Below are 71,724 nucleotides of genomic sequence, written 5' to 3'. Positions count from 1 at the left end.
GCTGAAGCGTGAGGCAGAGAGCAGATATTTAAAATCGCTGTGAAATCAAATTGCAGAAGTGGGAACGGCCGAGTCAGTTTTTCATTGTATTTTCAACATCCAATATTTCAGATAAATGAAAGTGAAGCTTCGAAAGCAGCAATAACCTCCTCGTCGGGGAATTAAACGCCGGTCTGCTGCGTGATAGGCGGGGATACTCACTTCTCTTCTAACGAGAAATTGGTAAAGGTTTTGACCGTATATTCACCACAGATGCTTCACGTTTCAGTGAATCTGTTTGAATTATTCATTTGATGACAGTTTGTTTAACTTTCCACGGACCACTGTTGAATGAAAAATTACCGACCATTTTTCCATCTCATGTTGGATCATGATGTGGGTAACGCGGGAGAGAGTGAGACAGAAAGAGACAGATGTTCTCAGGAAAATATAGAAAATATGAGGCACATACACAGAGAAACAGATACACATCGATTGACTCAGAAATACTGAGAGTCAGAATTTGGATAATGTGGTTGATTTTTGTTCCATTTCTGTCGTAGATTTCGTGAAATCTTGCAGATCAATTAAAATGAGCATAAAACTCGAGGTACTCAATGCTGTGGAATTTTAATTCACTTAAGAATTATTAATTCTACAAGAAACTTGTTGAATTTTGAAATGCAGAGATGAAACAGGTTGATGAATGACGGGATTTGAAGTCTGTCAGATTTGAACCTGCGCGGGGGAAATGAATGAATTTCTAATCTGTCACCTTAACCGCCAGTTCGTAAAAATCTCAATTGCTCTGCATGCATTCCTCAAATAGTCTCTTAATTATCCACCAGCATTCACAAATGGGTGTGGCAGGACTGCAGAGCTTTGATCTGATCCGTTGTTTGTGGGATCGCTTAGCTCTCTCTGCAGCATGCTGCTTCCACTGTTTGTCAAGTCGTCCTGTGTTACTTTCATGTTATTGGTGTGTGTATGTTGGTCTGTATATGTCTGTGTGTGAGTGTTTATGTAGCTAGAATGTGGGCCTCCATTTTTACAGCTTTTTTATTTTAACCTCTTGGGGCCGGGATTCCTGGGCCTTCTCCTTCACACCACATGAGAGGAGGCGAGAAGGCCCGAAACAGCAGGTAAGTGCCTTTATAGCACAGCTGGTGGCCCGGAGGAGCAGGAGTGCTTTCCGCAGGCCCAACAAGCCAACCTGCCGTGATCCCATGCAGATGATCGGCCGACCCCCTCCAAATCTCCGACACCCCTGCACGAACTACGAACCCCATGATCTCCGACCCCTGCAATGACTCCCGAACCCGACCCCCGATGACTGAGCCCTCCCTCCGATGACTGACCCACCCATGACCTCATGACCCCGTGACCACCCTCCCCGATAAAATCAAGCCCAATGAGTTTGATTCCCGTTGTGTTATCTCTCTGTCGGTTTGCTAATAAACGTTTAACTCGCGGCCTGTTCCCATCAATGGACACAAGTAGTAACAGACAGAGCGGGTCTGACCGCCCCGAGATGTGGAAAAGACATCAGTTTGGGACAAATGCCTCAAATCAAATAGTCTCCCGGCTCCGAGGGAGACAAATTCCAGAGAAAAAGGCAGATGGGAAAAGAGAAATAAAAGCTCAATAAAGACACTATCAATATTTCCCATTCGTGATGCCTGTCTATTTCTTCCCCAACCTTTCTGTGCCGGTTAAAATTTCAGTGTAAATAAATGCGAGAATCGACTCAAAGAATGAGAACAAAGCAACAAAAATTGCCGAACACAGAATCAAACCCAGAGACCTTTAGATCTTCAATCTCACGCTCTCCAAACTCAACTATTTCGGCTCCACTGGAAATTGGACTTTGTGACATCACCTTGGACAAAAATATAAACCGGGTGGAATTTCCCCTCCCGCTCATTCCTCCCTCTGGGGGAATGGGACCCGGTCAGATCTCGGAGCTCAGGTTATGTTAATGTTCAGCTTATGACATCTTAATATTATCTTGTGTTTGGCCTCATTTAATCAGGTTCATGGGCACTTTCTTACATCATCCCTTCTCCCAAATCGCTTCTTCCCCGAAGGAATGTGGTGCACCCCTGGCCAAATTTAACAGGAAAAGCCAATTATCGCCCGCTTCCCACAGGAGAAAAAGCTCACCCTGGAGATTCAAGCGGAGCAAATTCCCAAATAACGTCCCTACCCAGCATCGAACCAGGGACTTTTCGCGTGTGAGATAAATGTCATAACCGCTGCACTGCAGAAACCATTGCGCAATTTATGGAATCGTGTGGTTTCTCCGTTGAACAATATATGTCCCACACTAAAAGCTCTCAATCCTTCTCTTTCACAAACATTTCACTGATCAAACTTCACAAGTCAGACAGGAAAAAGTCTTCATTTCAAAATCATTGAACTCCCGAAGGAGCTGCGGGGACAGACTGAGCGGTGCAACTGAGTACAGAGATACAGAGAGAAACCAGCAGAGGGAGGTAGAGAGCGGTGTAACTGAGTACAGAGATACAGAGAGACACCAGCAGAGGGAGGTAGAGAGCGGTGTAACTGAGTACAGAGATACAGAGAGACACCAGCAGAGGGAGGTAGAGAGCGGTGTAACTGAGTACAGAGATACAGAGAGACACCAGCAGAGGGAGGTAGAGAGCGGTGTAACTGAGTACAGAGATACAGAGAGACACCAGCAGAGGGAGGTAGAGAGCGGTGTAACTGAGTACAGAGATAAAGAGAGACACCAGCAGAGGGAGGTAGAGAGCCGTGTAACTGAGTACAGAGATACAGAGAGACACCAGCAGAGGGAGGTAGAGAGCGGTGTAACTGAGTACAGAGATACAGAGAGACACCAGCAGAGGGAGGTAGAGAGCGGTGTAACTGAGTACAGAGATAAAGAGAGACACCAGCAGAGGGAGGTAGAGAGCGGTGTAACTGAGTACAGAGAGACACCAGAAGAGGGAGGTAGTGAGCGGTGTAACTGAGTACAGAGAGAAACCAGCAGAGGGAGGTAGAGAGCGGTGTAACTGAGTACAGAGATACAGAGAGACACCAGCAGAGGGAGGTAGAGAGCGGTGTAACTGAGTACAGAGATACAGAGAGACACCAGCAGAGGGAGGTGGAGAGCGGTGTAACTGTGTACAGAGATACAGAGAGAAACCAGCAGAGGGAGGTAGAGAGCGGTGTAACTGAGTACAGAGATACAGAGAGACACCAGCAGAGGGAGGTAGAGAGCGGTGTAACTGAGTACAGAGATACAGAGAGACACCAGCAGAGGGAGGTGGAGAGTGGTGTAACTGAGTACAGAGATGCAGAGACACAGAGGACGGCTTCAACCGGGATCTTGGGTTCATGTCACGCTACACCTCACCCCACCAGCGAACAGTTACCTGCTTTTAATAGAACGGGTCAATTGCTGTCTTTTCCTTCCTGATGTTTCTGTGTTTCTGCCTCTCTCTCTCTCTGTTTTTTTTTGTTCTGGCCGTTTGTATATTCGGTGGCCCTGCAGGTAACACCTATCTATCTGAACACTTTGGTTGCCTTGGAAACGGGCAGTTGGAAAGACTATCTGTAATCACCATGTATTGTTCTGTGATTTATAAATGTGAGAGGTTCGAGGATTTCTTGACATTCACCTGAGGAAAGAGGAAGCCTCCGAAAGCTTGTGAATTTTAAAATAAAATTGTTGGACTATAACTTGGTGTTGTAAAATTGTTTACAATTGTCAACCCCAGTCCATCACCGGCATTTCCACATGACAGTGATACAGAGAGACACCAGCAGAGTGTCCAGGAAACCCACCTTTCATCTGAAATCTGAGGCGAGATCTAAACTGCACAGAGTAGAGGAAGCATTACTGTGTATCTGACCCGTGTTGTACCTGCCCTGGGAGTGTTTGATTTGACAGTGCAGAGGGAGCTTCATTCTGCATATAACCCGTGCTGTACCTCTCCTGGGAGTGTTTGATGGGGCAGTTCAGCTGGAACTTTAATCAGTCTCTCCACATAACTGAAGTCCTTCATTCTTGGCACCATTCTAGTAAATCACCTCTGCATCCTCTCTCAGGCCTTGACATCCTTCGTAATGTTTAGTGCCCAGAATTGAACACAATACTCCAGCTGAGGCCGAACCAGCGTTTTATAAAGGTTTAGTATCAATTCTTTGCTTTTATATTCAATGCCTCAATTAATAAAGCCAAGGACCCCATTTGCTTTATTCACAACATTCTCAACTTGTCCTGCCACCTTCAAAGATTTGTGTAACTACACCCCCAGGTCTCGCTGTTCCTGCACTCCCTTTAAAACTGTACCATTTAGTTTATATTGCCTCTCCTCATTCTTCCTACCAAAATGTATCACTTCACAATTCTCTGCATTAAATTTCATCTGCCATGTTTCAACCCATTTTATCAGTCTGTCTATGTCTTCCTAAAGTCTGTTACTATCCTCCACATTGTTTATTACATTTTCAAGTTTCGTGTCATCTGCAAACTTTGAAATTATACCCTGTACACCCAAATCCCAGTCATTAATATATATCAAAAAGAGCAGTGATCCTAATACCGAGCCCTGGGGGACACCACTGTATACTTGCCTCCAGTCTGAAAAACAACCGTTCACCACTACTCTCTGTTTTCTGCTCCTTTGCCAAATTTGTATCCACGCTGCCATTGACCGTTTAATCCCATGGGCTTCAATTTTGCTAACAAGTCTATTATGTGATACTTTATCCTCCCTTAATCTCTCCCTGCATAGAAACTCCCCGATCCATATTCATGGCCACCCCCTCGACCTTGCCATCTCACGTGGCCTCTCTACTCCCGATCGTGTCAATCATGGATAAGGCCATCTCTGATCACTTCCTTGTATCCCTCTCCACCCATATGGAATCATAGAATCATAGAAAGGTACAGCACGGAAGGAGGCCATTCGGCCCATCGAATCTTTCCAGCTCTATGGAAGATCAATCCATGTAGTCCCACTCCCCCAATGCACATCACAGAATGAACTCAGGAATCCCACACCACTTTCTATGAGCGGTAACAGGCTGCGGTTATGGTGCAGACCGGGACCCAGGGCTGAGACTGTGGTCATCAGTTACTCTGGGAGTGGCACAGTCTGGTTCATGACTAGCCAAGGGTGAGAGTAACACCAGGGAGTCAGGCTGGTGTTTAGAAGGGTGTGGGTTCCAGCTCCCGTTCCAGGACTTGGACACATGATCCAGACTGACTGTTTCGTGCTCAGAGGGAGCTGCATCGTGAGAGGTGCTGTCCTTTGAATGAGGTGTTTAATGGGGGTCCCTTCTTTCTGCTCCGAGGTGTAAAAGATCCCGTGGCAATTTGTGAAGAGCAGGGAGTTCTCCCGGTGTCCTGGCCAACATTCTTCCCACAACCATCAGCACCCAACAAACAGGAGATCTGCTCAATATCTCATCACTGTTTGGGGGATCTTGCTGGACACAACTTGGCTGCGACGTTCTCTTTTTAAACGATAGTGACTGAACTTCCAGTGCAGTCCGTTGGGATGTCCTGAGGATGTGAAAGGTGCTATACAAATGCAAGTTCCTTGTTTCCCACAGTGGGCCGTGTCTCGTTCCTCATCTTATTGAGACTCTCAGTTAATTGGTCCGTTCTCTCCGCAGATGGGGCCCGACCCGTTGAGTGTTTCCAGAATGTTCTGTCTGTGTTTCACTCAGACTCGGGCTTTACAGTAAATGGTCAAGGGATTGTCGTAAAACACTTGGCCATGAGCTGCTGAGTGACCTGTCGGGAAATTGTTGCTTGCTTCCCTTCAGCTTGTGGGACTGGGTTTTTGGTGCACTGTCCCTCCAAGAGCTGTGGTTTGCCTCATTTCTCAGTGTGATTGTGGGACTGACACAGATGCGAGAGAGGAAGCAGCAGACGGACTTCAGGCAAATTGGGAGGCTGTGTTAAAAGTTCAACATTCCCACACCGGGAGTTGCACCCCAGTCGCGTAGGTGAAAACCAGGAATCCTCCCCACCAGACCACATGGGAACGGCAGCAACACACCAGCAGGAAGGGCACTGAGACCACACCCGCGAAGTTAACGGATGATTTAAAGGAGGTATTCACAATTCTGAAAGGTTTTGACAGAAGATGTGAGGAGAAATTGTTTCCAGTGACGGAATGGTTAATAACCAGCGGACACAGATTTAAGCTAAATTGAAAGACAGTCATGGGGGGATGAGGAGAGGTTTTTTTACGCAGCGAGTTGTTATGATCGGAAATGCACTGCCTGAAACGGAGGTGGAAGCAGGTTCAATAGTAACTTTCAAATGGGAATTGGATAAATACTTGACGTTTAAAAAATTGCAGGGCTGTGGGGAAAGAGCAGGGGAGTGGGACTAACCCACTTCCTTCTGTGTTCATCACTGGTAAAAACTCTCCCCCAAGTCACTTACAACGGCACTTTCAAATTCCCAGCTATCATCCTTTGGCCCTCCATTCACCACGACATTTCTGCAGCTACTGATTTGCTCAATCACACCCTCACCTCCACCTTTGATGCCCTTGTACCCATTAAAACCATTACTCCCCCTCACCCAGGTCGTCCCCCCTGGGTCTGCCCTCATTTCCGCTCCCCTAAGTCCAAGGGACACAGCTTTGAACGTTTATGGTGGACAACTGGTTTGGCCATTCATCGCCAGATCTGGCTGGACCACATAAAGCACTATCGGGTCCTGTCTCCTCTGACAAAACTGCTCACTATTCCAGGATCATCCTGGAATGTAAAGATAACCCCCGGCTTCACTTCTCCACTAAAAAACCGTTTTCTTAAACCCCACTCCCCTCAGTCCTCCACCCTCACCTCCAACAAAAAGTGCGAGGAGCTCATGGACCTCATTGTGACTAAGATTGAGACCATCCATTCAGCTGCCTCTGCCGCTCCCCTTCCTTCCCCGAGCCCACCAAGTTTCTCTCCTATCTCCCCTCATGCCCTCTCTGAGCTCTCTTGACCATGAGACCCACCTCCTGCTCCCTTGGCCCTGTTCCCACCAAACTACTGACCACCCAACCTCCCTTCCTGGCCCCATGTTAGCTGACATTGTTAATTATCCCCTCGCCTCAGGTACTGTCCCCCTCCCCATCAAATCTGCCATCATCACCCTCCTTCATAAAAGACCCACCCTTGACCCCTGTGTCCTTGCAAACTACCACCCCATCTCCCACCTCCCTTTCCTCCCCAAAGTGTTCTCGCCTCCAAAATGCGTGTCCATCTTTCCGATAACACCATGTTTGAATCCCTCCAATCAGGTTTCCACTCCTGCCACTGTACTGAAACGGCCCTTGTCAAAGTCACAAATGACATCCTCTGTGACAGTGTAGAGGGAGATTTAATCTTGATCTCACCCTTGATGCACCTGCCCCCGGAGTGTTTGATGACACAATGTAGAGGGAGCTTTACTCTGCCATGTACTGTACAGTATCAGTCTGTGATGGAGCAGAGCCCTGCTCTTTAATAGAAATCATTCTTTCGATTAGCCACTGAGCCCCTAAAGCAGCCTCCGAGACCCAAAGTCTGATTTCCATCCCACAGTTGCAGCAGTTTGCGAGGGCTGGGCCACGTTAACAGCAGCTCTCTGTTCCTGGTCTGGAGCTGAGGTGTTGTGTATTGTCCCTGACACAGGGACCAGACGGTGAGCTGCTGGCTCCTATTGTTCTGGGATCATTCCCTGCTGCTCTGTTCTCACCTCTTCACTGGGTCTCAGATTATTACCAGCCATCTTCCTGATCAATAAACAATCGCCAGTCTGACCGCGGAGATTTGAAATGTGTGAAACATTTCATGTGTCTCATCCCTCTCCCTGGACACAAATAAATAGGCCGTCATGAAATGTTCACAGTCCGTTTCTTGAGCCTTCTCCTTCTTAGAAGAATCTTCTAAACTCCTTGCTAAAGTGACCATTGATCTTAATGTCTTGTTTTGCGGTATGTTCTAGATTGTTCCAGGTCAGCATTGTAATAATTCGGTGGTAGTTGAAAAGTGGGATCATTATATTAAATCGAGATATTTATCACAGCCCCGCCCCCCAAACATTCAAACCACCGTTCAGGAGGAGAACCCCTCTGCTCACTGACCTACATTGGCTCCCAGTCCACCAACATCTCAAATTTTAAATTCTCATCCTCGTGTTCAAATCCCTCCATGACCTCGCCCCTCCCTATCTCTGTAACCTCCTCCACCCCTACAACCCTCCGAGATGTCTGAGCTCCTCCAATTCAGGCCTCTTGCGCATCCACGATTTTCATCGCTCCACCATTGGCGGCCGTGCCTTCAACCGACTGGGGCCAAAGCTCTGGATTTCCCTCCCGAAACCTCCCCGCCTCTCTACCTCTCTCTCCTCCCTTAAGACACTTAAAACCTACCTCACCTGTCCCAATATCTCCTTATGTGGCTCCGTGTCACATTTTGTTTGATAATCGCTCCTGTGAAGCGCCTTGGGACGTTTTACTCCGTTAAAGGCGCGATATAAATGCAAGTTGTTGTTGTTGGGGTGGAGAAAGGGTTTTCTTTCTTTTTATGACTCTTTTCTATCTCTCTATTTCTTTCCTTTCTCGGACTCTGTTTTCCGGGTCTGTTTACTGACACACATTACAATCTGTGTCACTCGGTGTCTAACAATGTGAGGCAATGTGTTTTATTCCCGCTGTGTTATCTCTCTGGCGGTTTGCTGATAAATGTTTAACTCGCGGCCTGTTCCCGTTAATGGTCACAAGCAGTAACAGACAGACAGAGCGTGTCTGACCGCCCTGAGATGTGGAAAAGGCATCAGTTTAGGACAAATGCATCAAATCAAATGTTCATCGGGCACCGAGAGAGACAAAAACCAGAGAGAAAGGCAGAAGGAAATAGAGAAATAAAAGATAAATACAGATATCCTTGATGTCTCTCGATTCCATCCCCAACCGTTCAGTGTCGCGGAAAAATGTCAGTGCAAATAAATGTTCGAGAATCGACCCAAAGAAGAAGAAACAAAATAACCCAAAACTGCCGAAATCCAGGATCCTTCAGATCTTCAGTCCAACGCTCTCCCAAATGAGCTATTTCGGCCCCACATCAAACTGGCCTTTGAGTCATCCTCTTCGAATAAAATATAACCCCGGGTGGAATTGCCCCTCCCGCTCATTCCTCACTTCGGGAGAATGAGACCGACCATCAAGGAGAGATTTTCTGAGACTGTCGTTGAATCTCATTTATATTAAACATTCCTTGAACTCTCTGCCGGGGGGATTCAGAGCTGGGGTTCGCCATGAACCAGCTTCCCCTCAATTCCCAGCTTTATCAGTGAATCGACCAACAAACGCTCGACAGAGCTCAGGTTATATTAATAATAAAAACAGAAAATGCGGGAAACACTCAGCAGGTCAGGCAGCATCTGTGGAGAGAGAAACATCCTTTCAGGTCGATGACGTTTCATCAGAACTCTCTCCACAGATGCTGCCTGACCTGCTGAGTATTTCCAGCATTTTCTGTTTTTACTTCAGATTTCCAGCATCTGCAGTATTTTGCTTTTGTTTTATAGCTTGTATTAATGTTCTGCTGATGATATCTTAATATTATCTTGTTTTTGGGCAACTTAAATCAGGTTCATGGACAAATTCTTCCATCATCCCTTCTCACACATCGCTTCTCTCTCTCATTCATTCTTTTCTCCTTTCAATCCAGAAGAGGGCGGGAATCAGATCTCACCCCCCGAATCCTCCGCACACAGACCCCCGTCTACCACCCCGTGTGATCCAAGAGACAATTCAATACATTACACTCTGTATAAATACAGGGGAGATCACACTGTTCTGGACACGGAGTGAAATAAACTGAAGTGTTTATAAAAAGTTACGGATCACAACCCGTGTATCTGTCTCTCTCCGCCATCCCGGCCTGTGCTGTGTTATCCGTTCTCACCCAATGTGCTACTGGTAATTTTGTGGAAGTGCATGAAAGGATACGTGACCATATTAACTCTTTATTAATTCACATGATAGGATTAGCCACAAACACAATTGTGTAATTGCGTTTGAGCCTTGTTATGTTGATAATTAGGCCTAGCACAGCCTGGCCTTCCTTGAGATAAGGACAGAATATAATAATAATAGAGTTGATGAATGGCCATGAAGCCTTGAGACTGGCTCCAGCCTTACTGATGACAAGGAACAGGAATGTTTCGAGAAAGAAAATAGCTGAAATCTGCTCAGGCCTACGTGATGGCTATGGATGTTCGGGGGCTGGCTCACTACTTGATTGACCAACTACCTGAGCCAATAAAGAATGTACATGTACGCCCATATTCTGTAACAGGTGGGCGTTGCCTAATGAATTGTATGAACATGAGCTGTTTCATTGACTCGGCGAAGTTGCACCCTCAACCATTGTTTGAGGTGCACTTCCACTTGTATACAAGTTGGGGTTCAATAAAGTTTCTCCTTGTACAACTTGTTTGGGTGTTAATGTATTTGCGTAGTGTTAAGTTTCGACAGTTTTCATCAACATCTTTGAATGTGGCAGCACAAGTTGGTGAAACCGTTAAAACAGCATCCGGTTCCTTGGCTTAATAATAGAGAAATAGAGTACAAAAGCAAGGAAGTTATGTGAAACGTTTATAAATCATTGTTCAGGCCTCATCTGAAGTATTGTGTCCAATTCTGGGCACTATAATTTATTAAGGATGTCAAGGTCTTGGAGAGGATGGAGAGGAGATTTCCCAGAATTATACCAGGGATGGGGTTTAGTTGTGTGGACAGACTCGAGAACCTGGGATTGTTCTGCTTCGAGCAATGAAGGTTAAGGGTAGAAGTAATCCACGTGTTCAAAATTAAGAGGGGTTTTGATCGGGTAAATAAGGAGAAACTTCACCCACTGGCGGGAGGGTCGGCAACCAACGGACGCAGATTTAAGATAATTGGCAAAAGAACTAGAAGGGAAATCGGGAGATGTTTTTACACAGCGAATTGTTATGATCTGGAACGCACTGCCTTAAAGGATGGTGGAGCTCGATTCAATCGTAACTTTAAAAGGAGAATTGGATAAATACTTGAGTATCTCCCCACAGATACTACCTGACCTGCTGAGTGTTGCCAGCAGTTTCTGGGTTTATTTTTGAGCTTTCACTATCGCAGTTTTCCTGACAACCTGCAAGTTGCCTCAAGGGCGCAGCTTCAAGCACAACTTTCTTGTGCTCTTCTCACACACAAGATCGCACTTTACTTTCCGACACACGCGCTTTAAAATCTGCCGTTTCCGCACACAGCGTCCTGCGCCACGAGAATTTGAAAGACCTTCCGCTCATGGCCTGTAATCGCTCCTTTTTCCCCACAGGCGCTCTTTACATTTGTCCTCTACTCGATTCAATCACAGGTTTCAACAGAACTATTAAGATTAAGGCGGAACACTTCCGATCTTACTGCACCGCCCCAACTTGCCAAATGTGCACCTTTCAACCTCCATTCACAGCTCTGTCGCGCTGCCCGTCACTCACGCAACTCAACTGCTGAGAGAAAAGAGCCAACAAGCATCAAAACAAAAACCAGTTCTTCAGTTACCATCCCCTGGATCACAAGATTCCCCAAGTAAATTGCGTGAGCAATCGGGCGGCTGTCTTTCCAGAGACCAACCCTGCTTTGGTCGTGTTTGTCTGTCGAGCGGTCACGCAGATCGAAATGTATCGTCTGGTTTCAAGGCACAAATGAACATTGGTGCGAATGGGACATGTGCCCAATAGAAACAGCGGTCGGAGCAGAACAAACTTAAAGGCGTGAGATCGTGAAAGTGAATGTTAGAGTCGGCAATGGAGCAGGAAAGTGTCCATGAAATGGACGCAGGAAAGTAAAGGCGGCCAATTGACTGTGGAAGGACGAAAAAGCTGGGAGAAGAGGCGGGTTTGAACTGTGGAACATCAAGTACAGGCATGTGAGAGTGCTGGGATTTAATGGAATAAATAGGTTTTCGACACAACAAAAAATATTTTTTTCATGCATTAAAAATTGATATATTGTTGCAGTCGATTCGCAAGCGCGGGAGAGAACAAAAGAAGCAGCGCACACTATTCCGTGACTCGGATTTGAACCGAGGTTGCTGCGGCCACAACGCAGAGTACGAACCACTATACGATCATGGCACCACACTTCGGTGGCTAAGCTTCTGCCCGAACTAGTTAAATAGCGCCTTTAACATAGCAAAACGTCCCAAGGCGCTTCACAGGAGATTTTTTAAACAAAATTTGACACCGAGCCACAGAAGGAGATATTAGAAGCAAAATACTGCGGATGCTGGAAATTTGAAATAAAAACAGAAAATGCTGTGAATAATCAGCAAGTCAGGCAGCGTCTGTGGAGAGAGAAACAGAGTTAACGTTTCAGGTCGATAATCCTTTGTCAGAACTGGAAAAGGTTGAAGATTAAACAGTTTTTAAGCAAGCACAGAGTCAGGAAAAGGGATGGGGGAGGAAGGGGAGGGGAGGAAAGAACAAAAGGAAAGGTCTCTGATAGGATGGAGGGCAGGAGTGATTGAATAATAAAAGGGGTGATGGTGCAAGGCAAGGAGGGTGGTAATGGGACAAGCAAAGAAACAAAAGATGGGTCTCGAGGAGCTGTAAATGGCAACATTAGAACCATAACCAGCACTTGGTCTCCGAAAAAAATGTGATCAGTGTTTATGATCTGAAGTTATTGAAATCAATGTTGAGTTCAGAAGGTTGTAAAGAGCCTGATCGAAAGATGAGGTGCTGTTTCTCGAGCTTATGTTGAGCTTCATTGGAACGGAGTCGGACGCCGAGGACAGAGAGGTCAGAGTGGGATTGGGACGGGGAATTGAAATGGCAAGCGACCGGAAGCTCAGGGTCACGCTTGTGGACTGGGCGGAGGTGTTCAGCAAAGCGATTACAAATAAATCACTGTTTCACCTGGAAGGGATGTTTGGGGCCCAGGAAGGTGGGAAGGGAGGAGGTGAAAGGGCAGGTGTTGCATCTCCTGCACTCGCATGGGAAGGTGCCTTGGGGAGGAGATCGGGTGTTGGGGGTGATGGAAGAGTGGACCAGGGTGTCGTGGAGGGAGCGGTCCCTTCGGAATGCTGAAAGTGGAGGGGAGGGGAAGGTGTTTTTGGTGGTGGCATCGCGCTTGGACGTGGTGGAAATGGCGGAGGATGATACTTTTAATGTGGAGGCTGGTGGGGTGGAAGGTAAGGACAAGGGGGACCTACCGTGGTACTGGGAGGGAGTGGAATGGGAAAGGGCAGAAGTGAAGGAAATAGGATGGACACAGTCGAGGGCCCAGTCAACGACAGTGGAGGGGAACCCTAGGTTGAGAAAAAAGGAAGACATATCAGAAATACTGGTGCGCAAGGTGGCATCGCCAGAACAGACACAACGGAGATGGAGAAACTGGGAGAAGGGAATAGGGGCCTGACAGGAAGCGGATTGGGAGGAAGTGTAATCAAAGTAGCTGTGCGGGTCGGTGGACTTATAATAGATATTGGTTGACAGCCTATCCCCGGAAATGGAGAAAGAGGAAGGGAAGGGAAGGTTCGGAGATGGACCGTGTGAAGGCGAGGGGAAGGGTGAAAATTGGAAGCAAACTTGACTGGGGCGAGAGCAGGAAGTGACATCGATACAGTCATCAATGTACCGGAAAAAGAGGTGAGGGAGGGGACCTGAGTAGGACTGGAACAAAGAATGTTCCACCTCTCCCACAAGTTCAGCCAGGCAGAGGAGGGTGGTGGAGGATGGGGATTGGTTGGACCTTCGTTCATGGAAGAGGCAGGGGGCCCGCAGGCCGTCCTGTTGGGGGATGGAGGTGTAGACGGACTGGACGTCCTGGGTGAAAAGGAGAGGGTTAGGGCCGGGTAACTGGAAATTGTTCAAGTGGCGGAAGGCATCGGATGAGTTGCGGATAGAGATCGGAATAAACTGGACGACGGGAGAGAAAGAAGAGTCGAAATAGGAAGAAATTTGTTCCGTGGGGCAAGAACAGGTTGAGACGATGGATCTCCTGGGACAGTCCAGTTTTTGGATCTTGGGAAGGAGGTAGAAGCGGGCTTGGGGGACTATGAGGTTGGAGGCTGTGGGGAGAAGTTCTCCACAGGAGATGAGATCTGTGATGGTCTGCGAAACTATGGATTGATGTTGGGTGGTGGGATCACGGTCCTGGGGAAGGTAGGAGGATGTCGGAGAGTTGGCGTTCAGCCTCCGTTAGGTAGAGGTCTACTCACCTCACAACAACAACAGAGCCGCCATTGTCAGCAGGTTTAATGACAATGTCAGGGTCAGACTCGAGAGAACGGAGTGCTGCGAGTTCAGAGGGAGGGAGGTTAGAGTGAGTGATGGGAGCAGAGAAATTGAGACGGCCGATGTCACGCCGGCAGTTCACAATGAAAAGATCAAGAGAGGGTAAGAGGATAGAGGGAGGGGTCCAGGTGGACCGAGAATTCTGAAGATGGGAGAAAGGGTCCGCTGTGCGGGGGGAAGACTCCTGGACAAAGAAATGGGCGCGGAGGTGAAGGCGACGGAAGAAGAGCTCAGCATCGTGTCGAGCTCGAAACCCATTGAGGTGGGGGCGTAAGGGGATGAAGCTGAGGCCTTTGCTGAGGACTGACGTTCGGGGTCAGAGAGGGGAAGGTCAGGGGGAATGGTGAAAACACGACAAAGAGATTGGAGGGAGGGATGGGGTCAGAGAAAAGTGAAGTGGAAGAAGGATCGGGAGGGGTGTTGGTATCGAAGAGTTGTTGAAACTTGCGGTCCTTGACACCTGAAAGGAAGAAAAAAGTTTTTTATTGAAGCGCCGGATGAGGCGAAGGATGAAATGGAACTGCGGACCACGACAGCTCTGAAGTAGAGAGAGTCGGTGCTGCTGAAGAGAGAGTGTTTGATCAGGTTTCTACTAAAACTCACTTTCACAGACACATCTCCTTCCTCAGCAACTGTGTCCGGCTCCGACTTATTCCACGTGGATTCCAACTTAAATTCCACCCTTCATGTTTCGGATCCGCCCATGATTCCAGATATCTCCATGATATTCAGCGTTCCTCCAACCACTGCTCCCGCCGCTTCCTGAGATCCACGCTCAACGCCACGCACCGCCACATGCTCACTCTCGACCTCTCTCTCCACGCATGGTTTTTATCCCATCCGCGCCATTATTGCATTTACCGTTTGATGTGTTGGTTCCTTCATTATATTCATCCAGAAGTCCTGGGTTTCAGTCCAATCCGAAGCCACGGTGGATGAATTTTGCATTGCTCGCTGAACTCTGCTCAAATCAGCAACGTCCTGATTGGTGCCCGGAGGTGTTGCGAGTGTAAGATGTGAATAACGTGAAGTATCAATCAAAGTGCACAATAACGCCCCGGTAATGCGAGTATCTCTCATCGGATCTTACTGCACCGCCCCAACTTGCCGAATGTGAACCTTTCAACCACCATTCCAAGCTCTGTAGCGCTGCCCGTCGCTCACGCAACTCAACTGCTGAGAGAAAAGAGCCAACAAGCATCAAAACAAAAAACAGTTCTTCAGTTACCATCCCCTGGATCACAAGATTCCCCAAGTAAATTTCGTGAACAATCGGGCGGCTGTCTTTCCAGAGACCAGCCCTGCTTTCGTCGTGTTTGTCTGTCGAGCGGTCACGCAGATCGAAATGTATCGACTGGTTTCAAGGCACAAATGAACATTGGTGCGAATGGGACATGTGCCCAATAGAAACAGCGGTCGGAGCAGAGCAAACTTGAAGGCGTTAAATTGTAAAAGTGAATGTTCGAGTCGGCAATGCCTCAGGATGTGCCCATGAAATGGAAGGAGGAAAGTAAAGGAGGCCTATTGATTGTGGAAGGAAGAAAAATCTGGGAGAACAGGTGGGTTTGAACTGTGGAACATCAAGTACAGGCATGTGAGAATGCTGGGATTTGACAGAACAAATAGGTTTCCGCCAGCAACAAAAAATATTTATTTCATGTGCTAAAGATTGATTTCTTGCTGCATTATATCAGCAAATGTGGCAAAGGATGAAAGAGTAAATGAAACAGTATTGTAACTCGTATTCGAGCCGAAGTTACTGCGATCATAACGCAGAGTATGAACCACGATAGGATCACGGCAACGGACATCAGGTGGGGCAGTCGTGCCCGAACAACAGCAATGTCGCGCACGGTGCTGCTTGGAAAAGAAGGATGTTTGGTAATCTGGTTAAAAAGCATGCACTTTAAATTCTGGCAGTGGTGGGATTCGAACCCACGCCCCCGAAGAGACTGGAGCCTTAATCCAGCACCTTAGACCGCTCGGCCACACTACCATCTGATGCTGGTTTGTTCAGAATCTGCTATCTGGTGATTGAAATGTGGTTTTCTTGCTTTTTGACCTTTGAATCCAGGATTTTCCATTGAACGAACAAAATAAATGGGCTTTCTGAGCAATGTTCATTCGACGAGGTGACCGAGTGGTTGAGGTGATGGTCTGTTTATCCATTGTGCTCTCCACGCATGGTTTTGTATCCCATCCGCGCCATTATTGCATTTACCGTTTGATGTGTTGGTTCCTTCCCAATATTCAATCAGAAGTCTTGGGCCTCGGTCCAATCCGAAGCCACGGTGGATGAATTTTGCATTGCTCGCTGAACTCCGCTCAAATCAACAAAGTCCTGATTGGCGCCCGGAGGTGTTGCGAGTGTAAGATGTGAATAACGTGAAGTATCAATCAAAGTGCACAATGACGCCCCGGTAAAGCGAGTATCTCCCCACAGATACTGCGATTTATTTATTTATGCAGCTGCCATTTGCAAAAGAAACAAATGTATTTTTTGTATATCTTTACAAGTAATGAAAACCCCATTTTGACCAATTCCTTGTTACTGTCGTGCTGAGTATCCCCGCCTTTCCCCTGGGAGACTGGTGTTCCATTCTCTGATGAGGATGTTATTGCTGCCTTGAAAAGTTTCACTTTCATTTATGTGCAATATTGGATGTGGAAAATACAATGAAAAACTGACTCGGCCTTGCCCACTTCCAAAATTTGATTTCACAGCGATGTTAAAATCTGCTCTCTGCTTCACTCTTCAGCTCGATGTGAGAACCACAGTAATAGGCAAGAAATAAAACGGAGAATCGCGCTGTGAACAGACCGGGTCTCAGTCACCAGCCTGAAACAGAGAGAGGCCGACCGACAGAGAGAGGAACGAAGAGAGACAACCATCTTCAGCCAGAAGTGCCGAGTGGATGATCCATCTCGGCCTCCTCTCGAGATCCCCACCATCACAGAATCCAGTTTAACATCGAGGTGAAGAGTGACGCAGAGAGCAGATTTTAAAACCGCTGGAACATCAGCAAAATTAAAGTGAGGCAAGTGGGAGTCAACTCTGAGTCAGTTCCACACTGTATTTTCTGCAGATAAACAAAAGTGAAGCTTTCAAATGCGATAAAGTTATAAACTCCTCATCGGGGAAATGAACCCCGGTCTCCAGCGTGACAGGCGGGGACACTCACCACTATACTAACAAGGAACTGCTGTGTTGAATGTGCACTCATCCCAGATGGTGTTCGACATGCTTCATGTGTCAGTGCATTTCTTTTAACTATTTATTTGATGACAGTTTGTTTAATTGTCCACGGGCCACTGTTGTAAGAACCTTTCACATTTCCATCTCTTTGTTAGACAACGAACAACTGACTCTGTCTTTCTTCTGTTATTTCTTTCTCTCTTATCGTGGTGAGTTGCCCCGCCTTCGTCCGGGGTTTAATTTCCCGACAGGGGGGAACCATTTTTAAGACGCCAACTTTTAATTTTATGTCTTCGGCTGTCTTCTTCTTACAAAACTACAGAGAAAAATAGAACAGAAAAAAAATTAAACAGGTGATTGTCACAATCAGAATATGATTGAACGGAGACGGGTTGGGGGCTGGATGCACGCTGTGTTACCGAGCGATCACTCATTGCGATTTTAACTGATCAGTGGTTAAGGTGATAAATTTTAAATCCATCGTTAGATTTCCACCTTCACCTCGTTTAAATTGGGTTCCTCAGTGATATAAATAAACCGATAACAACCCCGAAACCCCAGCGGGTATATTTTTTCCAATACTGAGTGACGGTCTCAATTTCCATTGAAATTTTCAATCAGCAAATCCCAGCGGTCGTTATGAGTTTGACAAACTAATTTATGTACTTGACTGTTTCCTGGAAATGATCAAAATAGGGTTTTCCTTACCCATACAGATATATAAAGAAACACATTCGGTCATTTCGCCAATGACAGTTGGATAAATAAATAAATCGCAGTATCTGTGGAGAGATACTCGCTTTCCCGGGGCGTCATTGTGCACTTTGATTGATACTTCACGTTATTCACATCTTACACTCGCAACACCTCAGGACTTTGCAGATTTGAGCAGAGTTCAGCGAGCAATGCAAAGTTCATCCACCGTGGCTTCGGATTGGACCGAGGCCCAGGACTTCTGGATGAATACAAGGAAGGAACCAACACATCAAACGGTAAATGCAATAATGGCGCGGATGGGATAAAAACCATGCGTGCAGAGCACAGTGGATTAGGAATCCATCACCTCAACCACTCGGTCACCTCGTCGCATGAACATTGCTCAGAAAGCCCATTTATTTTATTCGTTCAATGGAAAATCCTCGACTCAAAGGTCAAAAAGCAAGAAAGCCGCATTTCAATCATTAGATAGCAAATTATGAGGAAATGCTATCAACTGGTAGCGTGGCCTAAGGCGAGGGATTAAAACTCCAGTCTCTCTAGGGATATGGGTTCCGATCCCACCACTGCCAGAATTTAACCACATTACCAAACATCCTTCTTTTCCAACCAGTACCGTGCGCGACATTGCTGTTGTTCGGGCACGACTGCCACAGCTGATGTGCGTCGCCGTGATCGTATCCTGGTCCATACTCTGCGTTGTGGTCGCAGGAATCCGAGTTACAGTACAGTTTTGTTTACCTCTTTTGTCCTCTGCCACATTTGTGAATAGAATGCAGCAAGAAATCAATCTTTAGCACATGAAAGAAATTTTTTTTGTTGCTGGTGAAAACCTATCCATTCCTTCAAATCCCAGCACTCTCACATGCCTGGACTTGATGTTCCACAGTTCAAAACGGTCTGTTCTCCAGGCTTTTTCTTCCTTCCATAATCAATAGGCCGGCTTTCCTTTCCTCCTTCCATTTCAGGGACACTTTCCTACGGCATTGCCGACTCTAACATTCACTTTCACGATCTCATTTGTTCTGCTACGACCGCTGTTTCTATCCCATTCTCACAGTTTTTCTTTCTCCGTCGCGTCTGTTCTGATATGTCTTCCTTTTTCCTCAACAGAGGATTCCCCTCCACTGCAGTTGACTGGGCCTCGACTGTGTCCGTCCTATTTCCTGCACTTCTGTCCTTATCCATTCCACTCCCTCCCAGAACCACGGTAGGTCCCCTTGTCCTTACCTTCCACCCCACCAGCCTCCACATTCAACGTATCATCCTCCGCCACTTCCACCATCACCACAAACATCTTCCCCTCCCCTCCCCTTTCAGCCTTCCGAAGGGACCGCTCCCTCCAGGAAACCCTGGTCCACTCTTCCATCACCCCCAACACTCGCTCTCCTCCCCTCGGCACCTTCCCATGCGAGTGCAGGAGATGCAACACCTGACCTTTCACCTCCTCCCTTCCCACATTCCAGGGTCCCAAACATTCCTTCCAGGTGAAACAGCGATTTATTTGTAATCGCTTTGCTGAACACCTCCGCTCAGTCCACAAGCGTGACCCTGAGCTTCCGGTCGCTTGCCATTTTAATTCCCCGTCCCACTCCCACTCTGACCTCTCTGTCCTCGGCCTCTTACTCCGTTCCAATGAAGCTCAACATAAGCTCGAGAAACAGCACCTCATCTTTCGATCAGGCTCTTTACAACCTTCTGAACTCAACATTGATTTCAATAACTTCAGATCATAAACACTGCTCACATTTTTTCGGACAGCAAGTGCTGATTGTGGTTCTAATTTTGCCATTTGCAGCTCCTCTTGACCCATCTTTTGTTTCTTTACTTGTCCCACTACCACCCTCCTTGCCTTGCACCATCATCCCTTTTGTTATTTAATCACTCCTGCCCTCCACCCTATCAGAGACCTTCCCTTTTGTTCTTTCCTCCCGTCCCCTTCCTCCCCCATCCCTTTTCCTGACGCTGGACTTGCTTAAAAACTGCTTAATCTTCAACTTTTTCGATTTCTGATCAAGGGTCATCGACCTGAAAAGTTAACTCTGTTTCTCTCTCCACAGACGCTGCCTGACTTGCTGATTATTTACAGCATTTTCTGGTTTTATTTCAAATTTCCAGCATCGGCAGTATTTTGCTTCTGAGATCTCCTTCTGTGGCTCGGGGTCAAATTTTGTTCAAAATCTCCTGTGAAGCGCCTTGGGACGGTTCGCTACGTTAATGGTGCTATTTAAATAGTTCGGGCAGAAACTCACCGATTGACGTGAGGCGCCGTGATCGTATAGTGGTTAGTACTCTACGTTGTGGCCGCAGCAACCTCGGTTCGAATCCGAGTCACGGCATAGTGTGCGCTGCTCCTTTTGTTCTCTCCCGCGCGTGCGAATATAATGCAACAATATATCAATATTGAACACATGAGAAAAACATTTTTGGTTGGTGGCGAAAACCTATTTATTCCATCAAATCCCAGCACTCTCACATGCCTGTACTTGATGTTCCACAGTTCAAACCCACCTCTTCTACCAGCTTTATCTTCCTTCCACAGTCAATCGGCCGCCTTTCCTTTCCTCCTTCCATTTCATGGACACTTTCCTGCGGCATTGCCGACTCTAACATTCACTTTCACAGTTTGCGACCGCTGTTTCTATTGGGCACATGTCCCATTCACACCAATGTTCATTTGTGCCGTGAAACCAGTCGATACATTTCGATCGGCGTGACCGCTCGACAGACAAACACGACGAAAGCAGGGCTGGTCTCTGGAAAGACAGCCGCCCGATTGTTAACGAAATTTACTTGGGGAATCTTGTGATCCAGGGGATGGTAACTGAAGAACTGGTTTTTGTTTTGATGCTTGTTGGCTCTTTTCTCTCAGCAGTTGAGTTGCGTGAGCGACGGGCAGCGCTCCAGAGCTGCGAATGGCGGTTGAAAGGTGCACATTTGGCAAGTTGGGGCGGTGCAATAAGATCGGAAGTGTTCCGCCTTGATCTTAATAGTTCTATTGAAGCGTGCGATTGAATCGAGTAGAGGATAAATGTAAAGAGCGCCTGTGGGGGAAAAGGAGCGATTACAGGCCATGAGCGAAAGGTCTTTCAAATTCTCGTGGCGCAGGACGCTGTGTGCGGAAACAGCAGATTTTAAAGCGCGTGTGTCGGAAAGTAAGGAGCGATCTTGTGTGTGAGAAGAGCACAAGAAAGTTGTGCTTGAAGCTGCGCCCTTGAGGCAAGTTGCAGGTTGTCAGGAAAACTGCTATCGTGAAAGCTCAAAAATAAACCCAGAAACCGCTGGCAACACTCAGCAGGTCAGGTCGTATCTGTGGAGAGATACTCAAGTATTTATCCAATTCTCCTTTTATGACACAGATGGAGGCCATTTAGGCCATCATGTCTCTACAGGTCGTAAAAGAGCCACCCCGCCTAATCCCACTTTCCAGCACTTGGTCCGTAGCCCTTTAGGTTACTGCAATTCAAGTGCATATCCAAGTACTTTTTAAATGTGATGATGGTTTCTGCCTCTACCACCCTTTCAGGAAGTGAGTTCCAGAACCCCACCACCCTCTGAGTGAATTTTGTTTTCCTCAGCTCATCTCTAATCCTCCGACCAATCCCCTGCTAAATGCGCCTTCTGCTAAGGGAAATAGGTCCTTCCTGTCCATTCTATCCAGGCCCCTCATAATTTTATACACCTCAATTAAACCACACCTCAGGCTCCTCTGTTCCAAAGAAAACAACCCCAGCCTGTCCAATCTTTCCCCATAGCTAAAATTCTCCAGTCCTGACAACATCCTCATAAATCTCCTTTGTACCCTCTCAAGTGCAATCACATCTTTGCTGTAATGTGGTGACCACAACTGTGCACAGTACTCAAGCTGTGGCCTAACTAGTGTTTTATACAGTTCTAGCATAACTTCCCTGCTCTAATATTCTATGCCTCGGCTAATAAAGGAAAGTATTCCGTATGACTCCTTAACCAACTTATCTACCTGTCCTGCTACCTTCAGGGATCAGTGGACACACACTCCAAGGTCTCTCTCTCCCTCCACACCTCTTAGTATTCTCCCATTTATTGTGTATTCCCTTGCCTTGTTTGACCTCCCCAAATGCATTACCTCACACGTTTCTGGATTGAATTCCATTTGCCACTTGTCTGCCCACCTGACCAGTCCACTGATATCTTTTTGCATTCTACTGCTTTCGTCCTCACTATTAACCACACGGCCAATGTTTGTATCATCTGCCAACTTCTTAATCATGCCCGCTACATTTAAGTCTAAATCATTAATATATACCACAAAAAGCAAGGGACCGAGTACTGAACCCCGTGAACCCCAATGGAAACAGCCTTCCAGTCACAATCCGTCAACCATGACCCTTTGCTTCCTGCCACTCAGCGAATTTTGAATCCAATTTGCCACTTTCCCCTGGATCCCATGGGCTTTTATTTTTTTGACCAGTCTGCCATGTGGGACCTTGTCAAAAGCCTTGCTAAAATCCATGTACACTACATCAAACGCATGGCCCTCACCAACCCTCGTTGTCACCTGCACAAAAAATTCAATCAAGTCAGTCAGACAAAACCTTCGCTTAACAAATCCATGTTGACTGTCCTTGATTAATCCGTGCCTTTCCAAATGAAGGTTCATGCTGTCCCTCAGAATTGATTCCAATAATTTGCCCACCACCGAGGTTAGACTGACTGGCCTGTATTTACTGGGTCTGTCCTTTTCTCCATTATTAAAGAACGGCCAACTTTAGCAGTCCTCCAATCCTCCGACACCATGCCTGTAGCCAGGGACGATTGGAAAATGATGGTCAGAACCTCCCTTATTTCCTCCCTTGCTTCTTTCAACAGCCTGGGATACATTTCATCCGAGCCTGGCAATTTATCTACTTTCAAAGATGCTAAACCCCTTAATACTTACTCTCTCATTATGTTTATCCCATCCAATATTTCACATTCCTCCTCCTTAACTACAATCTCTGCATCGTCCCCCTCTTTTGCGAAGACAGACGCAAATTATTCATTGCGAACCATTCCCACGTCTTCCACCTCCACGAATAGGTTATCTTTTTGGCCTCTAATAGGCCCTACTCTTTCCTTAGTTATCCTCTTGCTCTTTATGTATTTATAAAATATTTTGGGTTTTCCTCAATTTTACTTGCCAGTATTTTTTAATGCCCTCTCTTTGCTTTCCTATTTTCCTTTTTAAATTCACCAACATTTAATTATTTCTCACCATTTAAAACATATTCTGTTCTTTTATTCTTCCCATCAAAGTGAATAACCTCACATTTCCACACATTATACTCCATCTGCCGCCTTCTTGCCCACTCACTTAACCTGTCTATATCTCTTTGCAGACACGTTGTGTCCTCCTCACAGTTTACTTTCCCATCTTGCTTTGTATCGTCAGCAAACTTGGACACATTGCACTAGGTCCCTCCATCCAAGTCGTTAATACAGATTGAAAATAGCTGACACCCAAAAACGGCCGGCATTGCTCTCTGTTCAGTTAAGAGGAACTTCCCTGCTTTGAAATTCGTCCCAGCCTTGTTGAGGTGCAACACGTCCATCTTGTGCAGGTCTTTAATATTAATCAATGCACAATGAGGCCCGGGGAAAGCGAATATCTCTCCACAGATGTTGCCTGACCTGCTGAGTGTTGCCAGTAGTTTCTGGGTTTATTTTCGAGCTTTCACTATAGCAGTTTTCCTGACAACCTGCAACTTGCCTCAAGGGCGCAGCTTCAAGAACAACTTTCTTGGGCTCTTCTCACACACAAGATCGCACTTTACTTTCCGACACACGCGCTTTAAAATCTGCCGTTTCCACACACAGCGTCCTGCGCCACGAGAATTTGAAAGATCTTTCGCTCATGGCCTGTAATCGCTCCTTTTTCGCCACAGGCGCTCTTTACATTTATCCTCTACTCGATTCAATCACAAATTTCAACAGAACTATTAAGATCAAAGCGGAACACTTCCGATCTTACTGCACCGCCCCAACTTGCCAAATGTGCACCTTTCAACCGCCATTCGCAGCTCTGCAGCGCTGCCCGTCACTCACGCAACTCAACTGCTGAGAGAAAAGAGCCAACAAACATCAGAAGAAAAACCAGTTCTTCAGTTACCATCCCCTGGATCACAAGATTCCACAAGTAAATTTCGTGAACATCCGGGCGGCTGTCTTTCCAGAGACCAGCCCTGCTTTCGTCGTGTTTGTCTGTCGAGCGGTCACGCAGATCGAAATGTATCGACTGGTTTCAAGGCACAAATAAACATTGGTGTGAATGGGACATGTGCCCAATAGAAACAGCGGTCGGAGCAGAGCAAACTTGAAGGCGTGAGATCGTGAAAGTGAATGTTAGAGTCGGCAATGGAGCAGGAAAGTGTCCATGAAATGGAAGGAGGAAAGTCAAGCCGGCCTATTGACTGTGGAAGGAAGAAAAAGCTGGGAGAAGAGGCGGGTTTGAACTGTGGAACATTAAGTACAGGCATGTGAGAGTGCTGGGATTTGATAGAATATTAGATTTGCTTTCACGTATCAAAGATGACTGCATTCTATTAGCATGAGAGGCAGAAGACAAAAGAAGCAGCGCACAACACAGAGTACTAACCACTATACGATCACGGCACCACATCCCACCTGTGCAAACTTAGTCTGTACTATTTACCTTTAACGTAGCAAAACGTCCCAAGGCGCTTCACAGCAGCGTATTTAAACAAAATTTGACCCCGAGCCACATGAGGAGATATTAGAAGCAAAATACTGCAGATGCTGGAAATTTGAAATAAAAACAGAAAATGCTGTAAATAATCAGCAAGTCAGGCAGCGTCTGTGGAGAGAGAAACAGAGTTAACGTTTCAGGTCGATGATCCTTCGTCAGAAATGGAAAAGGTTGAAGATGAAACAGTTTTTAAGCAAGTACAGAGTCAGGAAAAGGGATGGGGGAGGAAGGGGAGGGGAGGAAATAACAAAAGGGAAGGTCTCTGATAGGGTGGAGGGCAGGAGTGATTAAATAACAAAAGGGATGATGGTGCAAGTCAAGGAGGGTGGTAATGGGACAAGTAAAGAAACAAAAGATGGGTCAAGAGGAGCTGTAAATGGCAACATTAGAACCATAACCAGCACTTGATCTCCGAAAAAATGTGATCAGTGTTTATGATCTGAAGTTATTGAAATCCATGTTGAGTTCAGAAGGTTGTACAGAGCCTGATCGAAAGATGAGGTGCTGTTTCTCGAGCTTATGTTGAGCTTCATTGGAACGGAGTCGGAGGCCGAGGACAGAGAGGTCAGAGTGGGATTGGTACGGGGAATTAAAATGGCAACAGACCGGAAGCTCAGGTTCACGCTTGTGGACCGAGCGGAGGTGTTCAGCAAAGCTATTACAAATAAATCGCTGTTTCACCTGGAAGGAATGTTTGGGGCCCTGGAAGGTGGGAAGGGAGGAGGTGAAAGGGCAGGTGTTGCATCTCCTGCGCTCGAGTCGGAAGGTACCGTGGGGAGGAGAGCGGGTGTTTGGGGTGATGGAAGAGTGGACCAGGGTGTTGTGGAGGGAGCGGTCCATTATGAAGGCTGAAAAGGGAGGGGAGGGGAAGATGTTTTTGGTGGTGGCATCGCGCTTGTACGTGGAGGAAATGGCGGAGGTTCATACATTGAATGTGGAGGCTGGTGAGGTGGAAGGTAAGGACAAGGGGGACCCTATCATGGTTCTGGGAGGGAGGGAGGGGAAGAGGCAAGGGCAGAAGTGGAGTCAATAGGACCGACACAGTCGAGGGCCCAGTCAACTGCAGTGGAGGGGAATCCTCGATTGAGGAAAAAGGAAGACAGATCGGAAGCATTTGTGTGGATGGTGGCATCATCAGAACAGACACGACGGAGATGGAGAAACTGGGAGAACAGAATAGAGTCCTTACAGGAAGCGGGGTGGGATGAAGTGTAATCAAGGTAGCTGTTGGGGTCGGTGGCCTTATAACAGATATTGGTTGACAGACCATCCCCGGAAATGGAGATAGAGAAGTCGAGGAAGGGAATGGAAGGTTCAGAGATGGACCGTGTGAAGGCGAGGGGAGGGTGGAAATTGGAAGCGAACTTGATTGGGGCGAGAGCAGGAAGCAACATCGATGTACCAGAAAAAGAGGTGAGGGGAACTGACTAGTACTGGAACAAAGAATCTTCCACGTATCCCCCAGAAAAAGTCAGGCATAGCTCGGACCCACATGAGTTCCCATAGTGACATCTTTCATTTGGAGAAAGTGAGTGGAGTCAAAGGAGAAGTTGTCCAAAGTAAGAACAAGTTCAGCCAGACGGAGGAGAGTGGCGGAGGATGGGGATAGGTTGGGCCTTCGTTCATGGAATAGGCGGAGGGCCCGCAGGCCGTCCTGTTGTTGGGGGTGGGGGTGGGGGGGGGTGGTGGTGGAGGTGTAGACGGACTGGAAGTCCATGGTGAAAAGGAGACAGTTAGGGCCGGGGAACTAGAAATTGTTCAAGTGGCGCATGGAGTTGTAAGATTCGTGGATATTGGTCGGAATAGACTGGACGAGGGGAGAGAAAGTAGAGTCAAACTAGGAAGAAATAATTATCCGGGGGCACGAACAGGCTGAGACGATGGATCTCATGGGTCAGTTCTGCATGTGGATCTTGGAAGGAGTTAGAAGCGGGGTTGGGGGACAATGAGGTGGAGGCCTTGTGGAGGAAGATCTCCAGAGGAGATGAGGTCATTGACGGCCTGGGAAACTATGGCTTGATGTTCGGTGGTGGGATCACGCTCCAAGGGGAGGTAGGAGGAGGTATCGGAGAGTTGGCGTTCAGCTGCCGCTAGGTAGAGGTCTGTTCGCCTCACAACAACAAGAGCGCCGCCATTGTCAGCAGGTTTAATGACAATGTCAGGGTTGGACCTGAGAGAACGGAGTGCTGCGAGTTCAGATGGAGGGAGGTTAGAGTGAGTGAGGGGAGTAAAGAAATTGAGACGGCCGATGTAACGCCGGCAGTTCCCAATGGAAAGATCAAGAGGGGGTAACAGGATAGAGGGAGGGGTCCAGGTGGAATGAGAAATCTGAAGATGGGAGACAGGGTCCGCTGTGCGGGGGGAAGACTCCTGGCCAAAGAAATGGGCGCGGAGGTGAAGGCGACGGAAGAAGAGCTCAGCATCGTGTCGAGCTCGAAACCCATTGAGGTGGGGGCGTAAGGGGATGAAACTGAAGCCTTTGCTGAGGACTGACGTTCGGGGTCAGAGAGGGGAAGGTCAGAGGGAATGGTGAAAACACGACAAAGAGATTGGAGGGAGGGATGGGGTCAGAGGAAAGTGAAGGGGAAGAAGGATCGGGAGGGGTGTTGGTATCTAAGAGTTGTTGAAACTTGCGGTCCTTGACATCTAAAAGGAAGGAAAAAAGTTTTTTGTTGAAGCGCCGGATGAGGCGAAGGATGAAATGGAACTGCGGACCAGGACAGCTCTGAAGTAGAGAGAGTCGGTGCTGCTGAAGAGAGAGTGTTTGATCAGGTTTCTACTGAAACTCACTTTCTCAGCAACTGTGTCCGGCTCCGACTTATTCCACGTGGATTCCAACTTAAATTCCACCCTTCATGTTTCGGATCCACCCATGATTCCAGATATCTCCATGATATTCAGCGTTCCTCCAACCACTGCTCCCGCCGCTTCCTGAGATCCACGCTCAACGCCACGCACCGCCACATGCTCACTCTCGACCTCTCTCTCCACGCATGGTTTTTATCCCATCCGCGCCATTATTGCATTTACCGTTTGATGTGTTGGTTCCTTCATTATATTCATCCAGAAGTCCTGGGTTTCAGTCCAATCCGAAGCCACGGTGGATGAATTTTGCATTGCTCGCTGAACTCTGCTCAAATCAGCAAAGTCCTGATTGGCGGCCGGAGGTGTTGCGAGTGTAAGATGTGAATAACGTGAAGTATCAATCAAAGTGCACAATTTCTGTTTAATCTTCAACCTTTTCCAGTTCTGACGACGGATCATCGACCTGAAACGTTAACTCTGTTTCTCTCTCCACAGATGCTGCCTGACTTGCTGATTATTTACAACATTTTCTGTTTTTTTTTCAAATTTCCAGCATCTGCAGTATTTTGCTTCTGATATCTCCTCATGTGGTTCAGTGTCAAATTTTGTTTGAAAACGTGACTGTGAAGCCCCTTGCGATCTTTTGCTACCTTAAAGGAGCTTTATAAATATCACAGGTAGAGCAGTTCCAGTTGTGGTGTGGCGCCGTGATCGTATAGTGGTTAGTACTCTGCGTTGTGGCCGCAGCAACCTCGGTTCGAATCCGAGTCACGGCATAGTTTTTGTCTTCTGCCTCTCTTGCTCATCGAATGCAGGAATATATCAATCTTTAATGCATGAAATAAAACCAAATATTCCATCAAATCCCAGCACTCTCACATGCCTGTACTTCATGTGCCGTCGTTCAAACCCGCCTCTTCTCCCAGCTTTTTCTTCCTTCCACAGTCAATAGGCCGCCTTTACTTTCCTCCTTCCATTTCATGAACATTGCCGACTCTAACATTCACTTTCACGATCTTATGCCTTTAAGTTTGTTCTGCTCCGACCGCCGTTTCTATTGGGCACATGTCCCATTCGCACCAATGTTCATTTGTGCCTTGAAACCAGTCCACATATTTCGATCTGCGTGACCGCTCGACAGACAAACACGACGAAAGCAGGGCTGGTCTCTGGAAAGACAGCCGCCCGAATGTTCACGAAATTCACTTGGGTGATCCTATGATCCAGGGGATGGTAACTGATGAACTGGTTTTTGTTTTGATGCTTGTTGGCTCTTTTCTCTAAACAGTTGAGTTGTGTGAGTGACGGGCAGCGCGACAGAGCTGTGAATGGCGGTTGAAAGGTGCACATTTGGCAAGTTGGGGCGGTGCAGTAAGATCGGAAGTGTTCCGCCTTGATCATAATCGTTCTGTTGAAGCGTGAGATTGAATCAAGTAGAGGATAAATGTAAAGAGCGCCTGTGGGGAAAAAGGAGCGAGTACAGGCCATGAGCAGAAGGTCTTTCAAATTCTCGTGGCGCAGGACGCTGTGTGTGGAAACGGCAGATTTTAAAGCGCGTGTGTCGGAAAGTAAAGTGCGATCTTGTGTGTGAGAAGAGCACAAGAAAGTTGTTCTTGAAGCTGCGCCCTTGAGGCAAGTTGCAGGTTGTCAGGAAAACTGCGATAGTGAAAGCTCAAAAATAAACCCTGAAACTGCTGGCAACACTCAGCAGGTCAGACAGTATCTGTGGAGAGATACTCGCTTTACCGGGGCCTCATTGTGCATTGATTAATATTAAAGACCTGCACAAGATGGACGGGTTGTACCTCAACAAGGCTGGGACCAATTTCCAGGCAGGGAAGTTCCTCTTGACTGAACAGAGAGCAATGCCGGCCGTTTTTGGGCGTCAGCTATTTGCAATCTATATTAACGACTTAGATGAAGGGACCGAGTGCAATGTGTCCACGTTTGCTGACGATACAAAGATAGATAGGAAAGTAAACTGTGAGGAGGACACAAAGTGTCTGCAAAGGGATATAGACAGGTTAAGTGAGTGGGCAAGAAGGTGGCAGATGGAGTATAATGTGGGGAAATGTGAGGTTATTCACTTTGATGGGAAGAATAAAAGAACAGAATATGTTTTAAATGGTGAGAAATCATTAAACGTTGGTGAAATTAAAAAGGAAAATAGGAAAGCAAAGAGAGGGCATGAAAAAATAGGCCTCTTGCGCATCCACGATTTTCATCGCTCCACCATTGGCGGCCGTGCCTTCAACCGACTGGGCCCAAAGCTCTGGATTTCCCTCCATAAACCTCCCCGCCTCTCGACCTCTCTCTCCTCCCTTAAGACACTTAAAACCTACCTCACCTGTCCCAATATCTCCTTATGTGGCTCCGTGTCACATTTTGTTTGATAATCGCTCCTGTGAAGCGCCTTGGGACGTTTTACTCCGTTAAAGGCGCGATATAAATGCAAGTTGTTTTTGTTGTTGGGGTGGAGAAAGGGTTTTCTTTCTTTTTATGACTCTTTTCTATCTCTCTATTTCTTTCCTTTCTCGGACTCTGTTTTCCGGGTCTGTTTACTGACACACATTCCAATCTGTGTCACTCGGTGTCTAACAATGTGAGGCAATGTGTTTTATTCCCGCTGTGTTATCTCTCTGGCGGTTTGCTGATAAATGTTTAACTCGCGGCCTGTTCCCGTTAATGGTCACAAGCAGTAACAGACAGACAGAGCGTGTCTGACCGCCCTGAGATGTGGAAAGGGCATCAGTTTAGGACAAATGCATCAAATCAAATGTTCATCGAGCACCGAGAGAGACAAAAACCAGAGAGAAAGGCAGAAGGAAATTGAGAAAAAAAGCTAAATACAGACATCCTTGATGTCTCTCTATTCCATCCCCAACCGTTCAGTGTCGGGTAAAAATGTCAGTGTAAATAAATGTTTGAGAATCGGCCCATAGAAGAAGAAACAAAATAACAGAAAACTGCTGAAACCCGGGATCGAACCAGGAACCTTTACATTTTCTGTTGAACGCTCGCCCAATTCAGCTGTTTCAGCCCCACTGTGAACTGCACTTTGAGACTTCCTCTTGGAATAAAATATAACCCCTCCCGCTCATTCCTCACTTCGGGAGAATGAGACCGACTATCAAGGAGAGATTTTCTGAGACTCTCGTTGAATCTCATTTATATTAAACATTCCTTGAACTCTCTGCCGGGGGGATTCAGAGCTGGGGTTCGCCATGAACCAGCTTCCCCTCAATTCCCAGCTTTATCAGTGAATCGACCAATGAACGCTCGAGAGAGCTCAGGTTATATTAATAATAAAAACAGAAAATGCGGGAAACACTCAGCAGGTCAGGCAGCATCTGTGGAGAGAGAAACATCCTTTCAGGCCGATGACATTTCATCAGAACTCTCTCCACAGATGCTGCCTGACCTGCTGAGTATTTCCAGCATTTTCTGTTTTTACTTCAGATTTCCATCATCTGCAGTATTTTTCTTTTGTTTTACAGCTTGTATTAATGTTCTGCTGATGATATCTTAATATTATCTTATTTTTGGCCACTTTAATTAAGTTCACGGACAAATTCTTCCATCATCCCTTCTCCCACATCACTTCTCTCTCTCATTCATTCTTTTCTCCTTTCAATCCAGAAGAGGGCGGGAATCAGAGCTCACCCCCCGAACCCTCCGCACACAGACCCCCGTCTACCACTCCTTCTGATCCAAGAGACAATTCAATATATTACACTCTGTATAAACACTGAAAGCTGACACACCAGGGGAGATCGCACGGTGTTGCACACGGAGTGAAATAAACTGAAGTGTTTATAAAAAGTTACAGATCACAACACGTGTCTCTGTCTCTCTCCGCCATCCCGGCCTGTGCTCTGTTATTCGTTCTCACCCAATGTGTTACTGGTAATTTTGTGGAAGTGCATGACGGGATACTTGACCATATTAACTCTTTATTAACTCACATGATAGGATTAGCCACAAACACAAAGTAAGCACAATTGTGTAATTGCGTTTGAGCCTTGGTATGTTGATAATTCGGCCTAGCACAGCCAGGCCTTCCTTGAGAGAAGGACAGAATATAATAATAATAGAGTTGATGAATGGCCATGAAGCCTTGAGACTGGCTCCAGACTTACTGATAACAAGGAACAGGAATGCAGAGAGAAAGTAAATAGCTGACATCTGCTCAGGCCTACGTGATGTCTATGGATGTTCGGCGGCTGGCTCACTACTTGATTGACCAACTACCTGAGCGAATAAAGAATGTACGTGTACGCCCATATTCTGTAACAGGTGGGCGTTGCCTCATGAATTGTATAAACATGAACTGATTCATTGACTCGGCGAAGTTGCACCCTCAACCATTGTTTGAGGTGCACATCCACTTGTATACAAGTTGGGGTTCAATAAAGTTTCTCCTTGTACTACTTGTTTGGGTGTTAATGCATTTGTATAGTGTTAAGTTTCGACAGTTTTCATCAACATCTTTGAATGTGGCAGCACAAGTTGGTGAAACCGTTAAAACAGCATCCGGTTCCTTGGCTTAATAATAGAGAAATAGAGTACAAAAGCAAGGAAGTTATGTTAAACGTTTATAAATCATTGTTCAGGCCTCATCTGAAGTAATGTGTCCAATTCTGGGCACTATAACTTATTAAGGATGTCAAGGTCTTGGAGAGGATGGAGAGGAGATTTACCAGAATTATACCAGGGATGGGGTTTAGTTGTGTGGAGAGACTCGAGAACCTGGGATTGTTCTGCTTCGAGCAATGAAGGTTAAGGGTAGAAGTAATCCACGTGTTCAAAATTAAGAGGGGTTTTGATCGAGTGAATAAGGAGAAACTTCACCCACTGGCGGGAGGGTCGGCAACCAACGGACGCAGATTTAAGATAATTGGCAAAAGAACTAGAGGGAAATAAGCAGGTTTTTTTACACAGCAAATTGTAATGATCTGGAACGCACTGCCTTAATGGATGGTGGAGCTCGATTCAATCGTAACTTTAAAAGGAGAATTGGATAAATACTTGAGTATCTCCCCACAGATACTACCTGACCTGCTGAGTGTTGCCAGCAGTTTCTGGTTTTATTTTTGAGCTTTCACTGGAGCAGTTTTCCTGACAACCTGCAACTTGCCTCAAGGGCGCAGCTTCAAGCACAACTTTCTTGTGCTCTTCTCACACACAAGATCGCACTTTACTTTCCTACACACGCGCTTTAAAATCTGCCGTTTCCGCACACAGCGTCCTGCGCCACGAGAATTTGAAAGACCTTCCGCTCATGGCCTGTAATCGCTCCTTTTTCCCCACAGGCGCTCTTTACATTTATCCTATACTCGATTCAATCGCACGTTTCAACAGAACTATTAAGATCAAGGCGGAACACTTCCGATCTTACTGCACCGCCCCAACTTGCCAAATGTGAACCTTTCAACCGCCATTCGCTGCTCTGTCGCGCTGCCCGTCACTCACGCACATCAACTGCTGAGAGAAAAGAGCCAACAAGCATCAAAACAAAAACCAGTTCTTCAGTTACCATCCCCTGGATCACAAGATTCCACAAGTAAATTTCGTGAACAATCGGGCGGCTGTCTTTCCAGAGACCAACCCTGCTTTCGTCGTGTTTGTCTGTCGAGCGGTCACGCAGATCGAAATGTATCGACTGGTTTCAAGGCACAAATGAACATTGGTGTGAATGGGACATGTGCCCAATAGAAACAGCGGTCGGAGCAGAACAAACTTAAAGGAGTGAGATCGTGAAAGTGAATGTTAGAGTCGGCAATGCAGCAGGAAAGTGTCCATGAAATGGAAGGAGGAAAGTAAAGGCGGCCTATTGACTGTGGAAGGAAGAAAAAGCTGGGAGAAGAGGCGGGTTTGAACTGTGGAACATCAAGTACAGGCATGTGAGAGAGGTGGGATTTGACGGAATTGAAAGGTTTCACCAAAACATTTTTCTTTCATGTTCTGAAGATTGATTTCTTGCTGCATCCTCTCAGCACATGTGGGAAAGGAAAAAATCGGTAAATGAAACTCTGTGGAGACTCGGATTCGCTCCGATGTTACTGCGACCACAACGCAGAGTGTTAACCACAAAACGATCACGACGCAGCACATGAGGTGTGGCAGTTGTGCCCCAAGAACATTAATGGCACGCATGACACTGCTGAGAAAAGAAAGATTTTGGTGATGAGGCTAAAATGTTCAACAGCTCACATTATGGCAGCGCAGAGACTGGAGCCTAAATCCAGCGCCTTGGACCGCTCGGCCACGCTACCGCTTCACAAGAGTGTTGTCCAGAATCTCGGAACTGGTGATTGAAAAGCGGCTTTCCGACTCTGACCTTTGAGTCCAAGATTTTTGCCTTGAAAGAATCAAATAAAAGGGCTTTCTTTGCACTGTTCTTGCGACCAGGTGGCTGAGTGGTTGAGGTGATGGACTGCTAATCCATTGAGCTTTGCCAGCATGGTTTTGTATCCCAGCCGCGCCATTACTGCCTTTTTTAATCGTTCATGGGATGTGGGCGTCGCTGGCGAGGCCACCATTTATTGCCCATCCCTAATTGCCCTTGAGAAGGTGGTGGTGAGCCGCCTTCTTGAACTGTTGCAGTCCATGTGGTGAAGGTTCTCCCACAGTGCTGTTAGGTAGGGAGTTCCAGGATTTTGACCCAGCGACGATGAAGGAACGGTGATATATTTCCAAGTCGGGATGGTGTGTGACTTGGAGGGGAACGTGCAGGTGGTGTTGTTCCCATGTGCCTGCTGCCCTTGTCCTTCTAGATGTTGGAGGTCGTGGGTTTGGGAGGTGCTGTCGAAGAAGCCTTGGCGAGTTGCTGCAGTGCATCCTGTGGATGGTACACACTGCAGCCACAGTGCGCCGGTGGTGAAGGGAGTGAATGTTTAGGGTGGTGGATGGGGTGCCGAACAAGTGGGCTACTTTGTCCTGGATGGTGTCGAGCTTCTTGAGTGTTGTTGGAGCTGCACTCATCCAGGCAAGTGGAGAGTATTCTATCACACTCCTGACTTGTGCCTTGTAGATGGTGGAAAGGCTTTGGGGAGTCCGGAGGTGGGTCACTCACCACAGAATACCCAGCTTCTGGCCTACTCGTGTAGCCACAGTATTTATATGGCTGGTCCAGTTAAGTTTCTGGTCAATGGTGACACCCAGGATGTTGATGATGGGGGATTCGGCGATGGTAATGCCGTTGAATGTCAAGGGGAGGTGGTCAGACTCTCTCTTGTTGGAGATTGTCATTGCCTGGCAATTATCTGGCATGAATGTTACTTGCCACTTATGAGCCCAAGCCTGGATATTGTCCAGGTCTTGCTGCATGTGGGCACGGACTGCTTCTTATCTGTGGGGTTGCGAATGGAACTGAACACTGCGCAATCATCAGCAAACATCCCCATTTCTGACCTTATGATGGGGGAAAGGTCATTGATGAAGCAGCTGAAGATGGTTGGGCCAAAGACACTGCCCTGAGGAACTCCTGCAGCAATGTCCTGGGGCTGAGATGATTGGCCTCCAACAACCACTACCATCTTCTTTTGTGCTCCTTCTGACTCCAGCCACTGGAGAGTTTTCCACTGAAGCGGCAGCTGAACGGATGGTCTCAATCTTTGTGACAAAATAGTCCAGGAGCTCCTCGCAAATTTTGTGGTGAGGGTGGAGGAGGCAGGGGGTGCAAGAAGTCGGTTTGTGGTCGAGAAGAGATACTGGGGGTATCTTTGGATTCCTGGATAATCCTGGAATAATGAGCAGTTTTCTGTCTCTCTCTGTTTCGGGCTGGTGAATTCGCCCGGGTCTGTTCACAGGGCGATTCTGCGTTTTATTTCTTCCTCATTATTGTGGTTCTGATATCGAGGTGAGGATTTTAAAATCTGCTCGGAGATCAGTGAAATTAAATCGTAGAAAGTGAAAAAGTCCGAGTCAGTTTTTCACTGTATTTTCTTCATTCGATGTTGCTGATAAATGAAAGTGAAGCTTCTAAAGGCAGACCTTCCCGTCGGGGAATTGACCCCAGTCTCCAGGGTGATGGACACTGATCCTCACCACGATACTAACGAGGAACTGGTGCCGGAAGGGGATGTACGTTCAGCACAGATGCTTCACGTTTCAGTAAATCTGTTTGAGCTATTCTTTTGGTGACAGTTTGTTGAACTTTCCACGGACCACTGTTGAAAGAAGAATTACCGACCACTTTTCCATCTCATGTTGGATCATGATGTGGGGAGTGCGGGAGAGAGTGAGACAGAGAAAGACCGACTCAAGAAAACAAAGAAAATATGAGGCACATACACAGACAGATAGACACAGACACGCATACACATGGAGTGACTCAGAAATATGGAGAGACAGAACATGGATAATTTGGCTGATTTTTGTTCTATTTCTGTGGTAGATTTCGTGAAATCTCACAGATCAATGAGCATAAAACTCGAGGTGTTCAATGCCGTGGAATTTTAATTCACTTCAGAATTATTAATTCCACAAGAAACTTGTTGAATTTTGAAACGCAGAGATGAACACGTTGATAAATGACGGGATCTGAAGTCTCTCAGATTCGAACCTGTGCGAGGGAAATGAATGAAATTTTAATCTGTCACCTTAACCACGAGTCAGTTAAAATCACAATCGCTCTGCATCCAGTCCCCAAACAGTCTCTGTTCAATAATATTCTGAAAGCGACAATCAGCTGTTTATTTTTCTCTGTAGTTTTTTTTAGGAAGAAGCTCGGCGAAGACATAAAATTAAAAGTTGGCGTCTTATAAATGCTCACCACGATAAGAGAGAGAAAGAACGAAAGAAAGACAGAGTCAGTTGTTCGTTGTCTAACAAAGAGAAGGAAATGTAAAAGGTTCTCTCAACAGTGGCCCGTGGAAAATTAAACAAACTGTCATCAAATAAATCGTTGAAGAAATTCACTGACACATTTTTAACACCATCTGGGGTGAGTGTAGAATCAATGCAGTAATTCCTCGTTGGTATCGTGGTGAGTATCCTCCCCTGTCACGCCGGGGTTCAATTCCCCGACGAAGAGGTTAAATTTTCGAAGCCTGTCAAAGTTTTTATCTGCAATATTGGATGTGGAAAATGCAGTGTAAAACTGACTCGGAGATTTTAATCTGTCACCTGAACCACGAGTAAGTCAAAATCACAATTGCTCTGCATCCAGTCCTCAAATAGTCTCCGTACATTAATATTCTGAAAGTGACAATCACCTGTTTTTTTTCTCTGTAGTTTTTTTTTAGGAAGAAGCTCGGCGAAGACATAAAATTAAAAGTTGGCGTCTGATAAATGCTTCCTCCCCGTCGGGGAATTAAACCCCGGACTGAGGCGGGGCAACTCACCAGAGAAGAGAGAAAGAAAGAACGAAAGAAAGACAGAGTCAGTTTTCGTTGTCCAACAAAGAGATGGAAATGTAAAAGGTTCTTTCAAGAGTGGCCCGTGGAAAATGAAACAAACTGTCATCAAATAAATAGTTAAAAGAAATGCACTGACACATGAAGCATGTCTAACACCATCTGGGATGAGTGCACGGTGGGTGCAGCAGTTCCTCGTTGGTATAGTGGTGAGTATCCCCGCCTGTCACGCGAGAGACCGGGGTTCAATTTCCCGACGGGGGGATTAAACTTCCGCCGCCTTTCGAAGCTTTTCTCTCATTCATTTCCAATATTGGATGCGGAATGGACAGTGTCAAACTGATTCGGAGTGTCCCACTTTCCCCAATTTAATTTCACTGATATTCCAGCGGTTTTAAAATCTGCTCTCAGCTTCACTCTTCACCTCGATGTTCGACTGGTTTCTGTGATGGTGGGGATTTCGGGAGGAGGCCGAGATGGATCATCCACTCGGCACTTCTGGCTGAAGACTGTTTCTAAAACTTTGCACTCACGTGCTGGGCTTTACCATCATTGAGGATGGGGATGTTCATAGAGCCTCTTCCCGTTAGTTGTTTAATTATCCACCATCATTCACAAATGGGTGTGGCAGGACTGTAGAGCTTTGATCTGATCCGTTGTTTGTGGGATCGCTAAGCTCTCTCAACAGCATGCTGCTTCCACTGTTTGTCAAGTAGTCCTGTGTTACTTTCAGGTTATTGGTGTGTTTATGTAGCTAGGAATGTGTGTGTTTGTGTATGTGTGAATATGACGATGTCTGTCTCACTTGTTATATGCGTTTCTGAGTGTCTCTCTCTTTCTTTCTATCTGTCACTTTTAACCTGCTCCCCAAATAATTTTTCTCTGGACCTTGACTAACAAAGAGATAGAAAGTAAGTCTTCTGACAACAGTGGCATGTGGAAAGTTAATCAAATTGTCATCAAAGAAGTAGTTAAAATAGATTCACTGAAACATGCATCCTTTTCATTGCTGTATGTGAGATCTTTCATGTCTGCGCCTGTTCCGAGACCTGTCTCTCTCTGTTTCGGGCTGGTGACAGCGCGATTCTGCGTTTTATTTCTTGCCCATTATTGTGGTTCTCACATCGAGCTGAAGCGTGAGGCAGAGAGCAGATATTTAAAATCGCTGTGAAATCAATTTGTGGAAGTGGGAAAGGCCGAGTCAGTTTTTCATTGTATTTTCAACATCCAATATTGCAGATAAATGAAAGTGAAGCTTCGAAAGCAGCAATAACCTCCTCGTCGGGGAATTGAACCCCGGTCTCCCGCGTGACAGGCGGGGATACTCACCACATACTGACGAGGAATTCAAGCAGATATTTGCCGTATATTCACCACAGATGCTTCACTTTTCAGTGAATCTGTTTGAACTGTTCATTTGATGACAGTTTGTTTCACTTTCCACGAACCACTGTTGAAAGAAAAATTACCGACCACTTTTGCATCACATGTTGGATCATGATGTGGGTAACGCGGGAGAGAGTGAGACAGAAAGAGACAGATCTTCTCAGGAAAATATAGAAAATATGAGGCACATACACAGACAGACAGACAGACACACAGAAACAGACACACATGCACATGGATTGACTCAGAAATACTGAGAGTCAGAATATGGATAATTTGGCTGATTTTTGTTCTATTTCTGTCGTAGATTTCGTGAAATCTTGCAGATCAATTAAAATGAGCATAAAACTCGAGGTACTCAATGCTGTGGAATTTTAATTCACTTAAGAATTATTAATTCTACAAGAAACTTGTTGAATTTTGAAACGCAGAGATGAAACAGGTTGATGAATGACGGGATCTGAAGTCTGTCAGATTTGAACCAATGAATGAATTTCTAATCTGTCACCTTAATCACCAGTGAGTAAAAATCACAATTGCTCTGCATCCAGTCCTCAAATAGTCTCCGTACAATAATATTCTGAAAGTGACAATCACCTGTTTCTTTGCTCTGCAGTTTTTGTTCAGGAAGAAGCTCGGCGAAGACATAAAATTAAAAGTTGGCGTCTGATAAATGCTTCCTCCCCGTCGGGGAATTAAACCCCTGACGAAGGCGGGGCAACTCACCACGATAAGAGAGAAAGAAAGAACGAAAGAAAGACAGAGTCAGTTGTCGTTGTCTAACAAAGAGAAGGAAATGTAAAAGGTTCTTTCAAGAGTGGCCCGTGGAAAATGAAACAAACTATCATCAAATAAATAGTTAAAAGAAATGCACTGATACATGAAGCATGTCTAACGCCATCTGGGATGAGTGCACGTTCAATGTAGCAGCTCCTCGTTAGTATAGTGGTGAGTATCCCCGCCTGTCACGCGGGAGACCGGGGTTCAATTCCCCGACGAGGAGATTAAATTTTCGCCGCCTTCAAAAGCTTTTATCTCCAATATTGGATGCGGAATATACAGTGAAAAACTGACTCGGAGTTTCCCACTTTCCCCAATTTAATTTCACTGATTTTCCAGCGGTTTTAAAATCTGCTCTCAGCGTCACTCTTCACCTCGATGTTCGACTGGCTTCTGTGATGGTGGGGATTTCGGGAGGAGGCCGAGATGGATCATCCACTCGGCACTTCTGGCTGAAGACGGTTTCTAAAACTTTGCACTCACGTGCTGGGCTTTACCATCATTGAGGATGGGGATGTTCATAGAGCCTCTTCCCGTTAGTTGTTTAATTATCCACCATCATTCACAAATGGGTGTGGCAGGACTGCAGAGCTTTGATCTGATCCGTTGTTTGTGGGATCGCTAAGCTCTCTCAACAGCATGCTGCTTCCACTGTTTGTCAAGTAGTCCTGTGTTACTTTCAGGTTATTGGTGTGTTTATGTAGCTAGGAATGTGTGTGTTTGTGTATGTGTGAATATGACTATGTCTGTCTCACTTGTTATATGCGTTTCTGAGTGTCTCTCTCTTTCTTTCTATCTGTCACTTTTTCCCTGCTCCCCAAATAATTTTTCTCTGGACCTTGACTAATAAAGAGATAGAAAGTAAGTCTTCTTTCAACAGTGGCATGTGGAAAGTTAAACAAATTGTCATCAAAGAAGTCGTTAAAATAGATTCACTGAAACGTGCATCCTTTTCATTGCTGTATGTAAGATCTTTCATGTCTGCGCCTGTTCCGAGACCTGTCTCTCTCTGTTTCGGGCTGGTGACAGCGCGATTCTGCGTTTTATTTCTTGCCCATCATTGTGGTTCTCACATCGAGCTGAAGCGTGAGGCAGAGAGCAGATATTTAAAATCGCTGTGAAATCAAATTGCAGAAGTGGGAAAGGCCGAGTCAGTTTTTCATTGTATTTTCAACATCCAATATTTCAGATAAATGAAAGCGAAGCTTCGAAAGCAGCAATAACCTCCTCGTCGGGGAATTGAACCCCGGTCTCCCGCGTGACAGGCGGGGATACTCACACACTATACTAACGAGGAATTGGTACAGACATTTACCGTATATTCACCAAAGATGCTTCACTTTTCAGTGAATCTGTTTGAACTGTTCATTTGATGACAGTTTGTTTCACTTTCCACGAACCACTGTTGAAAGAAAAATTACCGACCACTTTTGCATCACATGTTGGATCATGATGTGGGTAACGCGGGAGAGAGTGAGACAGAAAGAGACAGATCTTCTCAGGAAAATATAGAAAATATGAGGCAGATACACAGACAGACAGACACACACACAGAAACAGACACACATGCACATGGATTGACTCAGAAATACTGAGAGTCAGAATATGGATAATTTGGCTGATTTTTGTTCTATTTCTGTCGTAGATTTCGTGAAATCTTGCAGATCAATTAAAATGAGCATAAAACTCGAGGTACTCAATGCTGTGGAATTTTAATTCACTTAAGAATTATTAATTCTACAAGAAACTTGTTGAATTTTGAAACGCAGAGATGAAACAGGTTGATGAATGACGGGATCTGAAGTCTGTCAGATTTGAACCAATGAATGAATTTCTAATCTGTCACCTTAATCACCAGTTAGTAAAAATCACAATTGCTCTGCATCCAGTCCTCAAATAGTCTCCGTACAATAATATTCTGAAAGTGACAATCACCTGTTTTGTTGCTCTGCAGTTTTTGTTCAGGAAGAAGCTCGGCGAAGACATAAAATTAAAAGTTGGCGTCTGATAAATGCTTCCTCCCCGTCGGGGAATGAAACCCCGGACTAAGGCGGGGCAACTCACCACGATAAGAGAGAAAGAAAGAACGAAAGAAAGACAGAGTCAGTTGTCGTTGTCTAACAAAGAGAAGGAAATGTAAAAGGTTCTTTCAAGAGTGGCCCGTGGAAAATGAAACAAACTATCATCAAATAAATAGTTAAAAGAAATGCACTGATACATGAAGCATGTCTAACGCCATCTGGGATGAGTGCACGATCAATGTAGCAGCTCCTCGTTAGTATAGTGGTGAGTATCCCCGCCTGTCACGCGGGAGACCGGGGTTCAATTCCCCGACGAGGAGATTAAATTTTCGCCGCCTTCAAAAGCTTTTATCTCCAATATTGGATGCGGAATATACAGTGAAAAACTGACTCGGAGTTTCCCACTTTCCCCAATTTAATTTCACTGATTTTCCAGCGGTTTTAAAATCTGCTCTCAGCGTCACTCTTCACCTCGATGTTCGACTGGCTTCTGTGATGGTGGGGATTTCGGGAGGAGGCCGAGATGGATCATCCACTCGGCACTTCTGGCTGAAGACGGTTTCTAAAACTTTGCACTCACGTGCTGGGCTTTACCATCATTGAGGATGGGGATGTTCATAGAGCCTCTTCCCGTTAGTTGTTTAATTATCCACCATCATTCACAAATGGGTGTGGCAGGACTGCAGAGCTTTGATCTGATCCGTTGTTTGTGGGATCGCTAAGCTCTCTCAACAGCATGCTGCTTCCACTGTTTGTCAAGTAGTCCTGTGTTACTTTCAGGTTATTGGTGTGTTTATGTAGCTAGGAATGTGTGTGTTTGTGTATGTGTGAATATGACTATGTCTGTCTCACTTGTTATATGCGTTTCTGAGTGTCTCTCTCTTTCTTTCTATCTGTCACTTTTTCCCTGCTCCCCAAATAATTTTTCTCTGGACCTTGACTAATAAAGAGATAGAAAGTAAGTCTTCTTTCAACAGTGGCATGTGGAAAGTTAAACAAATTGTCATCAAAGAAGTCGTTAAAATAGATTCACTGAAACGTGCATCCTTTTCATTGCTGTATGTAAGATCTTTCATGTCTGCGCCTGTTCCGAGACCTGTCTCTCTCTGTTTCGGGCTGGTGACAGCGCGATTCTGCGTTTTATTTCTTGCCCATCATTGTGGTTCTCACATCGAGCTGAAGCGTGAGACAGAGAGCAGATATTTAAAATCGCTGTGAAATCAAATTGCAGAAGTGGGAAAGGCCGAGTCAGTTTTTCATTGTATTTTCAACATCCAATATTTCAGATAAATGAAAGTGAAGCTTCGAAAGCAGCAATAACCTCCTCGTCGGGGAATTGAACCCCGGTCTCCCGCGTGACAGGCGGGGATACTCACCACTATACTAACGAGGAATTGGTACAGACATTTACCGTATATTCACCAAAGATGCTTCTCTTTTCAGTGAATCTGTTTGAACTGTTCATTTGATGACAGTTTGTTTCACTTTCCACGAACCACTGTTGAAAGAAAAATTACCGACCACTTTTGCATCACATGTTGGATCATGATGTGGGTAACGCGGGAGAGAGTGAGACAGAAAGAGACAGATCTTCTCAGGAAAATATAGAAAATATGAGGCACATACACAGACAGACAGACAGACACACAGAAACAGACACACATGCACATGGATTGACTCAGAAATACTGAGAGTCAGAATATGGATAATTTGGCTGATTTTTGTTCTATTTCTGTCGTAGATTTCGTGAAATCTTGCAGATCAATTAAAATGAGCATAAAACTCGAGGTACTCAATGCTGTGGAATTTTAATTCACTTAAGAATTATTAATTCGACAAGAAACTTGTTGAATTTTGAAACGCAGAGATGAAACAGGTTGATGGATGACGGGATCTGAAGTCTGTCAGATTTGAACCAATGAATGAATTTCTAATCTGTCACCTTAATCACCAGTTAGTAAAAATCACAATTGCTCTGCATCCAGTCCTCAAATAGTCTCCGTACAATAATATTCTGAAAGTGACAATCACCTGTTTTGTTGCTCTGCAGTTTTTGTTCAGGAAGAAGCTCGGCGAAGACATAAAATTAAAAGTTGGCGTCTGATAAATGCTTCCTCCCCGTCGGGGAATGAAACCCCGGACTAAGGCGGGGCAACTCACCACGATAAGAGAGAAAGAAAGAACGAAAGAAAGACAGAGTCAGTTGTCGTTGTCTAACAAAGAGAAGGAAATGTAAAAGGTTCTTTCAAGAGTGGCCCGTGGAAAATGAAACAAACTATCATCAAATAAATAGTTAAAAGAAATGCACTGATACATGAAGCATGTCTAACGCCATCTGGGATGAGTGCACGGTCAATGTAGCAGCTCCTCGTTAGTATAGTGGTGAGTATCCCCGCCTGTCACGCGGGAGACCGGGGTTCAATTCCCCGACGAGGAGATTAAATTTTCGCCGCCTTCAAAAGCTTTTATCTCCAATATTGGATGCGGAATATACAGTGAAAAACTGACTCGGAGTTTCCCACTTTCCCCAATTTAATTTCACTGATTTTCCAGCGGTTTTAAAATCTGCTCTCAGCGTCACTCTTCACCTCGATGTTCGACTGGCTTCTGTGATGGTGGGGATTTCGGGAGGAGGCCGAGATGGATCATCCACTCGGCACTTCTGGCTGAAGACGGTTTCTAAAACTTTGCACTCACGTGCTGGGCTTTACCATCATTGAGGATGGGGATGTTCATAGAGCCTCTTCCCGTTAGTTGTTTAATTATCCACCATCATTCACAAATGGGTGTGGCAGGACTGCAGAGCTTTGATCTGATCCGTTGTTTGTGGGATCGCTAAGCTCTCTCAACAGCATGCTGCTTCCACTGTTTGTCAAGAAGTCCTGTGTTACTTTCAGGTTATTGGTGTGTTTATGTAGCTAGGAATGTGTGTGTTTGTGTATGTGTGAATATGACTATGTCTGTCTCACTTGTTATATGCGTTTCTGAGTGTCTCTCTCTTTCTTTCTATCTGTCACTTTTTCCCTGCTCCCCAAATAATTTTTCTCTGGACCTTGACTAATAAAGAGATAGAAAGTAAGTCTTCTTTCAACAGTGGCATGTGGAAAGTTAAACAAATTGTCATCAAAGAAGTCGTTAAAATAGATTCACTGAAACGTGCATCCTTTTCATTGCTGTATGTAAGATCTTTCTTGTCTGCGCCTGTTCCGAGACCTGTCTCTCTCTGTTTCGGGCTGGTGACAGCGCGATTCTGCGTTTTATTTCTTGCCCATCATTGTGGTTCTCACATCGAGCTGAAGCGTGAGGCAGAGAGCAGATATTTAAAATCGCTGTGAAATCAAATTGCAGAAGTGGGAAAGGCCGAGTCAGTTTTTCATTGTATTTTCAACATCCAATATTTCAGATAAATGAAAGTGAAGCTTCGAAAGCAGCAATAACCTCCTCGTCGGGGAATTGAACGCCGGTCTCCCGCGTGACAGGCGGGGATACTCACCACTATACTAACGAGGAATTGGTACAGACATTTACCGTATATTCACCAAAGATGCTTCACTTTTCAGTGAATCTGTTTGAACTGTTCATTTGATGACAGTTTGTTTCACTTTCCACGAACCACTGTTGAAAGAAAAATTACCGACCACTTTTGCATCACATGTTGGATCATGATGTGGGTAACGCGGGAGAGAGTGAGACAGAAAGAGACAGATCTTCTCAGGAAAATATAGAAAATATGAGGCACATACACAGACAGACAGACAGACACACAGAAACAGACACACATGCACATGGATTGACTCAGAAATACTGAGAGTCAGAATATGGATAATTTGGCTGATTTTTGTTCTATTTCTGTCGTAGATTTCGTGAAATCTTGCAGATCAATTAAAATGAGCATAAAACTCGAGGTACTCAATGCTGTGGAATTTTAATTCACTTAAGAATTATTAATTCTACAAGAAACTTGTTGAAGTTTGAAACGCAGAGATGAAACAGGTTGATGAATGACGGGATCTGAAGTCTGTCAGATTTGAACCAATGAATGAATTTCTAATCTGTCACCTCACCCACCAGTTAGTAAAAATCACAATTGCTCTGCATCCAGTCCTCAAATAGTCTCCGTACAATAATATTCTGAAAGTGACAATCACCTGTTTTTTTGCTCTGTGTTTTTGTTCAGGAAGAAGCTCGGCGAAGGCATAAAATTAAAAGTTAGCGTCTGAAAACTGCTACCTCCCAATCGGGGTATTAAACCCCGGACGAAGGTGGGGCAACTCACCACGATAAGAGAGAAAGAAAGAACGAAAGAAAGACAGAGTCAGTTGTCGTTGTCTAACAAAGAGATGGAAATGTAAATGGTTCTTTCAAGAGTGGCCCGTGGAAAATGAAACAAACTGTCATCAAATAAATAGTTAAAAGAAATGCACTGATACGTGAAGCATGTCTAACACCATCTGGGATGAGTGCACAGTCAATGCAGCAGTTCCTCGTTAGTATAGTGGTGAGTATCCCCGCCTGTCACGCGTGACACCGGGGTTCAATTCCCCGACGGGGAGATTAAACTTTTGCTGCCTTTTAATGCTTTTTCCCTCATTTATCTCTAATATTGGATGCGGAATATACAGTGTAAAACTGACTCGGAGTTTCCCACTTTCCCCAATTTAATTTCACTGATATTCCAGCGGTTTTAAAATCTGCTCTCAGCTTCACTCTTCACCTCGATGTTCGACTGGTTTCTGTGATGGTGGGGATTTCGGGAGGAGGCCGAGATGGATCATCCACTCGGCACTTCTGGCTGAAGACGGTTTCTAAAACTTTGCACTCACACGCTGGGCTTTACCATCATTGAGGATGGGGATGTTCATAGAGCCTCTTCCCATTAGTTGTTTAATTATCCACCATCATTCACAAATGGGTGTGGCAGGACTGCAGAGCTTTGATCTGATCCGTTGTTTGTGGGATCGTTTAGCTCTGTCTACAGCATGCTGCTTCCAATGTTTGGCAAGTCGTCCTGTGTTACTTTCAGGTTATTGGTGTGTGTATATGTCTGTGTGCGAGTGTTTATGTAGCTAGGAATGTGTGTGTTTGTGTATGTGTGAATATGACTATGTCTGTCTCACTTGTTATATGCGTTTCTGAGTGTCTCTCTCTTTCTTTCTATCTGTCACTTTTTCCCTGCTCCCCAAATAATTTTTCTCTGGACCTTGACTAATAAAGAGATAGAAAGTAAGTCTTCTTTCAACAGTGGCATGTGGAAAGTTAAACAAATTGTCATCAAAGAAGTCGTTAAAATAGATTCACTGAAACGTGCATCCTTTTCATTGCTGTATGTGAGATCTTTCATGTCTGCGCCTGTTCCGAGACCTGTCTCTCTCTGTTTCGGGCTGGTGACAGCGCGATTCTGCGTTTTATTTCTTGCCCATCATTGTGGTTCTCACATCGAGCTGAAGCGTGAGGCAGAGAGCAGATATTTAAAATCGCTGTGAAATCAATTTGTGGAAGTGGGAAAGGCCGAGTCAGTTTTTCATTGTATTTTCAACATCCAATATTGCAGATAAATGAAAGTGAAGCTTCGAAAGCCGCATTAACCTCCTCGTCGGGGAATTGAACCCCGGTGTCCCGCGTGACAGGCGGGGATACTCACCACATACTGACGAGGAATTCAAGCAGATATTTGCCGTATATTCACCACAGATGCTTCACGTTGCAGTGAATCTGTTTGAACTGTTCATTTGATGACAGTTTGTTTAACTTTCCACGGACCACTGTTGAAAGAAGAATTAACGACCACTTTTCCATCTCATGTTGGATCATGATGTGGGTAACGCGGGAGAGAGTGAGACAGAAAGAGACAGATCTTCTCAGGAAAATATAGAAAATATGAGGCACATACACAGACAGACAGACAGACACACATACACATGGATTGACTCAGAAATACTGAGAGTCAGAATATGGATAATTTGGCTGATTTTTGTTCCATTTCTGTCGTAGATTTCGTGAAATCTTGCAGATCAATTAAAATGAGCATAAAACTCGAGGTACCCAATGCTGTGGAATTTTAATTCACTTAAGGATTATTAATTCTACAAGAAACATGTTGAATTTTGAAACGCAGAGATGAAACAGGTTGATGAATGACGGGATCTGAAGTCTGTCAGATTTGAACCTGGGCGGGGGAAATGAATGCATTTCGAATCTGTCACCTCACCCACCAGTCAGTAAAAATCACAATTGCTCTGCATCCAGTCCTCAAATAGTCTCCGTACAATAATATTCTGAAAGTGACAATCACCTGTTTTTTTGCTCTGTAGTTTTTGTTTAGGAAGAAGCTCGGCGAAGACATAAAATTAAAAGTTAGCGTCTGAAAACTGCTACCTCCCAGTCGGGGTATTAAACCCCGGACGAAGGTGGGGCAACTCACCACGATAAGAGAGAAAGAAAGAACGAAAGAAAGACAGAGTCAGTTGTCGTTGTCTAACAAAGAGATGGAAATGTAAATGGTTCTTTCAAGAGTGGCCCGTGGAAAATGAAACAAACTGTCATCAAATAAATAGTTCAAAGAAATGCACTGATACGTGAAGCATGTCTAACACCATCTGGGATGAGTGCACAGTCAATGCAGCAGTTCCTCGTTAGTATAGTGGTGAGTATCCCCGCCTGTCACGCGTGACACCGGGGTTCAATTCCCCGACGGGGAGATTAAACTTTTGCCGCCTTTTAATGCTTTTTCCCTCATTTATCTCTAATATTGGATGCGGAATATACAGTGAAAAACTGACTCGGAGTTTCCCACTTTCCCCAATTTAATTTCACTGATATTCCAGCGGTTTTAAAATCTGCTCTCAGCTTCACTCTTCACCTCGATGTTCGACTGGTTTCTGTGATGGTGGGGATTTCGGGAGGAGGCCGAGATGGATCATCCACTCGGCACTTCTGGCTGAAGACGGTTTCTAAAACTTTGCACTCACACGCTGGGCTTTACCATCATTGAGGATGGGGATGTTCATAGAGCCTCTTCCCATTAGTTGTTTAATTATCCACCATCATTCACAAATGGGTGTGGCAGGACTGCAGAGCTTTGATCTGATCCGTTGTTTGTGGGATCGTTTAGCTCTGTCTACAGCATGCTGCTTCCAATGTTTGGCAAGTCGTCCTGTGTTACTTTCAGGTTATTGGTGTGTGTATATGTCTGTGTGCGAGTGTTTATGTAGCTAGGAATGTGTGTGTTTGTGTATGTGTGAATATGACTATGTCTGTCTCACTTGTTATATGCGTTTCTGAGTGTCTCTCTCTTTCTTTCTATCTGTCACTTTTTCCCTGCTCCCCAAATAATTTTTCTCTGGACCTTGACTAATAAAGAGATAGAAAGTAAGTCTTCTTTCAACAGTGGCATGTGGAAAGTTAAACAAATTGTCATCAAAGAAGTCGTTAAAATAGATTCACTGAAACGTGCATCCTTTTCATTGCTGTATGTGAGATCTTTCATGTCTGCGCCTGTTCCGAGACCTGTCTCTCTCTGTTTCGGGCTGGTGACAGCGCGATTCTGCGTTTTATTTCTTGCCCATCATTGTGGTTCTCACATCGAGCTGAAGCGTGAGGCAGAGAGCAGATATTTAAAATCGCTGTGAAATCAATTTGTGGAAGTGGGAAAGGCCGAGTCAGTTTTTCATTGTATTTTCAACATCCAATATTGCAGATAAATGAAAGTGAAGCTTCGAAAGCCGCATTAACCTCCTCGTCGGGGAATTGAACCCCGGTGTCCCGCGTGACAGGCGGGGATACTCACCACATACTGACGAGGAATTCAAGCAGATATTTGCCGTATATTCACCACAGATGCTTCACGTTGCAGTGAATCTGTTTGAACTGTTCATTTGATGACAGTTTGTTTAACTTTCCACGGACCACTGTTGAAAGAAGAATTAACGACCACTTTTCCATCTCATGTTGGATCATGATGTGGGTAACGCGGGAGAGAGTGAGACAGAAAGAGACAGATCTTCTCAGGAAAATATAGAAAATATGAGGCACATACACAGACAGACAGACAGACACACATACACATGGATTGACTCAGAAATACTGAGAGTCAGAATATGGATAATTTGGCTGATTTTTGTTCCATTTCTGTCGTAGATTTCGTGAAATCTTGCAGATCAATTAAAATGAGCATAAAACTCGAGGTACCCAATGCTGTGGAATTTTAATTCACTTAAGGATTATTAATTCTACAAGAAACATGTTGAATTTTGAAACGCAGAGATGAAACAGGTTGATGAATGACGGGATCTGAAGTCTGTCAGATTTGAACCTGGGCGGGGGAAATGAATGCATTTCGAATCTGTCACCTCACCCACCAGTCAGTAAAAATCACAATTGCTCTGCATCCAGTCCTCAAATAGTCTCCGTACAATAATATTCTGAAAGTGACAATCACCTGTTTTTTTGCTCTGTAGTTTTTGTTTAGGAAGAAGCTCGGCGAAGACATAAAATTAAAAGTTAGCGTCTGAAAACTGCTACCTCCCAGTCGGGGTATTAAACCCCGGACGAAGGTGGGGCAACTCACCACGATAAGAGAGAAAGAAAGAACGAAAGAAAGACAGAGTCAGTTGTCGTTGTCTAACAAAGAGATGGAAATGTAAATGGTTCTTTCAAGAGTGGCCCGTGGAAAATGAAACAAACTGTCATCAAATAAATAGTTAAAAGAAATGCACTGATACGTGAAGCATGTCTAACACCATCTGGGATGAGTGCACAGTCAATGCAGCAGTTCCTCGTTAGTATAGTGGTGCGTATCCCCGCCTGTCACGCGTGACACCGGGGTTCAATTCCCCGACGGAGAGATTAAACTTTTGCCGCCTTTTTCTCTCATTTATCTCTAATATTAGATGCGGAATATACAGTGTAAAACTGACTCGGAGTTTCCCACTTTCCCCGATTTAATTTCACTGATATTCCAGCGGTTTTAAAATCTGCTCTCAGCTTCACTTTTCACCTCGATGTTCGACTGGTTTCTGTGATGGTGGGGATTTCGGGAGGAGGCCGAGATGGATCATCCACTCGGCACTTCTGGCTGAAGACGGTTTCTAAAACTTTGCACTCACACGCTGGGCTTTACCATCATTGAGGATGGGGATGTTCATAGAGCCTCTTCCCATTAGTTGTTTAATTATCCACCATCATTCACAAATGGGTGTGGCAGGACTGCAGAGCTTTGATCTGATCCGTTGTTTGTGGGATCGTTTAGCTCTGTCTACAGCATGCTGCTTCCAATGTTTGGCAAGTAGTCCTGTGTTACTTTCAGGTTATTGGTGTGTGTATATGTCTGTGTGCGAGTGTTTATGTAGCTCGGAATGTGTGTGTTTGTGTATGTGTGAATATGACTATGTCTGTCTCACTTGTTATATGCGTTTCTGAGTGTCTCTCTCTTTCTTTCTATCTGTCACTTTTAACCTGCTCCCCAAATAATTTTTCTCTGGACCTTGACTAACAAAGAGATAGAAAGTAAGTCTTCTTTCAACAGTGGCATGTGGAAAGTTAATCAAATTGTCATCAAAGAAGTAGTTAAAATAGATTCACTGAAACATGCATCCTTTTCATTGCTGTATGTGAGATCTTTCATGTCTGCGCCTGTTCCGAGACCTGTCTCTCTCTGTTTCGGGCTGGTGACAGCGCGATTCTGCGTTTTATTTCTTGCCCATTATTGTGGTTCTCACATCGAGCTGAAGCGTGAGGCAGAGAGCAGATATTTAAAATCGCTGTGAAATCAATTTGTGGAAGTGGGAAAGGCCGAGTCAGTTTTTCATTGTATTTTCAACATCCAATATTGCAGATAAATGAAAGTGAAGCTTCGAAAGCAGCAATAACCTCCTCGTCGGGGAATTGAACCCCGGTCTCCCGCGTGACAGGCGGGGATACTCACCACTATACTAACGAGGAATTCGTATAGATATTTGCCGTATATTCACCACAGATGCTTCACGTTTCAGTGAATCTGTTTGAACTGTTCATTTGATGACGGTTTGTTTCACTTTCCACGGACCACTGTTGAAAGAAGAATTACCGACCACTTTTCCATCTCATGTTGGATCATGATGTGGGTAACGCGGGAGAGAGTGAGACAGACAGAGACAGATCTTCTCAGGAAAATATAGAAAATATGAGGCACATACACAGACAGACAGACAGACACAGACACATACACATGGATTGACTCAGAAATACTGAGTCAGAATATGGATAATTTGGCTGATTTTTGTTCTATTTCTGTCGTAGATTTCGTGAAATCTTGCAGATCAATTAAAATGAGCATAAAACTCGAGGTACTCAATGCTGTGGAATTTTAATTCACTTAAGAATTATTAATTCTACAAGAAACTTGTTGAAGTTTGAAACGCAGAGATGAAACAGGTTGATGAATGACGGGATCTGAAGTCTGTCAGATTTGAACCTCCGCGGGGGAAATGAATGAATTTCGAATCTGTCACCTGACCCACCAGTTAGTAAAAATCACAATTGCTCTGCATCCAGTCCTCAAATAGTCTCCGTACAATAATATTCTGAAAGTGACAATCACCTGTTTTTTTGCTCTGTCGTTTTTGTTTAGGAAGAAGCTCGGCGAAGACATAAAATTAAAAGTTAGCGTCTGAAAACTGCTACCTCCCAGTCGGGGTATTAAACCCCGGACGAAGGTGGGGCAACTCACCACGAGAAGAGAGAAAGAAAGAACGAAAGAAAGACAGAGTCAGTTGTCGTTGTCCAACAAAGAGATGGAAATGTAAATGGTTCTTTCAAGAGTGGCCCGTGGAAAATGAAACAAACTGTCATCAAATAAATAGTTAAAAGAAATGCACTGATACGTGAAGCATGTCTAACACCATCTGGGATGAGTGCACAGTCAATGCAGCAGTTTCTCATTAGTATAGTGGTGAGTGTTCCTGCCTGTTACGCGAGAGACCGGGGTTCAATTCCCCGACGGGGAGATTAAACTTTCGCCGCCTTGAAAAGCTTTTTCTCACATTTATCTCCAATATTGGATGCGGAATATACAGTGCAAAACTGACTCGGAGTTTCCCAATTTCCCCAATTTAATTTCACTGACATTCCAGCGGTTTTAAAATCTGCTCTCAGCTTCACTCTTCACCTCGATGTTCGACTGGTTTCTGTGATGGTGGGGATTTCGGGAGGAGGCCGAGATGGATCATCCACTCGGCACTTCTGGCTGAAGACGGTTTCTGAAACTTTGCACTCACACGCTGGGCTTTACCATCATTGAGGATGGGGATGTTCATAGAGCCTCTTCCCATTAGTTGTTTAATTATCCATCATCATTCACAAATGGGTGTGGCAGGACTGCAGAGCTTTGATCTGATCCGTTGTTTGTGGGATCGCTTCGCTCTGTCTGCAGCATGCTGCTTCCACTGTTTGTCAAGTAGTCCTGTGTTACTTTCATGTTATTGGTGTGTGTATGTTTGTGTGTATATGTCTGTGTGTGAGTGTTTATGTAGCTAGCATGTGGGCCTCCATTTTTACAGCTTTTTTATTTTAAACTCTTGGGGGCCGGGATTCCTGGGCCTTCTCCTTCACACCACATGAGAGGAGGCGAGAAGGCCCGAAACAGCAGGTAAATGCCTTTATCGCACAGCTTGTGGGCCCGGAGGAACAGGAGTGCTTCCCCCTGGCCCAACAAGCCAACCGGCCGTGATCCCACACAGGCGATCGGCCGACCCCCTCCAAATCACCGACACCCCTGCACGAGCTACGAACCCCATGATCTCCGACCCCCGCGATGACCCCCGACCCCCGATGACTGACTCGCCGATGCCCCCGATGACTGACCCACCCATGACCTCTTGACTCCCGTGACCCCCCTCCCCGATAAAATCATGCCCAATGAGTTTGATTCCCGTTGTGTTTTCTCTCTGTCGGTTTGCTGATAAACGTTTAACTCGCGGCCTGTTCCCGTCAATGATCACAAGTAGTAACAGACAGAGCGGGTCCGACCGCCCCGAGATGTGGAAAAGACATCAGTTCAGGACAAATGCCTCAAATCAAATGGTCTCCCGGCACCGAGAGAGACAAATTCCAGAGAAAAAGGCAGAAGAGAAAAGAGAAATAAAAACTCAATAAAGACACTATCAATATTTCCCATTCTTGATGCCTGTCTATTTCTTCCCCAACTTTTCTGTGCCGGTTAAAATTTCAGTGTAAATAAATGCGAGAATCGACTCAAAGAACGAGAACAGAGCAACAAAAATCACCGAACACAGAATCAAACCCAGAGACCTTCAGATCTTCAATCTCACGCTCTCCAAACTCAACTATTTCGACTCCACTGTAAATTGGACTTTGTGACATCACCTTGGACAAAAATATAAACCGGGTGGAATTTCCCCTCCCGCTCATTCCTCCCTCTGGGGGAATGGGACCCGGTCAGATCTCGGAGCTCAGGTTATGTTGATGTTCTGCTGATGATATCTTAATATTATCTTGTGTTTGGCCTCATTTAATCAGGTTCATGGGCACTTTCTTCCATCATCCCTTCTCCCTGAAAGGAATGTGGTGCAGCGGTTGCCAAATTTAACAGGAAAAATCAATTATCGCCCGCTTTTCACAGGAGAAGAAACTCATCCTGGAGATTCACGCGGAGCAATTTCCCAAATAATGGTCCCGCCCGGGATTGAATCAGAGACCTTTCATGAGTGATGTAAACATGATAACCGCTGCACGAGGGAAACCACTGCTCAATTTAAGGCAATTGTAAACAATTTTACAACACCAAGTTATAGTCCAGCAATTTTATTTTAAATTCACAAGCTTTCGGAGATTTTCTCCTTCCTCAGGCAAATGTTTGAGGCAGCGTGTGCCTTCTCCGTTAAATTTAAGGCAGCGTGTGCCTTCTCCGTTAAACAACTTCTGTCCCACACTTAAAGCTCTCATTCCATCTCTTTCTCAAACATTTCACTGATCAAAACTTCACAAGTCACAGAGGAAAAAGACTTAATTTCAACATCATTAAACTCCCGAAGGAGCTGCGGGGACAGACTGAGCGGTGTCACTGAGTGCAGAGATACAGAGAGACACCAGCAGAGGGAGGTAGAGAGCGGTGTAACTGAGTACAGAGATACAGAGAGACACCAGCAGAGGGAGGTAGAGAGCAGTGCAACTGAGTACAGAGATACAGAGAGACACCAGCAGAGGGAGGTAGAGAGCGGTGCAACTGAGTACAGAGATACAGAGAGACACCAGCAGAGGGAGGGAGAGAGCGGTGTAACTGAGTACAGAGATACAGAGAGACACCAGCAGAGGGAGGTAGAGAGCGGTGTAACTGAGTACAGAGATACAGAGAGACACCAGCAGACGGAGGTAGAGAGCGGTGTAACTGTGTACAGAGATACAGAGAGACACCAGCAGAGGGAGGTAGAGAGCGGTGTAACTGAGTACAGAGATACAGAGAGACACCAGCAGAGGGAGGTAGAGAGCGGTGTAACTGAGTACAGAGATACAGAGAGACACCAGCAGAGGGAGGTAGAGAGCGGTGTAACTGAGTACAGAGATACAGAGAGACACCAGCAGAGGGAGGTAGAGAGCGGTGTAACTGAGTACAGAGATACAGAGAGACACCAGCAGAGGGAGGTAGAGAGCGGTGTAACTGAGTACAGAGATACAGAGAGACACCAGCAGACGGAGGTAGAGAGCGGTGTAACTGAGTACAGAGATACAGAGAGACACCAGCAGAGGGAGGTAGAGAGCGGTGTAACTGAGTACAGAGATACAGAGAGACACCAGCAGACGGAGGTAGAGAGCGGTGTAACTGGGAACAGAGATACAGAGAGACACCAGCAGAGGGAGGTAGAGAGCGGTGTAACTGAGTACAGAGATACAGAGAGACACCAGCAGAGGGAGGTAGAGAGCGGTGTAACTGAGTACAGAGATACACAGAGACACCAGCAGAGGGAGGTAGAGTGCGGTGTAACTGAGTACAGAGATACAGAGACACACCATCAGAGGGAGGTAGAGAGCGGTGCAACTGAGTACAGAGATACAGAGAGACACCAGCAGAGGGAGATAGAGAGCGGTGTAACTGAGTACAGAGATACAGAGAGACACCAGCAGAGGGAGGTAGAGAGCGGTGTAACTGAGTACAGAGATACAGAGAGACACCAGCAGAGGGAGGTAGAGAGCGGTGTAACTGAGTACAGAGATACAGAGAGACACCAGCAGAGGGAGGTAGAGAGCGGTGTAACTGAGTACAGAGATACAGAGAGACACCAGCAGAGGGAGGTAGAGAGCGGTGTAACTGAGCACAGAGATACAGAGAGACACCAGCAGAGGGAGGTAGAGAGCGGTGTAACTGAGTAAAGAGAGACAACGAGACACCAGCAGAGTGTCCAGGAAACCAACCTTTTATCTGAAATCTGAGGCGAGATATAAACTGTAAACAATTTTACAACACCAAGTTATAGTCCAGCAATTTTATTTTAAATTCACAAGCTTTCGGAGATTTTCTCCTTCCTCAGGCAAATGTTTCAAGATCTCCTTGAAGCCTACGCATTTATACAGATATAAACTGCACAGAGTAGAGGAAGCATTACTGTGTATCTAACCCGTGTTGTACCTGCCCTGGGAGTGTTTGATTTGACAGTGTGGAGGGAGCTTCATTCTGCATCTAACCCGTGCTGTACCTGTCCTGGGAGTGTTTGATGGGGCAGTTCAGATGGAACTTTAATCAGTCTCTCCACATAACTGAAGTCCCTCATCCCTGATACCATTCTAATAAATCTCCTCTGCACCCTCTCTAAGGCCTTGACATCCTTCTTCATGTTTCGTGCCCAGAATTAAACACAATACTCCAGCTGAGGCCTCACCAGTGTTTTATAAAGGTTTTGTATCAATTCCTTGCTTTTGTATTCAATGCCTCAATGAATAAAGCAAAGGGCCCCATTTGCTTTTTTAACTGCCTTCTCAACTTGTCCTGCCACCTTCAAAGATTTGTGTCACTACACCCCCAGGTCTCTCTATTCCTGCACTCCCTTTAAAATTGTGCCATTTCGTTTAAATTGCCTCTCCTCATTCTTCCTACCAAAATGTATCAATTCACAATTCTCTGCATTAAATTTCATCTGCCCATTTCACCAGTCTGTCTCTGTCCTCCTGAAGTCTGTTACCATCCTCAACATTGTTTATTACATTTCTGAGTTTCGTGTCATCTGCAAACTTTGAAATTATACCCTGTACTCCCAAGTCCCGGTCATTAATATATATCAAAAAGAGCAGTGGTCCTAATACCGAGCCCTGGGGGACACCACTGTATACTTGCCTCCAGTCTGAAAAACAACCGTTCACCACTACTCTCTGTTTTCTGCTCCTTAGCCAATTTTGTATCCATGCTGCCATTGTCCGTTTAATCCCATGGGCTTCAATTTTGCTAACAAGTCTATTGTGTGATACTTTATCCTCCCTTAATCTCTCCCTGCATAGAAACTCCCCGACCCATATTCATGGCCACCCCCTCGACCTTGCCATCTCACGTGGTCTCTCTTCTCCTGATCGTGTCAATCATGGATAATGCCATCTCTGATCACTTCCTTGTAACCCTCTCCACCCACATGGAATCAGAGAATCATAGAAAGGTCACAGCATGGAAGGAGGCCATTTGGCACATCGAGTCCTTACCGGCTCCATGCAAGATCAATCCAGCTGGTCCCCCTCCCCCAATGCACATCATAAAATGAACTCAGGAATCCCACGCCACTTTCTATGAGCGGTATCAGGCTGCGGTTATGGTGCAGACCGGGACCCAGGGCTGAGGCTGTGGTCATCAGTTACTCTGGGAGTGGCACAGTCGGGTTCATGACTAGCCGGGGGTGAGAGTAACACCAGGGAGTCAGGCTGGTGTTCAGAAGGGTGTGGGTTCCAGCTCCAGTTCCAGGACTGGGACACATGATCCAGACTGACTGTGTCGTGCTGAGAGGGAGCTGCATCGTGAGAGGTGCTGTCCTTTGAATGAGGTGTTTAATGGGGGTCCCTTCTTTCTGCTCCGAGGTGTAAAAGATCCCGTGGCAATTTGTGAAGAGCAGGGAGTTCTCCCGGTGTCCTGGCCAACATTCTTCCCTCGACCATCAGCACCCAACAAACAGGAGATCGGCTCAATATCTCATCACTGTTTGTGGGATCTTGCTGTACACAACTTGTCTGCTACCTTCTCTTAAAAACGATAGTGACTGATCTTCGAGAGAAGTGCGTTGGGATGTCCTGAGGATGTGAAAGGTGCTATACAAATGCAAGTTTCTTGTTTCTCACAGGGGGCCGTGTCTCGTTCCTCGTCTCATTGAGACTCTCAGTTAATTGGTCCGTTCTCTGCGCAGATGGGGCCCGACTCACTGAGTGTTTCCAGATTGTTCTGTGTGTGTTTCACTCAGACTCGGGTTTTACAGTAAATAATAAAAGGACTGTAGTCAAACACTTGGCCATGAGCTGCTGCCCAACCTGTCGTGACATTGTTGCTTGCTTCCCTTCAGTTTTTGGTGCACTGTCGCCTGAAGAGCCGTGGTTTGCCTCATTTCTCAGTGTGATTGTGGGACTGACACAGAAGTGAGAGAGAAAGCAGCAGCCACAGCCTGGACTGCAGGCAAATTGGGAGGCTGAAACTAAAAGTTCACTATTCCCACACCGGGAATCGAAGCCGTGCCGCCTGGGTGAAAACCAAGAATCCTAACCGCTAGACCACATGGGAACTGAAACAAAACACCAGCAGGAAGGGCACTGAGACTACAACCGGAAAGTTAACGGACGATTCAAAGGAGGTATTCACAATTATGAAAGGTTTTGACAGAGTGTGTAAAGAGAAATTGTTTCCAGTGATGGAATGGTTAATAACCAGAGGACACAGATTTCAGATAAATTGAAAGAAATCATTGGGGGATTTGGAGAGATTTTCTTACACAGCGAGTTGTTATGATCTGGAATGCACTGCCTGAAAGGGAGGTGGAAGCAGGTTCAATAGTAACTTTCAAAAGGGAATTGGATAAATAGTTGACGTGTAATAAATTGCAGGGCTGTGGGGAAAGAGCCGGGGAGTGGGACTAACCCACTTCCTTCTGTGTTCATCCCTGGAAAAAACCCTCCCCCAGGTCACTTACAACGGCACTTTCAAATTCCCAACTCTCTGGACTTTGGCCCTCCATTCACCACGACATTTCTGCAGCTACTGATTTGCTCAATCACACCCTCACCTCCACCTTTGACGCTCTTGTACCCATTAAAACCATCACTCTCCCTCACCCTGGTCAATCCCCCTGGGTCTGCCCTCATTTCTGCTTCCTTAAGTCCAAGGGACACAGCTTTGAAAGTTTATGGTGGACAACTGCTTTGGCCATTCATCGCCAGATCTGGCAGGACCACATAAAGCACTATCGGGTCCTGTCTCCTCTGACAAAACTGGTCACTATTCCAGGATCATCCTGGAATGTAAAGATAACTCCCGACTTCTCTTCTCCACTACAAACCGTCTTCTTAAACCCCACTCCCCTCACTCCTTCATCCTCACCACCAACAAAAAGTGCAATGAGCTCATGGACTTCTTTGTCACTAAGATTGAGACCATCCATTCAGCTGCCTCTGCCGCTCCCCTCCCTTCCCCGAGCTCACCAAGTTTCTCTCCTATCTCCCCTCATGCCCTCTCTGAGCTCATCTTGACAATGAGACCCACCTCCTGCTCCCTCGACCCTATTCCCAACAATCTGCTGACCACACAACCTCCCTTCCTGGCCCCATGTTAGCTGACATTGTTAATGGTCTCCTCTCCTCAGGTACTGTCCCCCTCCCCATCAAATCTGCCGTCATCACTCTCCTTCTCAAAAGACCCACCCTTGACCCCTGTGTCCTTGTAAACTACCACCCCATCTCCCACCTCCCTTTCCTCTCCAAAGTCTTGTCACCTCCCAAATCCATGTCCATCTTTCCCACAACACCATGTTTGAATCCCTCCAATCAGGTTTCCACTCCTGCCACTGTCCTGAAACGGCCCTTGTCAAAGTCACAAATGACATCCTCTGTGACTGTGTAGAGGGAGATTTAATCTTGATCTAACACTTGATGCACCTGCCCCCGGAATGTTTGATGACACAGTGTAGAGGGAGCTTTACTCTGCCATGTACTGTACAGTATCAGTCTGCGATGGAGCAGAGCCCTGCTCTTTAATAGAAATCATTCTTTCGATCAGCCACGGAGCCCCTAAAGCAGCCTCCAAGACCCAAAGTCTGATTTCCATCCCACAGTTCCAGCAGTTTGCGAGGGCTGGGCCACGTTAACAGCAGCTCTCTGTTCCTGGTCTGGAGCTGAGGTGTTGTGTATTGTCCCTGACACAGGGACCAGACGGTGAGCTGCTGGCTCCTATTGTTCTGGGATCATTCCCTGCTGCTCTGTTCTCACCTCTTCACTGGGTCTCAGATTATTACCAGCCATCTTCCTGATCAATAAACAATCGGCAGTCTGACCGCGGAGATTTGAAATGTGTGAAACATTTCATGTGTCTCATCCCTGTCCCTGGACACAAATAAATAGGCCGTCATGAAATGTTCACAGTCCGTTTCTTCAGCCTTCTCCTTCTTAGAAGAATCTTTTAAACTCCTTGCTAAAGTGACCATTGATCATAATGTCTTGTTTTGCGGTATGTTCAAGATTGTTCCAGGTCAGCATTGTAATAATTCGGGGTAGTTGAAAAGTGGGATCATTATATTAAATCGAGATATTTATCACAGCCCCGCCCCCCAAACATTCAAACCACCGTTCAGGAGGAGAACCCCTTCTGCTCGCTGACCTACATTGGCTCCCAGTCCACCAACATCTCAAATTTTAAATTATCATCTTCGTGTTCAAATCCCTCCATGACCTCGCCCCTCCCTATCTCTGTAACCTCCTCCACCCCTACAACCCTCCGAGATCTCTGAGCTCCTCCAATTCAGGCCTCTTGCGCATCCACGATTTTCATCGCTCCACCATTGGCGGCCGTGCCTTCAACCGACTGGGCCCAAAGCTCTGGATTTCCCTCCCGAAACCTCCCCGCCTCTCTACCTCTCTCTCCTCCCTCAAGACATTTAAAACCTACCTCACCTGTCCCAATATCTCTTTATTTGGCTCCGTGTCACATTTTGTTTGATAATCGCTCCTGTGAAGCGCCTTGGGACGTTTTACTCCGTTAAAGGCGCGATATAAATGCAAGTTGTTGTTGTTGGGGTGGAGAAAGGGTTTTCTTTCTTTTTATGACTCTTTTCTATCTCTCTATTTCTTTCCTTTCTCGGATTCTGTTTTCCGGGTCTGTTTACTGACACACATTACAATCTGTGTCACTCGGTGTCTAACAATGTGAGGCAATGTGTTTTATTCCCGCTGTGTTATCTCTCTGGCGGTTTGCTGATAAATGTTTAACTCGCGGCCTGTTCCCGTTAATGGTCACTGGCAAGAACAGACAGACAGAGCGTGTCTGACCGCCCTGAGATGTGGAAAAGGCATCAGTTTAGGACAAATGCATCAAATCAAATGTTCATCGGGCACCAAGAGAGACAAAAACCAGAGAGAAAGGCAGAAGGAAATAAAGAAATAAAAGCTAAATACAGACATCCTTGATGTCTCTCGATTCCATCCCCAACCGTTCAGTGTCGGGTAAAAATGTCAGTGCAAATAAATGTTTGAGAATCGGCCCAAAGAAGAAACAAAATAACCCAAAACTGCCGAAACCCGGGACCTATAGATCTTCAGTCTAACGCTCTCACAACTGAGCTATTTCGGCCCCACTGTAAGCAGTACTTTTGCGTCATCCTCTTGGAATAAAATCTAACCCCGGGTGGAATTGCCCCTCCCGCTCATTCCTCACTTCGGGAGAATGAGACCGACCATCAAGGAGAGATTTTCTGATCCTGTCGTTGAATCTCATTTATATTAAACATTCCTTGAACTCTCTGCCGGGGGGATTCAGAGCTGGGGTTCGCCATGAACCAGCTTCCCCTCAATTCCCAGCTTTATCAGTGAATCGAACAACAAACGCTCGACAGAGCTCAGGTTATATTAATAATAAAAACAGAAAATGCGGGAAACACTCAGCAGGTCAGGCAGCATCTGTGGAGAGAGAAACATCCTTTCAGGTCGATGACCTTTCATCAGAACTCTCTCCACAGATGCTGCCTGACCTGCTGAGTATTTCCAGCATTTTCTGTTTTTACTTCAGATTTCCAGCATCTGCAGTATTTTGCTTTTGTTTTACAGCTTGTATTAATGTTCTGCTGATGATATCTTAATATTATCTTGTTTTTGGGCCACTTTAATCAGGTTCATGGACAAATTCTTTCATCACCCCTTCTCCCACATCGCTTCTCTCTCTCATTCATTCTTTTCTCCTTTCAATCCAGAAGAGGGCGGGAATCAGAGCTCACCCCCCGAACCCTCCGCACACAGACCCCCGTCTACCACTCCGTGTGATCCAAGAGACAATTCAATACATTACACTCTGTATAAACACAGAAAGCTGACACACCAGGGGAGATCGCACGGTGTTGGACACGGAGTGCAATAAACTGAGGTGTTTATAAAAAGTTACAGATCACAACACGTGTCTCTGTCTCTCTCCGCCCTCCCCGCCTGCACTGATTGAGCTGATCTCAACTGGTGTGGTACTGAGACCCACACAGAGCAGGATGGGCACATGTTCAATCTCCAGCCTGCACTGAGTGAGCTGATCTCACGAAGTGTGCGACTGAGACACGGAGCAAGAAAAGCCGAGGCTCAGTCCAGGGCCTGTGCCGAGTGAGCTGACTCAATGTGTTCCTGGTAATTTTCATCAACATCTTTGAATGTGGCAGCACAAGTTGGTGAAGCCGTTAAAACAGCATCCGGTTCCTTGGCTTAATAATAGAGAAATAGAGCACAAAAGCAAGGAAGTTATGTTAAACGTTTATAAATCATTGTTCAGGCCTCATCTGAAGTATCGTGTCCAATTCTGGGCACTATAATTTATTAAGGAGGTCAAGGTCTTGGAGAGGATGGAGAGGAGATTTCCCAGAATTATACCAGGGATGGGGTTTAGTTGTGTGGAGAGACTCGAGAACCTGGGATTGTTCTGCTTCGAGCAATGAAGGTTAAGGGTAGAAGTAACCCACGTGTTCAAAATTAAGAGGGGTTTTGATCGAGTAAATAAGGAGAAACTTCACCCACTGGCGGGAGGGTCGGCAACCAACGGGCGCAGATTTAAGATAATTAGCAAAAGAACCAGAAGGGAAATAAGGAGATATTTTTTTACACAGCGAATTGTTATGATCTGGAACGCACTGCCTGAAAGGATGGTGGAGCTCGATTCAATCGTAACTTTAAAAGGAGAATTGGATAAATACTTGAGTATCTCCCCACAGATACTACCTGACCTGCTGAGTGTTGCCAGCAGTTTCTGAGTTCATTTTTGTGCTTTCACTGTCGCAGTTTTCCTGACAACCTGCAACTTGCCTCAAGGGCGCAGCTTCAAGCACAACTTTCTTGTGCTCTTCTCACACACAAGATCGCACTTTACTTTCCAACACACGCGCTTTAAAATCTGCCGTTTCCGCACACAGCGTCCTGCGCCACCAGAATTTGAAAGACCTTTCGCTCATGGCCTGTAATCGCTCCTTTTTCCCCACAGGCGCTCTTTACATTTATCCTCTACTCGATTCAATCGCATGTTTCAACAGAACTATTAAGATCAAGGCGGAACACTTCCGATCTTACTGCACCGCCCCAACTTGCCAAATGTGAACCTTTCAACCTCCATTCACAGCTCTGTCGCGCTGCCCGTCGCCCACGCAACTCAACTGCTGAGAGAAAAGAGCCAACAAGCATCAAAACAAAAACAAGTTCTTCAGTTACCATCCCCTGGATCACAAGATTCCCCAAGTAAATTTCGTGAACATTCGGGCGGCTGTCTTTCCAGAGACCAGCCCTGCTTTTTTTGTGTTTGTCTGTCGAGCGGTCACGCAGATCGAAATGTATCGACTGGTTTCAAGGCACAAATGAACATTGGTGCGAATGGGACATGTGCCCAATAGAAACAGCGGTCGGAGCAGAACAAACTTAAAGGCGTGAGATCGTGAAAGTGAATGTTAGAGTCGGCAATGGAGCAGGAAAGTGTCCATGAAATGGAAGGAGGAAAGTAAAGGCGGCCTATTGATTGTGGAAGGATGAAAAAGCTGGGAGAAGAGGCGGGTTTGAACTGTGGAACATCAAGTACAGGCATGTGAGAGTGCTGGGATTTGATGGAATAAATAGGTTTTCGCCACCAAAAACAATTTTTTTTTTCACGTATTTAGGATTGATCGATTGTTGCATTATATTTGCAAGCGCGGGAGAGAATAAAAGGAGCAGCGCACACTATGCCGTGACTCGGATTCGAACCGAGGTTGCTGCGGCCACAACGCAGAGTACTAACCACTATACGATCACGGCGCCACACGTCAGTGGCAAGTGATCTGCCCGAACTTTTTAAATAGCGCCTTTAAGGTAGCAAAACGTCCCAAGGCGCTTCACAGGAGCTTTTTTGAACAATATTTGACCCCGAGCCACAGAAGCAGATATTAGAAGCAAAATACTGCAGATGCTGGAAAGCTGAAATAAAAACAGAAAATGCTGTCAATAATCAGCAAGTCAGGCAGCGTCTGTGGAGAGAGAAACAGAGTTAACGTTTCAGGTCGATGACCCTTCGTCAGAACTGGAAAAGGTTGAAGATTAAACAGTTTTTAAGCAAGTAGAGAGCGTTTAAGGAGCATCTTGAGGGAGGAGAGAGAGGTCGAGAGGCGGGGAGGTTTCGGGAGGGAAATCCAGAGCTTTGGGCCCAGTCGGTTGAAGGCACGGCCGCCAATGGTGGAGCGATGAAAATCGTGGATGCGCAAGAGGCCTGAATTGGAGGAGCTCAGAGATCTCGGAGGGTTGTTGGGGTGGAGGAGGTTACAGAGATCGGGAGGGGCGAGGTCATGGAGGGATTTGAATACGAAGATGATCATTTAAAATTTGAGATGTTGGTGGACTGGGAACCAATGTAGGTCAGCGAGCAGAGGGGTTCTCCTCCTGAACGGTGGTTTGAATATTTGGAGGGGGAGGTGAAAAGTCTCTCGATTTGATATAATGATCCCACTTTTCAACTCGGTTGGAGATGGGGGCAGTAGTTTGCAAGGACCGAGAGGTCAAGGGTGAGTTTTTTGAGGAGGGTGTGATGACGCCAGATTTGAAGGGGAGGGGGACAGTACCTGAGGAGAGGGAACCGTTAACAATATTGGGCTAACATGGTGGCCAGGAAGGGAAGTTGGGTGGTCAGTAGTTTGGTGTGAATAGGGTCGAAGGAGTAGGGGATGGGTCTCATGGTCAAGATGAGCTCAGAGAGGGCAAGAGGGGAGATAGGAGAGAAACTAGAGAAAGATGTGAGTTCAGGGCTGGGGCAGGGGGAACCTTAGGGGAAGTTTAGCTTGTGGGTGGGGGAAGGGAGGGAAACGGCAGAGGCAGCTGAACGGATGGTCTCAGTGTTAGTGACAAAGAAATCCATGAGCTCGTCGCACTTGTAGTTGGAGGTGAGGGTGGAGGGGGCAGGGGAGAGGGGTTTAAGAAACCGGTTTGCAGTGAAGAGAAGCCGGGGTTATCTTTACATTCCAGGATGATCCTGGAATAGTGAGCAGTTTTGGCAGAGAGCAGGACCTGATGGTGCTTTAAGTGCTGCCGCCAGATCTGGCGATGAAAGGCAGAACAAGTTGTCCGCCATAGACGTTCAAGTCTGCGACCTTGGACTTAAAGGATGGGAGATGAGGCTGCACATCACATCCCTGAAACATTGTTACCCGTTTCTGTCTGAAACTGATGAGTGTGTAAATAGTAAGTAACAGAAAAAAAAAGTATTTTAAGCATCAAACTTAATTCTGATTATTATTATAGCATAAAACCTGAACAGCCCATCCCTCAAACACTGATATAAAACCAGTCCCAGGACCCTGAGTCACTGTGAAAATGCTGTGATCCCGACCTGATTCGAACTCGCAGTTTTCTGATCGGGAATCAGACGCTGTCAGTTGCGACAGGAGGTGGATCCGGATCCAGAGGAGGGAGATCGGTACCGACCGCCGCCGGGACTCTCGGAGGGCGAGAGGCGGAAGCAGCAGCAGCCAGACCGCCTCAACAGCAGCTCAGGATCCCCGCTCTCTCATCCAGCCGCTGCCGGCCGAGAGCTGCCGGTCCCGGCCTGAGCCGTGTCTGGGAGCCGCCTGCCGGTCTCTCTTTACTGAACGGGACCGATCCAGGTGCAGCTCACACACAGGCCCAGGAATCCCACTCCGGACAGATTCACTTCTTTAAACCTTGTTTAGATTCAGTGAATTGGGATTTAATTCAATCCTCATCTGCCCTCCGCTCTGTCAGTTCAGAACTTTATTTAAACCGATACTTGGAGCTCTGTTTTACAGGGTGTCGGCTGTTTAAATATTTCTCAGTCCCACTACTCCCATTCATAACACTTTTTGCTGCTAACTGCTGATTGATACAAAGTGCCCAGGAATTGGGGGATTTCTCCCGGGGACCGGGAACTGACTCGGATTCGGCTCAACCCTCAAATCCACAAAGTTTTTGTCACTGCTGCTGTACAGGATTAAAGGAAGGGACCGAACCAGAAGCGGTTTTAAATTATTACTGACAAATCAGGGTCAAAGGCAAATGATACAGTCTGCTTATCTACAGGGCTGAGTCCCTGCCCGCTTCACTATCTGTCTGTCTGTCTCCCGGTTTATCCGTCTGATTGAGTCTCTGCTTTATTCTCTGGCTCTTTGTTTGCTGTCTGCAGGCCTCCCGACCCGACTGACTGACTAACTACCGGACCGTGTGTCGGAATGAATGACTGGGACTGAGTGTCTGCCTATTTATGGACCTGAATGGCCACATTTCTCAGTTCCTGCCTTCGCTCTGTGTCACGGGCCTGTCGCTGTCTCTCAGGATGACAACACACCCACACCCTTCACACACCGCCTTTGACGACTGAACGCAGGTTTGCTCAGTCTGTCCCCGCAGCTCCTTCGGGAGTTTAATGATTTGGAAATGAAGAGTTTTTCCTGTGTGACTTGTGAAGTTTTGATCAGTGAAATGTTTGTGAAAGAGAAGGATTGAGAGCTTTTAGTGTGGGACAGAAGTGATGTTGTTTAACGGAGAAGCCACGCGATGCCAGAAAGTGAACAGCGGTTTCCGTCGTGCAGCGGTTATCATATTTGCCTCACACACGAAAAGTTCCTGGTTCGATCCCGGGTAGGGGTATTGTTTGGGAATTTGCTTCAGATGAATCTCCAGGGTGAGTTTTTTCTCCTGGAGAAAGGGAGCGATAATTGGTTATTTTTGTTAAATTTAACAACGGCTGCACCACATTCCTGGTGTCAGAAACTGTGAACATTTGAATCAGACGCTGAAAATACAGTCTTTAAAATGAGAACGGATGAAAGTTCATCACATGCAAAACACAATAACTTCCCCACGTGTCACTGTCACTCGGTAACCATGTTAGTATTCCAGTCAGTCTGCAGAAAGTTATCGCTTCATTAATGGCGATTACAACAATTATTCATCTTTCACAGAGTTTCATCAGTTTCGTGTGTTCATTTAATAAAGTTCATAATTGTTTTGTGAAAATTATTTTCCTGACCGAGAATCGAACCCACACCGCGGCGGTGAGAGCCCCGAATCCGAACCACCAGATGCCGCGCAGTGGGTCGAGTCACGGATCGGCACAGTTGAGACAAAGAACAAATTAAAAGTAGAAACAGAAAATGTTGCGAACTCTCAGCAGGTCAGACAGCCTCTGTGGAGAGAGAAACAGAGGGAATGTTTCAGGTCGGTGACCTTTCATCAGAACTCGCTCCACAGATGCTGCCTGACCGGCTGAGTGTATCCGGCATTTTCTGTTTATAGTTCAGATTTCCAGAATCCGCAGCACTTTACTTTTGAAATTAAAAAGTAGCCCAAGTTGATGAAAGTTGCACCAGTGAAAATCCTGGGTGGAGATTTAGAGGATGCGACAGTGGGAAGGGCTGGACTGCGATTCGAACAGTCCTCCAAGCAAATTTCGGGGAAGTCATCGAAATTTAAAAGAGAACTTGGAACGGGAATAGAACGACAGGCTCACGTGACAGGGCATTGGTATTCGGAATGTCCAAAATGCAGTCCCCACTGCTCTGATTACCTGAATCAGACAAATAGTAATTCACAACACAGGACAAATCCATTTGATTTGAGTTTTGGAAACCCATTCACGACAGCAGCTGTCTCCCATCAGTTTACTTTTCCAAACTAAAGGGTGTGAAGCTTGCACGAGTGATGATCTGTGCTGTATTATTTCTGAGCAGCAGACTCACCTTGCCCCATCAATGCCTATTTGTTGGAAGGCGCAGTCCCCATTGGTCGAGGGGATCGGTTTCTCGAGCTGTGATTCACCATCCTCTATTTCAGGAATATTCCGGTTTGCTGAAAATGAGATGAGATGAAACGAGCAGGTCCAACGAGCCGGTCTGTAACACAACACGGCATCGACAAAGTTGTCTCTTGCACTTACAGTGAAGCGGAGGGCAGTTTTCACCCTTAAACCAGCAAGTTAGGTGGCGCAGTAAATAGTGTAGATGGGAGCAGGAAGTAGTGAAGGGACATTGATGATTAAATGAGAGGGTAAAACTGTGGGAGATGGAGTTCAATGTGGGGAATTGTGATACAATCCACTTAGAACATTAAAAAGATAAATCAGAGTATTTTCTAAATGACGAGAAACTAGGAACTATGGAGGAGCAGAGAGGTTCAGGGGTCCATCTCCAGAAATCACTAAAAACTAGTGGACAGGTACAAAAAATAATTAATGGAATGTGAGCCTTCATCTCAAGGGGCTGGAATACAAAGGGTGGAAGTTATGATACAGATGCATAAAGCTCTGGTTAGACCACATCTGGAGAAATGCGTTCAGTTCTGGGCACCGTACCCCAGGAGGGACATATTGGCCTTGACTGGGTGTGGAACAGATTCACCAGAATGATACCGGGGCTAAAAGGGTTAAATTATGAGGACAGGTCTTGTCGACGAGACTTTTATTCCCTTGAGTATAGGAGGTTAAGGGGTGATCTAATTGAGATGTTTCAGAAGATAGGGGCGAGGGGAGTGTAAGAAGATGGTTTGTAGTGAAGAGAAGCCGGGGGTTATCTTTACATTCCAGGATGATCCTGGAATAGTGAGCAGTTTTGTCAGAGGAGAGCAGGACCCGATAGTGCTTTATGTGGTCCAGCCAGATCTGGTGATGAATGGTTAACCAGTTGTCCACCATAAATGTTCAAGTCTGCGTCCCTTCGGCTCACAGGAGTGGAAATGAGGGCAATACCAAGAGGATCGACCAGGGTGAGAGAAGAGGAATGGTTTTAATGGGGAGAAGGGCATCAAAGATGGAGGTGAGGGTCTGATCGAGCAGATGGGTAGCTGCAGAAATGTTGTGGTGAATGGAGGGCCAAAGGCTGGACAGTTAGGAATTTGAAAGTGCTGTTGTAAGTGACCTGGGGGAGAGTTTTTTCCAGGGATGAACACAGAAGGAAGTGGGTTAGTCCCACTCCCCTGCTCTTTCCCCATATCTCTCCAAATTTTTTCATGTCAACTATTCACTCAATTCCCTTTTGAAAGTTACGATTGAACCCACTTCCACCGCCCTTTCAGGCAGTGCGTTCCCGATCATAAAAACTCGCTGCGTAAAAAAATCTCTCCTCATTCCCCCGCCCGTGGCTTTTTTGCCCATTGATCTTAAATCTGTGTCCTCTGGTTATTAACCCTTCCATCACTGGAAACAGTTTCTCCTTATTTGCTGTATCAAAACCTGTCATAATCGTGAACCTCCATTAAACCTTCTGGGTGTAGTCTCAGTGCCCTTCCTGCTGACCATCCCTTCAGTTCCCAGGTGGTCTAGCGGTTAGGATTCCTGGCTTTTACCCAGGCGGCCCGGGTTCGACTCCCGGTGTGGGCACAATAGATTTTTAGTCCCAGCCTCGCAATTTGCCTGCAGTCCGGGCTGTGGCTGCTGCTTCCTCTCTCACTTCTGTGTCAGACCCACAATCACACTGAGAAATGAGGCAGACCACAGCTCTTAAAGGGACAGTGCACTAAAAGCAACAATGTCCAGACAGGTCACTCAGCAGCTCATGGCCAAGTGTTTGACTACAATCCTTTTATCATTCACTGTAAAACACGAGTCTCAGTGAAACACTCACAGAATATTCTGGAAAAACTCAGCGAGTCAGGCCGAATCTGTGGAGAGAACAGACCAATTAACTGAGAGTCTCAGTGAGACAAGGGTTCTAAAAACCTTCACTCACCTGACGAAGGAGGTAAGCTCCGAAAGCTTGTGATTTTCAAATAAAACTGTTGGACTATAACCTGGTGTTGTAAGATTCCTTACATCTGTGCAGTTTAGATCTCGCCTCAGACTTCAGATAAAAGGTTTGTTTCCTGGACACTCTGCTGGTGTCTCTCTGTCTCTCTTTACTTAGTTTCACCGCTCTCTACCTCCCTCTGCTGGTGTCTCTCTGTATCTCTGTACTCAGTTACACCGCTCTCTACCTCCCTCTGCTGGTGTCTCTCTGTATCTCTGTACTCAGTTACACCGCTCTCTACCTCCCTCTGCTGGTGTCTCTCTCTATCACTCAATCCGCTCTGTTTTTTTCTTCTTTTTTTCTTCTTGTTTTTTTTTCTTTTTTTTTCCCTTTTTTTTTACCGCAAGTTAAGGCAACAGGTGAATATCCACGAGAAGGCACGGAAAAGATAAGAGAAAAAGGTTTTTTTTTTCTTTTTTTTTTCTTTTTTGTTGAGAGTCCAGACCGCGGGGTCAATCCTTTTTTTTTGTTTTCTTCCAAATTAGGCCCCCCTTTTATAAGAAGGGGGGGTGTGGGTGTGCTTACAAACTAAAAACGCAAAGAAACCAAAACCAATTTTTCAAATTAAAACTTTATTCGCCTTGTCCAGGATGCACTCCAGCCCCTGCGGTGCCCACCGGTCGCGGAAAGCCTCAAGCGTACTGGCAGACACTGCGTGCTCCATCTCCAGGGCCACCCGGGCGCGGAGCATTCCACGGAAGAGAGGCAGACAGGCCGAGCGACCGCCCCCGTGGACCGCAAGCATCCTGGACCTGTGGATATCCAGGATGCACTCCAGTTTCGTCTCGTTTTCTCGTTTATCCTGGGACAATTGGAGTCAGGTGACTGCAGGTTTTGTATAAAAGGTGCTGGTTGGTGGGTAAAGTGATAGTTGAGTTGTTTGGTATCATGGGGGATTTTGTAGTGAGAGGTTTGTTCTCGGTGCTGGTGTTTGTTGCTCTGATATTTGGCAACAGTTTAGAGGCCAGAGATTTCCATGGAGAAGAGTAAAACCCACCCCTGTGCCCCAGAGAGTCCCTCCCTCTGTGCCTCCCTTTGGTTCCCATTTCAGTGTGTCTGAGGGGAGAAGTCTGTCTCCACTGCAGACTGTGATGGTGCAGTGTGGAGAGCAGAACCTGCTGGTGAGGGTAGACATGGATTTATTTAGAACCAGGCACCTGATTAAAGCTGCTGACCTGACCCTGGGGACAGCAGGTTGTCGGCCAACTGGGATCTACTCTCAGAACCACACTGTCCTCTTTGACTATGGGCTCCATGAATGTGGCAGCAGATTGCAGGTAATGTGATTCCTCAACTCTTGCTCCAATTTCACTGTGTAGATTACTGCCCACTCAGAACTCATTAACATTGGGGGAAACTCCAGCCACTGAGGAGATCCCTGAATGAAATCTGTGTATAAATTCTTGCCCACTGTTAAATATCACCCTGTGTGAAACTACTTCTTTATTTTGCCATGTCTATCTTAGCTTTACTTTTAAAGAACTTCAACTTGTCACTGAGGGACTGCACCTTTCTTAAATGGGTCATTACCACTCTCGAACTCTGAGATTCAATTCTATTGACCTTGAACCTTCACCGACATTTCTCCAAACCACTCTGTTCTTTTGTGCCTCAATTGATTTATCTTTTCCGTTCCTTCCTGTGGATATTCAGGCCTGCTGCCTCAACTTGTGGTCAATGAATGTTCAGTGTGGAAGTTCCTGTTGAGAATTCTCTTGAAAGATGAAACAAGTGGAATAATAATTGGGATACAATGTATTAAAGGGGAACTCCACTTTTGGTTATTATACCTGCCAATCCCCTTGATTCCATGGACACAGATGAGGTTTAAAAGTGATGTTGTGTTTTGTGCTCCATATCAGGGGTAACTTGAAGCCCCTTAAGGTGAAAGCTCTATTCTATATTGGAAAGAATGCTCATCAAATCTGGCAGTGCCAATCATTTCAGGGTTTCTGACTGCAGGCCTGAAGTCCCCTGTAATAGAAGGTGGACTGAGCAGAGTAACAGAGGCTGCTCCAG

The 71,724-nt window shown here is 45.9% G+C and overlaps 9 non-coding genes across 9 annotated transcripts; 5 read left to right on the top strand and 4 right to left on the bottom strand.

The window, feature by feature from the left end:
• Nucleotides 1–16,198: 16,198 nt before the first annotated feature.
• Nucleotides 16,199–16,280, bottom strand: trnal-aag (transfer RNA leucine (anticodon AAG)). Its single transcript has one exon. It is a non-coding gene; the product is annotated as a tRNA-Leu (tRNA).
• A 12,150-nt stretch (nt 16,281–28,430) lies between these two features.
• trnah-gug (transfer RNA histidin (anticodon GUG)) lies at nt 28,431–28,502 on the top strand. Its single transcript has one exon. It is a non-coding gene; the product is annotated as a tRNA-His (tRNA).
• Nucleotides 28,503–39,402: 10,900 nt separating this feature from the next.
• Nucleotides 39,403–39,474, top strand: trnad-guc (transfer RNA aspartic acid (anticodon GUC)). Its single transcript has one exon. It is a non-coding gene; the product is annotated as a tRNA-Asp (tRNA).
• Nucleotides 39,475–41,520: 2,046 nt separating this feature from the next.
• trnad-guc (transfer RNA aspartic acid (anticodon GUC)) lies at nt 41,521–41,592 on the top strand. The gene has a single exon. It is a non-coding gene; the product is annotated as a tRNA-Asp (tRNA).
• Nucleotides 41,593–42,593: 1,001 nt separating this feature from the next.
• Nucleotides 42,594–42,665, bottom strand: trnad-guc (transfer RNA aspartic acid (anticodon GUC)). The gene has a single exon. It is a non-coding gene; the product is annotated as a tRNA-Asp (tRNA).
• A 972-nt stretch (nt 42,666–43,637) lies between these two features.
• trnad-guc (transfer RNA aspartic acid (anticodon GUC)) lies at nt 43,638–43,709 on the top strand. Its single transcript has one exon. It is a non-coding gene; the product is annotated as a tRNA-Asp (tRNA).
• A 7,430-nt stretch (nt 43,710–51,139) lies between these two features.
• On the bottom strand, nt 51,140–51,211 carry trnad-guc (transfer RNA aspartic acid (anticodon GUC)). Its single transcript has one exon. It is a non-coding gene; the product is annotated as a tRNA-Asp (tRNA).
• A 12,456-nt stretch (nt 51,212–63,667) lies between these two features.
• On the bottom strand, nt 63,668–63,739 carry trnah-gug (transfer RNA histidin (anticodon GUG)). Its single transcript has one exon. It is a non-coding gene; the product is annotated as a tRNA-His (tRNA).
• Nucleotides 63,740–69,227: 5,488 nt separating this feature from the next.
• trnak-uuu (transfer RNA lysine (anticodon UUU)) lies at nt 69,228–69,299 on the top strand. The gene has a single exon. It is a non-coding gene; the product is annotated as a tRNA-Lys (tRNA).
• The last annotated feature ends 2,425 nt before the right edge of the window (nt 69,300–71,724 follow it).

This window comes from Heptranchias perlo, chromosome 35 (assembly GCF_035084215.1).
Source record: "Heptranchias perlo isolate sHepPer1 chromosome 35, sHepPer1.hap1, whole genome shotgun sequence".
NCBI lineage: Eukaryota > Metazoa > Chordata > Chondrichthyes > Hexanchiformes > Hexanchidae > Heptranchias > Heptranchias perlo.
This window is presented reverse-complemented; position numbering and strand designations above follow the sequence as displayed.